This window comes from Convolutriloba macropyga, chromosome 1 (assembly GCF_964194025.1).
Source record: "Convolutriloba macropyga chromosome 1, txConMacr16.3, whole genome shotgun sequence".
Taxonomy (NCBI): domain Eukaryota; kingdom Metazoa; phylum Xenacoelomorpha; order Acoela; family Convolutidae; genus Convolutriloba; species Convolutriloba macropyga.
This window is the reverse complement of record NC_134468.1, coordinates 34653379-34725467: the sequence shown is the minus strand read 5'-3', so window position 1 is coordinate 34725467 and position 72089 is coordinate 34653379. Positions and strand designations below refer to the sequence as shown.

Sequence of the window (72089 nt, the reverse complement as noted above, 5' to 3'; positions counted from 1 at the left end):
GTGTAAAGTTTTACCTGTCTTTGATAGGAGAGCAGCCATTACAAAAAGTTTGACCCCGAAAACATGAAAATAACGACGTCAGGGTTCCACAAAGGTCCAGAAACTTTTTCCAGATTAGATTGAATGAATCCTCCTATCCTGATCAACAATATTGTTTTTTACAGTTTGGTTTGATGGCTCACATGAAAAAATAAAGAAGCCAACGTTCTTAAATGTCAGAATAAACAATGTCAATAATCATAACCTGTTTCTGTTTTCATAATTATCACGAAAGCCTTTGATCTGGTACGAAATCAAAATTTTTCAAGCACACAAAGGTTTCAATCCACCTTACCTAAATTCCATCAAGAGGTGATAGGGCGTTGAAATAGATACGAGCAGGAGTGTTACAGAGCGGCATTTTTTCGCCCAAAATCTTCAGCAAGTAAGCACGCAAATAGTCCAATGAACAACTTGAACACACAAACTGGTACAACAAAACCGGCCTTCAAAATTTTTTGCAAAAGCTTCAACGAAACATGCGTTTGATAGCGCAGAAATTATTGATCTTTTTTGTCCATTAAGAAACGGCTCAATTTACAAGTTTTCTTTGGTTTTCATTTGGGCAACCACTCGAAGAGAAATGTTTTTCTCATTGGTTGTCCTGGTTGGACTAATTTTAATTGTTTTAAAAATACATGATTAGTATACCTGTAACTAACCACCCAAATAAATTTAATTCATTCATTCATTCATTTACAGCTTCGAGTTAGTATCGCTACTTCGCAACTAATAGAATTGAGCCCGCAGACGACAGGGTCAATTGCGCTGAAATCGTTGAAACCATAGAGAAACTTGACACACAGTCACACGAAGTTAGCAGAGAATACAATAATGACATCACGCAAAGAAGACCAAAAGTGTGATAGCTGTTCCTGATACAGAGGAACACGGGGAGCGGCAAAAAGCGTAAAGTCGAGACAATCAGTTCAAGTTTCCTCCACATGGAAATAATACTACATCAATCTTTTATTCCTGTCGCTAAAGAACTATTTTCGCTAAAAGGAATCTGAGTGTAAAATGTTTATTAAAAACTTTATTTGAAAAATTTTGAAGAGAACAGTCCCAAAAATGTCATGTACTAGTTTACGCAAGGCAAAACCAATTCAAACGTTGATAAAACCACGATAATTTGCCTAGTCCGAAAACAAGTTCTGAATGTTGAAAGCTTCTAGGGAGCAGCAAAAAATTGAACAGAAAGATCCATGAAAACTCTGCGAGCCATTCTCAGAACTTCCTGCCAATCTACTTACATATAGGAGCGGTTGACCATAATATCATGCGTTCAAATCGAACAAAGAATCGAAGCAATTACAAAAATTATCAGATCATGATCGGCGAACGTCGTGCGAATTGCACTCCAAAAGCATAGTTTCAATATTGGTGCTATCAAGGCCAATTGAAGACTAGAAATTAGTTATTTAGGCAATTATTGTTTGAAATTTAGTTATTAAGTTTCTACGCGTTCGGGAAAATGTGCTATTTAATTAAAACGGTTAATTAATGTTACATTTATTACAGTAGTCCATTACTAAGGACTTAACTTCGAGATCATTTCAAATTTCGAATTATAATTTCAGTTATTAACAAAAATAACAAAAGTTGATTGTTTCAATTTGAGATTTGGATTATTTTGTATTCTGAGTGAAACAACTTGTTAAAAAGCGGAGCTGAGCGATTAGGTTTTGAAAATTAATTGGGTAACAATTAATGCAACGGTAATTTACAGTATATCGCTTAATAAAGTTTACAAAAGTTAACTGCAAAAACGTAATATCCGGACAGATTTGAAACCACTGAAACGAACTGGGCGGTGTAAAGTTTTACCTGTCTTTGATAGGAGAGCAGCCATTACAATAAGTTTGACCCCGAAAACATGAAAATAACGACGTCAGGGTTCCAGAAAGGTCCAGAAACTTTTTCCAGATTATATTGAATGAATCCTCCTATCCTGATCAACAATAATTTTTTCACAGTTTGGTTTGATGGCTCACATGAAAAAATAAAGGAGCCAACGTTCTTAAATGTCAGAATAAACAATGTCAATAATCATAACCTGTTTCTGTTTTCATAATTATCACGAAAGCCTTTGATCTGGTACGAAATCAAAATTTTTCAAGCACAAAAAGGTTTCAATCCACCTTACCTAAATTCCAACAAGAGGTGATAGGGAGTTGAAATAGATACGAGCAGGAGTGTTACAGAGCGGCATTTTTTCGCCCAAAATCTTCAGCAAGTAAGCACGCAAATAGTCCAATGAACAACTTGAACACACAAACTGGTATCAACAAAACGTGTTTGATAGCGCAGAAATTATCGATCTTTTTTGTCCATTAAGAAACGGCTCAATTTAAAAGTTTTCTTTGGTTTTCATTTGGGCAACCACTCGAAGAGAAATGTTTTTCTCATTGGTTGTCCTGGTTGGACTAATTTTAATTGTTTTTAAAATACAAGATTAGTATACCTGTAACTAACCACCCAAATAAATTTAATTCATTCATTCATTCATTTACAACTTCGAGTTATTATCGCTACTTCGCAACTAATAGAATTGATCCCGCAGACGACAGGGTCAATTGCGCTGAAATCGTTGAAACCATAGAGAAACTTGACACACAGTCACACGAAGTTAGCAGAGAATACAATAATGACATCACGCAAAGAAGACCAAAAGTGTGATAGCTGTTCCTGATACAGAGGAACACGGGGAGCGGCAAAAAGCGTAAAGTCGAGACAATCAGTTCAAGTTTCCTCCACATGGAAATATTACTACATCAACCTTTTATTCCTGTCGCTAAAGAACTATTTTCGCTAAAAAGAATCTGAGTGTAAAATGTTTATTGAAAACTTTATTTGAAAAATTTTGAAGAGAACAGTCCCAAAAATGTCATTTACTAGTTTACGCAAGGCAAAACCAATTCAAACGTTGATAAAACCACGATAATTTGCCTAGTCCGAAAACAAGTTCTGAATGTTGAAAGCTTCTAGGGAGCAGCAAAAAATTGAACAGAAAGATCCATGAAAACTCTGCGAGCCATTCTCAGAACTTCCTGCCAATCTACTTACATATAGGAGCGGTTGACCATAATATGCGTTCAAATCGAACAAAGAATCGAAGCCATTACAAAAATTATCAGATCATGATCGGCGAATGTCGGGCGAATTGCACTCCAAAAGCATAGTTTCAATATTGGTGCTATCAAGGCCAATTGAAGACTAGAAATTAGTTATTTAGGCAATTATTGTTTGAAATTTAGTTAATAAGTTTCTACGCGTTCGGGAAAATTTGCTATTTAATTAAAACGGTTAATTAATGTTACATTTATTACAGTAGTCCATTACACTAAGGACTTAACTTCGAGATCATTTCAAATTTCGAATTATAATTTGAGTTATTAACAAAAACAACAAAAGTTGGTTGTTTCAATTTGAGATTTGGATTATTTTGTATTCTGAGCGAAACAAATTGTTAAAAAGCGGAGATGAGCGATTAGGTTTTGAAAACTAATTGAGCAACAATTAATGGAACGGTAAATTACAGTATAGCGCATAAAAAAGATTACAAAAGTTAACTGCAAAAACGTAATATCCGGACAGATTTGAAACCACTGAAACGAACTGGGCGGTGTAAAGTTTTACCTGTCGTTGATAGGAGAGCAGCCATTACAAAAAGTTTGACCCCGAAAACATGAAAATAACGACGTCAAGGTTCCACAAAGGTCCAGAAACTTTTTCCAGATTAGATTGAATGAATCCTCCTATCCTGATCAACAATATTGTTTTTTACAGTTTGGTTTGATGGCTCACATGAAAAAATAAAGAAGCCAACGTTCTTAAATGTCAGAATAAACAATGTCAATAATCATAACCTGTTTCTGTTTTCATAATTATCACGAAAGCCTTTGATCTGGTACGAAATCAAAATTTTTCAAGCACACAAAGGTTTCAATCCACCTTACCTAAATTCCATCAAGAGGTGATAGGGCGTTGAAATAGATACGAGCAGGAGTGTTACAGAGCGGCATTTTTTCGCCCAAAATCTTCAGCAAGTAAGCACGCAAATAGTCCAATGAACAACTTGAACACACAAACTGGTACAACAAAACCGGCCTTCAAAATTTTTTGCAAAAGCTTCAACGAAACATGTGTTTGATAGCGCAGAAATTATTGATCTTTTTTGTCCATTAAGAAACGGCTCAATTTAAAAGTTTTCTTTGGTTTTCATTTGGGCTACCACTCGAAGAGAAATGTTTTTCTCATTGGTTGTCCTGGTTGGACTAATTTTAATTGTTTTTAAAATACATGATTAGTATACCTGTAACTAACCACCCAAATAAATTTAATTCATTCATTCATTCATTCATTTACATCTTCGAGTTAGTATCGCTACTTCGCAACTAATAGAATTGAGCCCGAAGACGACAGGGTCAATTGCGCTGAAATCGTTGAAACCATAGAGAAACTTGACACACAGTCACATGAAGTTAGCAGAGAATACAATAATGACATCACGCAAAGAATAACAAAAGCGTGATAGCTGTTCCTGATACAGAGGAACACGGGGAGCGGCAAAAAGCGTAAAGTCGAGACAATCAGTTCAAGCTTACTCCACATGGAAATATTACTACATCAACCTTTTATTCCTGTCGCTAAAGAACTATTTTCGTTAACAGGAATATGAGTTTAAAATGTTTATTGAAAACTTATTTGAAAAATTTTGAAGAGAACAGTCCCAAAAATGTCATGTACTAGTTTACGCAAGGCACAACCAATTCAAACCTTGATAAAACCACGATAATTTGCCTAGTCCGAAAACAAGTTCTGAATGTTGAAAGCTGCTAGGGAGCAGCAAAAAACTGAATAGAAAGATCCATGAAAACTCTGCGAGCCATTCTCAGAACTTCCTGCCAATCTACTCACATATAGGAGCGGTTGACCATAATATCATGCGTTCAAATCGAACAAAGAATCGAAGCCATTACAAAAATTATCAGATTATGATCGGCGAACGTCGGGCGAATTGCACTCCAAAGACTGGCGGGCGGTTGGCTTCGTTGGCTAGTGACGCAGCCAGCCGCCCGCCAGTCTTTTGAGAGGCTAGCTTTATGCTTAGTTGAAAACAGCGATTTAATGGCCAGCGAGCTATCCCCTTTTTGAGGACAAAAAATTGGTTACGCAAAAAATATATTAGACAAACAGTCAGTAGCACAAAAAATTGCATAAAAAGACTAACAGGACTAATATAATTGCTAAAATTTTTTTGAGCGCAATTAATAAAAAATCATTCTTAGTTGTACATGATTATATTTTTCCTCAATATTGACTTCACAATATTTTATGTCAACTAGCTTTAGCACAAAGTTCGTCACAAGAAGGCGCATCTTAAATATCACCTAACTAACCCCATTTCAAGCATATTTTAAGTGCACGTTACTTTGCTTTATCGGAACACGAGATATAATTTATCATTAGCAAATCTTTGCTTTCGCTAAATAAGTCAACATCACGAGGGAAGAAGTCAGAGCACAAACTGCTCACAAAATGCATTTCAGATTATCGGATTAGGAGAGCTGTTAACTTTCAGACCGTCTTCTCAGCTTAGCAATTGAAAACATTTCAGGGTAATTTAAACCTTGAAAACATCATTGAATACATAAAATGTAAATTTTTGAAAAATGAAGCAGTGTTTTGAGGTAGATAGAAGTTAGCATGATGGACACACCACCTGCCCAACAATTGGGCAAGATATTATTGACAAATAAGCATATTTATACACGCTATTTACAAAAAAATTTATGTACATATGTACATCTCATAAATTTCAAACTCATCTGGACTAAAGGAGGGCACGTCAGATTCATGGAGAATATTTCCCAGCAGCCCAACAAACTTTTCACTGACAAATTCAGGTGAAAAGTTCAGAAACAAGTCATTATAGCCCGGGAAATGATTGACATCTATTATAAAATAGCGTCCACTTTGTGAACAAACTATTAGGTCAATACCAAAAAAAGTCATTTTGGTTTGTTTCGCAAATTCTGCCACCAACTTACGAACTACTTTGTCATCAAGAGAAATTTGTTCGCCCATAATACCATTAAGATCAGATTTGCTGGATGATTTCGACACCTGTGAGGTTTTGAAATTTATCATTTCCTCAGGATATGTAGAAGGATAGAAATTTTTGACAGAAGGTCTTCGACATATAAAAATATCTCGACCAATAGGACAGATTTTGTACAAACAGGCATCGTGGTTTATAAAACGCTGTACGACACATTGCGAACTTTGACTACGTTCAAAATAGTGTCGAAGCTGATTTGAATTGAATACTATGGTCATATCATGAGCACCAAATGTATCAAGAGCACCAAATGGTTTGCAAATGAGTGGAAATTGTAAACCATTTCTATGCAAAAAGCTATCTAAATCCTGAGCAGCGTCGCTGAATGACTTATTTAAAACTACGGTATTCAGACAACTTAGCTTGACTGAAATATTCTCAAATACTTCAACGGCGAGTTTGCAAGCGTCCATTCTGTTCAGCAGTTTCAGGGTAGACTCGAAGTTGTCTGGTAAGATAGTAGTTGGATTGTCCGCAGCAAATAGTCGGAAATTGTCAATGCTCTCATTGATCTGTGAAATTGATAAAGAACTATCAACTAGCTTGTGGAGCACCAAATCAAAATGCACATGTCTTAGTTCAGATTTTAATTGGCAGTCATCGTTAATGAGAATTTCGAAGTCTATATTACTTTGTCTGGCTACGGTCGACAAGGTTTCAAGTCGAAGCTTCTTGATTTTTTCTCTGCTGGCCCAAAGACCAACTTTATATTGTTTTGACATACCATCTGCAAAAATTAGGCGTTGAAATTACTTCATCAAATCATAGTGCATGTAATCTTCTGTGAGATGTAGGAAACCGCACCGTGTTACATGTAGCGTCAGCTGATCAATGACAACCAAGAGCGGTTTCATTCAATTTCGAAACAGTTCGCGACAATTATTCAAATAATTTTGACCTGGCTTAAGTAAGTCATGACATTGGTTCAGATTGCCATGTCAAACTTCAGTGTTAATCTTTTACAAAAGTTTCAAACTGTTTTAATCCTTTTAACCAATGACAATGAAAATAAGCTCAGATCAAAGTTGCCGGCGAAACTGATGCAAGCTTCTTTTAGAGATAGTACTGCATCATCTGAACTATCGGAATTAATCTCGTGTAAGAGATGACATATCACTTTCTTGATTTCTCAGCTCATTTAAGACCTAGTCCAATTCATCTCAGAGTTGAAGATCCATATTTTATAACCCACTATATTCATTTTGGAGCTGGTAATCGTGGACAAGATGAACGGAACACAACCAACAGCTAAGCACTCTTGATTACCAGAAAGGTGTCGAGACAGCAATGATGTAGACATTTCACAAAACTCGAGCTAACAATCACCTAAATTTTTTACACACTAAGCAGTTTATTTAACAGATTTAATGTAAGCATATGCGAAACTTTAAAATTAGATAAAAGCAACAAAAGTACACGCTTCAATGTACGTTTCCTCAGTCCGCCCTGCTTTAAATTTTGCATGCATTCAAACTAATTCAATATGGCAGACTGGTTGAGGTACTAACTGAAAAAGCTGGAAGAGCTAATGGAATAAAATGCAGTTCATTTTGCGATTTTGGAATCTTTAAAGATCAATTTTTACATCTAGCGGGCAGCATCTGTTCAATTCGATCATGCTTACGAACTCACGATAATGTCTTATTGTTTGCCATACATGGAATACACGGTCCTGTGACTCAAAAATTAGCCAGCCCTTTCGATAAAAAAGTTCAGTGTTGGTATGTTAAAATTGAAAACATAGCCGGTAGCAAACAGGTAACGACTGGGGGTATTATTAGTTTGGCGCTGTTCGTGGGTAGGTGGGCTGGAGTAGGATGGTAGATGCGGATGGTTGGAGGCGGGCGGGGTGGTAGGAAAGGTGTGGGGTTGTCTTCAGTTTCAATAGGGGAGACTTTTATGCGGAAATTTTTTCATAAAATCTTTTCAGCATGAATTTTACCAGTAGTCCCTAATTAATATACATTAGACACCAAGCTCACGTTAAAATTATATGTTTGAAATCAAGCTTCAACGTTCTAAAACAGAAGTCTATGTCCGATAAGAAAGAATTTAAAGTTTAAGAAATAAACACATTTGTAGGTGGGGTGGGGTTTGTAGAAGGGCATGTCAGTAGTTTGTATAGGAGGAGGGACTGTTATGAGCAAGAGAACTTCTCGAAATGACGTTTCGACGTTGAATGTAACAAGCAGTTCCTGATTACTAAGTATTAGTGACTAAGCTATTATACAAGGCCTTCGTTCGAAAACAGAAGTCAACGTTCTAAAAAGGGCCAATGTCAAAAGTCAATGACAAAAAACGAGACTCCAATTTTTGTAACCTTTACCTGAAACTCTGTGGAATCAGACTTCAGGAACATACCCCAAAAAGTTAACCATTTTTGGTCGCCACATCAAGGATTCCATATTTTCAATAACCAGCACTATATTGAGTATACATAATGAAATTTGTCACACTTTGTCTAATTTTTAACATTTAACCAAAAACCTGAATAGAGAAAGAAATCCTCAGTAGGATTCCACAAAATACGCAAATTAATGCTTGCATTGAAAACCAAAATTCTTCTCTCTTTCTCTCTCTCTCTCTCTGCTGGATTGATTCTGAGTACAAATGATTGTACCCCAAATCTTTATTGGGCCAGAGTGAAGCTTCCTCCATCCCTAGATTGCTGAAGGCGCTTTTAAAATATCGCTCCAGCCAAAACGCTCGAGTTCAAGAGAATCAAAAATAAATGTTATCTCCAACTCTATTTCCAGCTTTTTTGTAAATATCGGACGAAGAAAATCTTTTGCGGAGAGATAAAAATATTGTACCATTGAAAAGTCCTTGAATACTGAATGGATTACTGGAGAATTATTCTCAGTTTTCTTTATTAATCGAGCAAAATAAAAATAATAAAACTATCCAATAATACAGTACAAGTTGGTATAGTAATTGTTGCAATCCTCCAAATATATTTCAGGTTTAGTATCTTCATGCTAAAATGGCTTTTTTGTAAAATTATCATTAGTCGAATGATACCTTTTCGGCAGAGATAGAAAAGGTGTTAAGGTACAAAATAAACCAGAAAAAAAATCGAAAAGGATACACAAAGGGGCTACAATTGAAAAGAACTTGAAAAAATGAATCAATTCCTGAAACTTCAATTTTATAACGCTATATTATAATGAGGTTAGAGTTTCTATCGCTGACTTTCACGCGGTTCTATTGCTTAAAAATAATCAAATTTTATAAAATTTATTCTTTTGGCATATCGTCAAGATAACTTTTGCTCCAATAGTTCAATTGGTTCCGTGGCAATAGAACAAATGTATCAATTATGAGACTTCATTATATCCTAAAGTGAGATTTGATATCCTCTGAAAGCATATTTTCTAGAAAAACTCGTGTCGGTTTCAAAACAATATCGTTATACCATCTAAATCTTCGACGATGTCTAATGACTCTGGAGTTAGAGAAAAACCAAATATACATCCAAAAGGCCTTAACCAGGACTTGAAAGGATATATCATTTTAGACAAAAAAAATTTAAAAATTTTATACGAAATTACAAAGAAAGAACAATTAAAATTTCTTCCGGCTAGAAAAAAATGTACGTAAAAAGATAAACATAGCCGTCAGAGTGCCAGAAACAGCCGCCTTTGACGCGCTTGTTGTACATCGGGATTGAAACAGAAAAAGAAAAAGAAGAGATAAATTGACCGAAATTTTTTTCAGTGTCAAAAAACTTCTAATTTGGCGTGCAATTTCAGTTGCATTCTAAAAATATACTTAATTCAGCTTTTAAACTGAAAGCTAATAAATAAACACCAATGTCAGCTAGCAGACACCAATGAACTTTGATAACCTAATTCTCAATTACTTAATGACAGGGCCTTATCGGTTTAACCCGACTCTTCTAATTTTTGATCTTTTGTCTTTGACAGTATTCACCAACTGCGTAATTGAATTCGTGAAAGAAATTAAAATCCATTCAGTAGAAACAGCGAGTGAAGTAAGTCATAAGTCAAACGTGAAAATCGTGAATTATGTAAAAAGAAAAAAATGATCAAAAGGTAGAGCGAATTAAAAAACATAGCAGGACAAGTCCGGAAGTACAAATCAAAAACAATTCATTGACTAAACACAAAAACTAGAACTAGAACGGACTGAGAGAGGATTGAGAAAAAACTTTCTAGAAAATCAGAAAAAAAATCTAAAAAAACCGAAAAATGAATGTCAATGAGAACAAAACACCACTAGCGAGAAAGCGAATTTCTTTTCAACACCGTTTTCTCACTCTACTTTAAAATTAGAGTAGAAAAAATTCACGCCGCAAAAGCAATCGCTTTCTCACTTCACTTACAGCCTCAGTCTGACCAAAATCAATCCTGCAATTTGACATCAAAAATCATGAAAATGTGTGAACAGATCTTAAAAAAAGACAGCGCCCCAATACAGTTCAATTTCTTTGAATTGTAAAAAATTAGAGCGCCTAAATAATAGTCGTTGGGAGGCTGACGACTGCTATTCAAAATCAATTAAATAAAACAAAGAAGAATTAACAGGATTATGTAAGCAGTTCAGAATTTCTAGTATCAGTAGTTCAGTATTTACATTAGAAAATCCGCGAACTCCCAGCTCATTTTAGACCTTGTCGAACTCATCTCATTTTATAACCCACTATATTCATTTGGGAGCTGGTACTCGTGGACAAGATGAACGGAACACAACCAACAGCGAAGCACTCTTGAGTACCAGAAAGGTGTCGAGACAGCAATAATGTAGACATTTCACAAAACTCGAGCTACCAATCACCTAAATTTTCTACACACTAAGCAGTTTATTTGACAACAGATTTATTGCAAGCATATGCAAAACTTAAAAATTAGATAAAAGCAACAAGAGTGCACGCTTCAATGTACGTTTCCTCAGTCCGCCCTGCTTTAAATTTTGCAAGCATTCAAAATAATTCAATATGACAGACTGGTTGAGGCATTGTACCCCAAATCTTCATTGGGCCGGAGTGAAACGTCCTACATCCCTACAGTTTTCTGAAGGCGCTTTTAAAATATCGCTCTAGCCAAAACGGCAGAGGTCAAGAAAAAATCAAAAATGTTTGCTCCAGCTCGGTCCAAGAATATCTTTTGCGGAGAGATAAAAATATTGTACCATTGAAAAGTCCTTGAATACTGAATGGATTGGAGAATTATTCTCAGTTTTCTTTATTAATCGAGCAAAATAATAATAATAAAACTATCCAATAATACAGCACAAGTTGGTATAGTAATTGTTGCAATCGTCCAAATATATTTCAGGTTTAGTATCTTCATGCCAAAATGGCTTTTTGTAAAATTATCATTATTCGAATGATACCTTTTCGGCAGAGATAGAAAATATGTTAAGGTACACAATTAACCAGAAAAATGCAAAAGGATACACAAAGGGGCTACAATTGAAAAGAACTTGAAAAAATGAATCAATCCCTGAAACTTCAATTTTTTAACGCTAATTTATAATGAGGTTAGAGTTTCTATCGCTGACTTTCACGCGGTTCTATTGCTTAAAAATAATCAAATTTTATAAAAAATTTATTCTTTTGGCATATCGTCAAGTTAACTTTTGCTCCAATAGTTCAATTGGTTCCGTGGCAATAGAACAAATGTATCAATTATGAGACTTCATTATATCCTAAAGTGAGATTTGATATCCTCTGAAAGCATATTTTCTAGAAAAACTCGTGTCGGTTTCAAAACAATATCGTTATACCATCTAAATCTTCGACGATGTCTAATGACTCTGGAGTTAGAGAAAAACCAAATATACAACCAAAAGGCCTGAACCAGGACTTGAAAAGATATATCATTTTAGACAAAAAAAATTAAAAATTTTATACGAAATTACAAAGAAAGAACAATTAAAATTTCTTCCGGCTAGAAAAAAATTTACGGAAAAAGATAAACATAGCCGTCAGAGTGCCAGAAACAGCCGCCTTTGACGCGCTTGTTGTACATCGGGATTGAAACAGAAAAAGAAAAAGAAGAGATAAATTGACGGAAAATTTTTTTCAGTGTCAAAAAACTTCTAATTTGGCGTGCAATTTCAGTTGGATTCTAAAACTATACTTAATTCAGCTTTTAAAATGAAAGCTAATAAATTAACACCAATGTCAGCTAGCAGACACCAATGAACTTTGATAACCTAATTCTCAATTACTTAATGACAGGGCTTTATCGGTTGACCACGTCTCTTCTGATTTCGATCTTTTGACTTTGACAGTATTCACGAAACTGCGTAATTGAATTCGTGAAAGAAGTTAAATTCCATTCAGTTGAAACAGTGAGTGATGTAAGTCAGAAGTCAAACGTGAAAATCATGAATTATGTAAAAAGAAAAAAAATGATCAAAAGGTAGAGCGAATGAAAAAAATATAGCAGCACAAGTCCTGAGGTACAATTCAAAGAATATTCATTGACTTAACAAAAAAATAGACCTAGAACGGACTGAGAAATGATTGAGAAAAACCTTTCTGGAAAATCAGATAAAAATTAATATGCCGCATGTGAACAAAACACCACTAGCGAGAAATAGAAATTTGGTTCAATAAAAAAAACTAGGCCTAGCATGACCTATGAATTGATTGGGAAAGCCATGAAGAAAAATCCGATTAAAAGTCGAAAAAACAGAAAAAATCAAAGGGACATGGCCGCATGTGAAAAAAACAACACTACCAAGAAAGCGAATTTTTGCTCAACACCGTTTTCTCTCTACTTTAAAATTAGGGCGAAGAAATTTCAGGCCGCAAAACCACTCGCTATTTCGCTTCACTTCCTGTTTCAGCGTGACCAAAATCAACTCCAATTTGACTACAGAGTCTACAAACCAAAATAGGTACCATACCCAGGATGCCAAAACCCGATATCAGCAACAAAATTGGCTCGACATCGCCGAATATGTTTCGGCAGCATCAATTAACTCGCAACAAAAGTGCTCAACGCCGTCCAAAGGGGATGCAGAGGACAGGAGAAGAGCGTACCCTCTGAGTAGGGTGAATACTATCAAAGTCAAACATAGCAAACAGGAGTTAACAGGATCATGTCAGCATTTCAGTACTTCTAGTATCAGTAGTTCAGTATTTACATTAGACAATCCTCTAATTGCCATTTTTGTCAATGTACAATAGTCGCATAGTGAACAACCGTTGATGTTAACTGGAACTCCCAGGGTATTTAAAAATGTAAAAATTATTTTATAAGGTTCAGGCTGTTTCGAAACTTTGAAATATTACAGGGAGTTTGATATTTAAACCCATCATCTTGCGGTCACAAAGATCTGATTTTACAGAAATAAAAATATAACATTTCAAAAAACTGCAGAAAATTGTTAATTCATTATTTTTTGTCTCATTATTTATTTTATTCATAAGTTCTTTAATTCTTCATTAATTCTTTTTGGGTTAAGAAACAAGAATCCAAACATCTCTGCAAAGCATTGCTGTAAGTAGATACCGGAGTTTTGTTATCTCAGCTTTGAAATCTTCAATTCTGTGTATTAAAAAAGAAAATTCTGAAAGTTGCTCAGTTTCAAAATAGAATGCTTTGAAGTTAGGTCTTGAAGTTGGGTGCATAATTCGCCAGTGCTATTTTTGTTAGACCTTAACGAATATAGACAACGTCTTAAGTTGATGGCTTGAAGGAAACCTACTTTTGAATTTTACACAATATTTACATTTTTCAAAAATCGAATATTCTTGAAAAACCAATGTACATCTTTTTAAAATATTTTTTGCATTTATTTAACAATTATTATGTAACGGTTTCAAACAATCATCAAGAAACTTAGAAGTTTTATTGAAGTCTCAAAGAACGAAAGAAGAACTTACCTGACGAACTTGTTGTCAATAAGCAATGGCCACAAAACTCAATTCTAATTCAATCTTGGCGCTATCATTATCTTATTGACCTATCAATCATAAGTCAGAAGTACATTTCCCCCTAACAGAAACCTGATTCTAACATCAACCGTCCTCCAACTAATGAATTCGATTGTATCTAGGCCATACATGATTCTGATGAAACGTTGATGAAAATAGAAAATCACCTCCGGGATTAGGAACTAAGATCTATTCACATGTCGATCAAGTAAAAATTTTTTAGCTTATCTAAACTTTCTCTGAATATTTTCGCATGGAAAAGTACTAAAAATACGAGCTAAATTTTGTAAATTTTGGAGTTCCCATTTTATTTTAAAATTCAGTTTATTGAATTCTTGTGACCCGTGTTATCGACCACGACAATGGTATCCAGACCGAAAGCAGGCAGACAAATTTTGAATATACAGAATGCAGAATCAGCTACTGCGTGGATTATGTCTTTCGTGGCGAAATGTCGCGCGGATAAGAAAGAGGACAAGATAAACACCGATGGTACTAAAAGGGAACATACAGGTTTTTACAAGTTCTTCATCAGGTAATAAGCCAGGTACTGTGAAGGAAGAAGTTGGGTTCATCTTCAAAAAGATCTTTCAAAAACCAAAAGAAAAATTTATGGCTAATAAGAGCAATAATATGTGCACTAGTTGTGGAGGTAAGCAACACTCTAGTAGACCCTGTTCAGCGCTAAATAAAAAATGCAACACCTGTGAGAAGGTCGGACACTTCTCAAAATATTGTAGAAGCAAACCTCAACAAAATTCAGTTAAGTACAATAAACAGAAATTTTCGAAGAAGAATTTATTTCGTCAGAGCAAGCATCTCTAGCATCGGAGATGGGAATGTCTTATACTAAAGAACATATCTTAATAAAAAACTGCAAATTAAATATGCAGGTAGACAGGTTCAGGTAGCACAGTAATATCATAAAAAATATGGACGGAGATTGGTAAACCACAGTTGGATGGTAAGATAAAACATCTCGAAGCCTACAATGGTCATCAATTAACGCTTCGGCGATCACTTACTCATGACGTTCAGTGGAACGGAAGAAGGCATACACAGAAACTAGCAGTTGTGCAGTCCGATAAAGAGTTTGGACTACTTGGTAGACCTTCTACCTAAGCATGGCGTGGAGAACATAACACCCGAACTTCTACCTCCTGTGAAGGGTTACACAGCTCAAGTGAAACTGATACCAGTATCGCAGCCAATAATCTGCAAAGCCAGAAAAATATCTCTACCTCTTCAATACAAGGTCACAGAGAAGCTGGAACAGATGTTCAGACAGGGCATCCTTGAACAATAAACTTCAAAATGCATATCAATGGCAAGGTCACGGATGAGGACTACCCAATACGATACATGGAGACGATCTTCCACAACCAACATGGTGCCTCATACTTTGGCAAAACTGACCTCTCAGAGGCCTACTATCAAATTGAACTTGACAGAGAAAAAAGATATATGCACAATCGACACATCTCAGGATGTGCCGACTGTTCAAGATGTGCCGACTACCTCAGGGATTGAAAAAACTCCTCTTCAATCTTCCAGAATTGCATCGACTCAACACTCAAAGGAATCAAAGGTGTTGTGTTCTTTCAAGACGATGTGTTGGTCTATGGAAGTACCATGGAGCAGTTTAACAAGAGAATGCTTGCAGTCAAGAGTCGACTACTACATGAGAAAAACTTCACTATTAATGAGAAATCTAACTAAAAACAAGTCAATAGCGTTAATTTTTTTGGAATACTCCATTTCAAAGGAGGGAATAGCACGAGATCCCAAACATGTTGAAAATAAAAAATGCGAAAGCATCAACTAACAACAAAGAACTCGAATCCTTTGTTGGGCTAGAAAAATTTCAGGAAAGATTGATTCCTGATTTTGCAACAAAAATGCAACCCTTAAATAACATGAGAAATAGCAATTTCTTAGGGGGCAAATTGCAACAAAAAGCCTTTGAAGACATATGAAATGAGTTATGTGCTAACCCACTTGTATAGCCATATAGTATACAAAAAGAAACAACAGTTGATACTCACGCCTCTGAAAAAGCCATATGCGGTGTTTTTTCGCAAGAAAGACCTCCAGTTATATGTGTCGAGAAAATTGACTCCAGCGGAGCAAAACAAACTCAAACATAGAGCGGGAAGCACTGGCAATTGTGTTTGTGGTCACAAGATTGAAGCAATTCCTTCTTGGCAGTTTATTTACCCTACAGAGGGACAAACCACTCAAATATCTCTTTGCAACAGACAAGGAGATCCCGGAGACAGCATCAGCTAGAATCGCAAGATGGGCAACAGCTCTAATGGGCTTCGACTTTGAGTTGACACACCCCAAGCAGATGCTTTGAGCAGAATGGCTTTTGACGAAGACGAATCCGACAACGATCAAAGGTGCTTCGCAATCAATAACATCTACATCGCTCGAAGTGATTTGGTGAAACAAGCAGAACTCAAAACTGAAATTGGAACTAACAGATTCTTCCAGGACATAATGAAAGGAATCAAAGCGGCAAATGGAAAAAATGTTCAGAAGCGGAAAAAGAATTCGAACAACACAAGGATTCACTGACAATACACAATAAAATCATCTTCAGACTGTTGTTTCTTTCATTCCACCCAAACTACAAAAACTGGTTTTGGTAAAACCGCATGAGACACATACTGGCAAGAATGCAACTGAGTCATCAGTCAGAATGATAGCATGGTGGCCTGCCATTACCAAAGACGTTCAACATTTTGTTAGCAAATGTTAGAATTGTCAAATGTTGGGGTTATGTTAAGGACCAATGCAATATCATAATAACTGTTGACGCGGGTTCTGGCTGGATAGAAGCTTCCCCGCAGAAAATAGAACATCCGAAACAGTTAAAGTATATCTTAGTCAAATCTTTGCAAGATTCGGAACACCAAAAACTTTAGTGTCTGATAATGGTCCTGAATTTGTAAGTAGTGACCTTAAACAGTGGTGTGAATCACTGGGAATAAAGAATATGGAATCACCCGTCTATCATCAAAGAGCTAATGGATTAGCTGAAAGAGCAGTTCATACAGTGAAGAGGGCACTTCAGGCTTGGAGTCCCAATCTTAATGTGTCATTTGGAGCATTCCTGCAAAGTTCATTGATGACATCGCAGCACTTCAAAGACGAGGGGCAAAAACCCAGTTGAAATTCTACTGGGACGCAGAGTGAGACTACCAGCAATAGCAGATTCCGAATTGTGCGTAGCCATTCTACTCAAGGCCAAAGAAAAGACGAAGACAGTTCCCGCTACCTTCATCAGGAAGGGCTTGAACACATCATTCATACAGCCCGAAAACTCAACACAGACTATTCTAGAGAGCGACAACCAAATTGCGAGACCAGACGAGGACAAAGTGAAAACTGAACCATCAGTGGAGGAGTCCATATCTCAATCAGAACCAGAACTTCAGCACACAGAAGTGGGACCTCCACATCAAGACCTCCACATCAGCAGCAGAGCACCAACAATCCGAATCATTAGAGCCTTCACGAAATTACACCAGAAACAGAAAGCAACCCGACAGATTTGGAGAACCTATACCCATAAACTTGCTTAAAAAAGGAGGGAGGATGTGATGGTTTCAAACAAACATCAAGAAACTTAGAAACTTTATCAAAGTTTCAAAGAACGAAAAAAGAACTTACCTGACGAACTTTGTCAATAAGCAATGGCCACAAAACTAAACTCAATTCTAATTCAATCTTGGCGCTATCATTATCTTATTGACCTATCAATCATATGTCAGAAGTACATTTCCCCTAACAGAAACCTGATTCTAACATCAACCGTCCTCCAACTAATGAACTCGATAGTATCTAGGCCATACATGATTCTCATGAAATGTTGATGGAAATAGAAAATCAGCTCCGGCTTTCGGAACTAAGATCTATTCACATGTCAATCAAGTAAAATATTTTCAGCTAATCTATATGTTCTCTGTATATTTTCGCATAGATAAGTTCTATAAATACGAGCTAAATTTTGTACATTTTCAGTTCCAATTTATTGAATTCTTTCGACCCGTGTTAACGACCACGACATATTATACAATTCTGCTTCAGTAGTAATTACATTCCCTGTTAAAACAGAAGCTGATTACTCGGCTGCTTGAATCAATTAAATAAAACATCTCCTGAGCGTTCAAAAAACTGACTTGAAACAACAGACTGCTTTTTCTAGATTAGCTTTGATAAAATCTCTACTTTGTATTTACACCCACTTTCACATACAAAATCGTCTGTTTAAAATCACATTGTATAACCTTTTAATTCTCGGTACTAAAGATTAATTTGTTCATTGTCAAGAAGCTATTATAATATAAGAAATTAATTGAAGACCAAACTATTATGCATCTCCAGATGTAAGTTAATTGATTAAGTGTACAGCTTTCACGCTTGATTATAATATTTAAAGTTAGATAGTTTCAAACTTATCAGCACATTATCGATCTTTCTTGTTGGATGTTAATATAGACGACAATGGTCAAAATATAGACGACAACTATCAAAGGTGCTTCGCAATCAATAACATCTACATCGCTCGAAGTGATTTGGTGAAACAAGCAGAAATCAAAACTGAAATTGGAACTAACAGATTCTTCCGGGACATAATGAAAGGAATCAAAGCGGCAAATGGAAAAAATGTTCAGAAGCGGAAAAAGAGTTCGAACAACACAAAGATTCACTGACAATACACAATAAAATCATCTTCAGACTGTTGTTTCTTTCATTCCACCCAAACTACAAAAACTGGTTTTGGTAAAACCGCATGAGACACATACTGGCAGAATGAAACTGAGGCATCAGTCAGAATGATAGCATGGTGGCCTGCCATTACCAAAGACGTTCAACATTTTGTTAGCAAATGTTAGAATTGTCAAATGTTGGGGTTATGTTAAGGACCAATGCAATATCATAATAATTGTTGACGCGGGTTCTGGCTGGATAGACGCTTTCCCGCAAGAAATAGAACATCCGAAACAGTTAAAGTATATCTTAGTCAAATCTTTGCAAGATTCGGAACACTTTAGTGTCTGATAATGGTCCTGAATTTTTAAGTAGTGACCTTAAACAGTGGTGTGAATCACTGTGAATTAATATGGAATCACCCGTCTATCATCAAAGAGCTAATGGATTAGCGGAAAGAGCAGTTCATACAGTGAAGAGGGCACTTCAAGCGTGAAGTCCCAATCTTAATGCGTCATTTGGAGCATTCTTGCAAAGTGCATTGATGACATCGCAGCACTTCAAAGACGAGGGGCAAAAATCCAGTTGAAATTCTATTGGGACGCAGAGTGAGACTACCAGCAAAAGCAGATTCCGAATTGTGCGTAGCCATTCTACTCAAGGCCAATGAAAAGACGAAGACAGTTCCCGCTACCTTCATCATCAGGAAGGGCTTGAACACATCATTCATACAGCTCGAAAACTCAACACAGACTATTCTAGAGAGCGACAACCAAATTGCGAGACAGACGAGGACAATGTGAAAACTGAACCATCAGTGGAGGAGTCTATATCTCAATCAGAACCAGAACTTCAGTACACAGATGTGGGACCTCCACGTCAAGACGCAGCTTCTGCAGCCATATCAGCAGCAGAGCACCAACTATCCGAACCATTAGAGCCTTCACGAAATTACACCAGAAACAGAAAACAACCCGACAGATTTGGAGAACCTATACCCATAAACTTGCTTAAAAAAGGAGGGAGGATGTGATGGTCTTAAACAAACATCAAGAAACTTAGAAACTTTATCAAAGTTTCAAAGAACGAAAAAAGAACTTACCTGACGAACTTTGTCAATAAGCAATGGCCACAAAACTAAACTCAATTTTAATTCAATCTTGGCGCTATCATTATCTTATTGACCTATCAATCATATGTCAGAAGTACATTTCCCCCTAACAGAAACCTGATTCCAACATCAACTGTCCTCCAACTAATGAACTCGATAGTATCTAGGCCATACATGATTCTCATGAAATGTTGATGAAAATAGAAAATCAGCTCCGGCATTCGGAACTAAGATCTATTCACATGTCAATCAAGTAAAATATTTTCAGCTAATCTATATGTTCTCTGTATATTTTCGCATAGATAAGTTCTATAAATACGAGCTTAATTTTGTACATTTTCAGTTCCAATTTTAATTTAAAATTCAATTTATTGAATTCTTTTGACCCGTATTATCGACCACGACATATTATACAATTCTGCTTTAGTAGTAATTACATTCCCTGTTAAAACAGAAGCTGATTACTCGGCTGCTTGAATCAATTAAATAAACCATCTCCTGAGCGTTCAAAAAACTGACTTGAAACAACAGACTGCTTTTTCTAGATTAGCTTTGATAAAATCTTTACGTTGTATTTACACCCACTTTCACATACAAAATCGTCTGTTTAAAATCACATTGTATAACCCTTTAATTCTCGGTACTAAAGATTATTTTGTTCATTGTCAAGAAGCTATTATAATATAAGAAAGTAATTGAAGACCAAACTATTATGCATCTCCAGATGTGCGTTAATTGTTTAAGTGTACAGCTTTCACGCTTGATTATAATATTTAAAGTTAGATAGGTTCAAACTTATCAGCACATTATCGATCTTTCTTGTTGGATGTTAATATAGACGACAATGAGAGTCAAATTTTGCTTCATGGATTACGAAAAACGAAAAATAGTACAAAACTCATCAGTGGTTACTAATTGATCAAGAAAAGTAGGCAAGGTAACACGCTGCTTTCTTAGATAGCAAATATTGATATAAAAGAATAACAGGTCATCGAAACTGACATTGTCACAAGAAATTGCAGGAAGCTGTGAAATACTGCCCGTGAGAGGCTTGCTTGAAAGAAGGGAGCAAAGGAGATAGATAAACTAAGCGACAGGGATTAAATCATATAAAAGAAATGGTTCAAATACATCAAGGGGGAATCCTTATACACCCATAGAAAATTTGTCAAAAATTAACATTAGCTGTCTTAAAACGTATGAATCCAGTTTTATGAAAAGCCTAAAATATGACCTGATCAGAGTACTCGTCAGAGTAAAGCGCTGCAAAATTTGAACACGAAGCTCTTGAATATTTTTCTACCCATTTTCTTTCACTTCAATTTAATCGTCCGCATTACTATCTATTGATAAAACTAGTGTACGAAAAACCTAATGTTCTATTCTCTTCATGTATTGTTAACAACCGCTTCCTGCCTAAACTAAAGCAATTGAAAATTATCATAATTATTCTATTTTTGGTACTCGTATTTCATCGGTAAAGCCTAGTTCAACATCGCTCTACTTATTTCCGCCATGAACCAGATTGCCAATACATAAACCTTTGAAATATAATTTAAATTATGGTACAACAAACTACGCCTGTTATCAACTGTGAAACTACGAGGCAAGCCCAATTGCTGTTATCTCCCCATAACCAAACAATAACATGTCGACATTTATCAAAAGAAATACGCTGACGAAAACGTGTGAGCATTACCACAACTTGAGACCAGAGCTCAATCGCGATATATGAGGTACAATTCAGACATCTACTATTGTTATTATTATTAGGCGAACATATTTGCTAAGCAAAGGCAATTTCACTGGGATTAGCATGTGGTTGTACTTGACATAAACTTTAGAGACATTACTTCGTATCAATTTCCTTGCATTTGTTGAGTACAACATACAAATTCATAGTTTTACACAGAGTTCAGTGATCTAGATTCGACATTAACTTGACCAACTGCCATCAACAAAGAATGAGTATTACTCGAAGTTTTGTTTTCATAACTGTGGTTTTGGTCGCCATTTTAGCCTCGCTTTTCTATCAACAAATTCAGATCGACGACAGACTCCAGTTTCCTACGTATTACACACATTTATACATTCCAATACGTCGCATATTACCCAAGCTGGTACGTATTGATGAATAGGTAAACAAGCTTAAAAACTGAATAATTACGCCGGATCTAAGTTGTCTCAAAGTTTATTCTCATTAAATCACAAGATTAATTCAAAACTATGCTAAATAAAAATAATTCATAACAAGTTTCTATGTTGCACACAATTTCCTGCCCTTTCACGAGTTGAGGTTAGGAAAAGCAAATTCAAGAAAGTGGCCCTAAAATACAAAAATTTCAAAATAATGCCTCGATTGCTTTTCCATTCTAATCACAAACGTGTTTACAGCTACAAGGGCCGGGCAGGAAACAAAATGACGGCCATAAACGCATACAGGGGTCACTATTTGTAAAAAGTTTCTATCTGTATGTAAAAAGTATCGTAGTCTATACTATACACCCGTTAGGCAAATTGGTCGAACTTTTCAATGAAAATCAGTAAAAACTTTAAGAATTTAGTTAAATCAAAATGTTTAGAAATTCAGAATAATAGAACTTCTTTTAAAACCCAATTTATTGTTCCCACCAACTTTAGTGGGGGGAGGAACTATATAATCAAATGGGTTTTCTTGATCAGTCAATTTTGGTCGATCGATATAATCATCGTAGAGAGTTGTGAGTGGTATCATTAGAAAGCTCGTCCAGCGTAGAACATGAAAGCAAAAAGTTTTGATTTTTGCTTTTGACAGGGAGTTATCGAGGTTTAAAGTTTTGTGAAAAGTAGACGCTTTTCCGTTGGTTTTATTCACATTTTCAGTATTTTTGACCAAATTTTCAATTTTGCTTAAATATGGTAAGATTGTCATCGGTAGTGGGATTGATTTTATAATTAAAGATAGAGGAAGGTAGCCAAATTGTTCGAGCCGAGATATTTAGCTAAAAATTATGCTAAACTTCTCAAAATTCAGACTTTTCCATCAAAAATGGGACATGCTTCTTTTGCCCACTTTTAAATCTGCTGGAAGTGCGCACCTTAAAACTGCGGTCACGTTCTTTGTTCAAAAAAAGAGCTAGTTGCACTCCCGCTGGCTTTAAGAATCGTCTGAATTAAAATTTTGCCAATTTTTTGCTAGTTTCACTCCTGCTGGCCTATGTATCTTCTGCAATTACATTTTTGCCAATTTCGCAAATTTAAACTCGATAAATATACAAATTGCATTTTTTATATGAAATATTGAAAAATTTTGGTTAAAAACTGGTTCATTTCGCAACCATTTGAGCAATTAATTGTTTTCATTGCCACACAACCATATCAGGGCTGATTTTGATCTCACCATGGCTCCTTACGGTAAAAAGTTTTTAGATTTTAGTTGGGCGCGGCCCCTTTTTAAAATAAGTCTGCATTCAAAGTTCTTTTATGTAAATTACTGTCAAGAATTTCAAATCAGGGCTCAATTACTGACAGAGGCATTTTGCTGCCTATTTACAGAGGCTCAACAAACACATCTTATGGTTTCGGAGTTGAGATCATGGTTTTTAGGGTTGTGAGTAATTGTTTTGGAAAACATATTGTGGATTTATTGTTTTGCTTGTAATATTTTGTAGTCAAATGAGCTCAACTGCTTCCCCAGGAACTATAACTTAACCTATTGAGAGTTTTCAGTTTATCGCTATTTGTTTCAATGACTTTCAAATTAAATTTTTAAAAAACATTCTTTCCACTGTCTCCTTTTTGCTCACATATTTGTCACAATGTAATTCAATCTCGCGAATTATAACTCACAATAATAAGAACAATTGTTTTCAAAAAGATTTGCATTTTTTAGCTTCGCTAATTTAATTTCTTTTTCAGTCGAGTTGTAGTTTTTCACTAAAAAGGCAGGTCAAATCGCATTTCCAAAGAGCTATAATTTGATCTTTATACAGGTTTTAATTTCAACCATGTTTCTCGGCCCTGTCAATACTGTTACGAGATTTCATCAAATGTTCGAGATTTTTGTATATTTGTACATTTTAAAGAATTTGTTTTCTTTTTAAATTATAACATTAATGGTAGGTCCCATTGTCTTTGAAATATTGCGCAATTGAACATTTTTAATGCTCATAATGACAAATTTATGGTTTTAACGGCTTCACTGTCATTTTCGCGCAAAGTTGAATAGATCTCTTTAATTTTGCCGGTATTTGTCCTTCTTTTTGAAGTCGCATGACGTACACTGGATAATGAAAGGTCTCAATTGCTTCCTATGAAGATACAAAATAACATTTGATTTCTGTTAATATCTGATTGTATTAATCATGAAATTAATTGTTTTGAGGAATAGAAACGTATTATTGAACTTCGCAACTTTTTGGTCTTTTTGTCGACCTGTTACCCAGTCGATTGAGGACAGGTACCATAACTTTTCCTATGAAATATAGGTCAATTTGGACTGTTAAGGTTTTATCTGATGGGAATTTGATTCTGTATTCTGTTATTTTTTTTAAAAAAAATAGACATCGAGTTTTGGTCGTAATTAAAGTTTGATGTTTTATTATTGTATTTTCTAGTAAACCTATTAACATCCAGTTTCATCGACCCTCCAACGTGGCATTATTTTATACCATTAGTGGTTTATTGAACGATTAGTGGTTTATTGAATAAAAATGTAAATTTTTACATTTTTTGTATCTCTTCAACATTTGGTAGCCAATTAAGTCAAGAATGTGGATGAGAGGGTTCGGAACATTATGTGCGTACGCGGAACATTATGTGCGTACTTACCGAGACTTTGTGAAATTTAATTTTAAATTTAAGTTTTGATTAAATGTTTAAAACGCCAATCAATCCACGGATTTCCAAAAATTTATTTCGGATTTTTGGGAACAAAATTCATTTCAACTGATTTCCTCGCATTTAATAAAAGAATAATTTTTCATAGTAAAAGATATATTCCAAAATATCTGAATATTTGCTAAACACCGCGATAAACTTTTTTTGGAAAAACGTCATTGCCTCTCCTGGGTAGCAGAACTGCTGATAAGAATTGGTAAAAAGTATTCTTAAAAAAGAAGGATTGCTTTCAAGAAACGGCGTCCACTCAACGCTGTGAATCAGAGTTAACAAAAATTCAACATCGTAATTTCATTGCAAAAATTCTATTTCTCACGACTATGCTTAAAATCATTTAAAAATAGGAATAAAAATGGTATTTTTTTGCTCATATCAGTTGGCTCACTATGCTCCTTCACGCAATAGAAAAACCAGCATCAACAAAAGACTACTCCTTGGGAAAACAAAAGGTCCAGGATTAAACAAAACCTCATCAGGGGGCCGCAACCATTGAAACTTGACTAGACTAATTTCCTTTTCGTTCGAGAACCTTCTCCAACGTTCGTATTACCCGTTATTTGTTTTTGAGGAAAAATCATAAATCTCCGGATAATTGCCTTTTATCCAAGACAGAATTATTCTTGTTGAAGACACTTTCACTCTTGAAGAATAACCTCAATCTTGAAGAAGAAACCTGTTCACTCAAACCAAGTCATTATATGTCCTAAAAATGAGATACGCTGCAATCTCAATTGGGAGCAACCATTCTTTTCAAAAAAAATCTTATTAACATAACATTCTAATATCGAGGGATTTTTTCTCACTTGGAGGCCTCAATGCTATCCACATTGAGCTCCGGTCATTTGGGGGCTATAAGGAAACAAAAAAATACTCGGGCTGAACAAGGATACAATGTTTCCGGATATAACTTATACGTTAGCATTACTTCTTTAGCGTTGTTAAATCGGCGGAAATTTTATTTTCATTGATAAGGCCGCCAACCACCCAAGCGCGCGCAAATTCGTTGAATTCATTAAAAGTTGGAGCGTGAAATACTCACATCACCGAAAAAGTCGACGCGGGTCTTCGGCCACGCCGGTAAACTTGTTAACTCAAATTTGATACAAACGTAGAGGATAAAACAACTTGACTTGGCTCTGAAGAACGGGAAAACGCAGAGGAGCAGTCTGCTTTTCGCCCGAAACGTGCCACTTTAGACTCCCTAGTAAACAATGCCCAGAAAGCCTTCGAAATTTTCCAGAAACGCAGAACCCTGCACGTCACGATAGATCTCAAAGCTGCGTTCGCCAGGATTTGGAGAGGCGGTTTCCTTCGTGACATGTTGAGGATGAACCTGCCTACAATGGTTGACATGCTTCTCTCAGACAGAAGAGCCACAGTCAAGATGGGAAACGCCAAAAGCCGGAAGATGGTCGTAAAGGAAGGAGTCCCGCAAGCAAGCCCTCTTTCCCCGCTGCCGTATATTTCAGAACTAGCAGCCTCCCCAATCTGATCGAAAAGTCTAGATGTGGCATCTACGCAGATGACAACTCCCTGCACACGGGCAACAAAAATAACGAGGTCTGCGCAGAAAAGATGCGGAAAGCAATAGCTGTTGCGGAGTGGTCAAAGGAGCACTGCATGGCCATCATCACGGAAAAGACAAAGACACGATCTTTTCCCTGGACCTCAAGGAAACAGCTGTCAAATGCCAACCGAAGCTTGCCCTACTGCAAGATGGGAAGTATACGATACACCCGAATATTCTGGGAGTGGAATATGACCCTTAGTGTACCTTCAACAAACAAGCAGAGACAGCCACAAGGACCATCAAGAATATTGCAGTTCAGGCAACGCCCCGTCGGTAAATCTTGGAGAGTTAAGTCGAGAGATCTCCAACATGCAATTGAAGTTGTTCGTACGAGTCAGACAATGCGGCCCTGCAAAGACCAAGAATTCCATCCAGAGTACCAAAGAAAAATGAGAAGAATTTTTGCAAGTGAATCAAGACTCCGACTACTATAATTACTGTGTGAGAGGAACCCTCGGGATAGAACAAGTTGACACCCGCGAAGAAGCCCCACGGAATGGTGGTCGAAGCTGGAAGATTCGGATTAGTTGAGATGCGGACACTGCAACCAGGAAGACGAGACAACGCTACACTTCCTCACAAGATCCCAATCCTGGAAAGAACAAAGAAGAGCCAACAGTATCAACACAACAGAACCTATGAAAAAACCCATCAAAGTTGTCAATTTCGCGCACGGGGCTCTTTGAGCCCTCCGCACAGTGAAATGGGACTCATCGAAGAACAAGGATAAAACAACAACAGACGAATCGAGATTCCTATTTAAGGAAAACGTTCATTAAATGAGGACCAAACCTTTCCAGAATAAATTAATTTTGCGAGACGGTTGAAAACTAGCCATGTGGCCCAACAGGCGATTTGGCAGGTGCTTTTCTTCATAAGTTAATGTTCATTTATAGTACTTTTGTTGTGACAACAGCACCAGAAAAATTTTATTATTTTTATATTATAATTAGACAAATAATGTTTCATTTCAAAGCTATAAATTTTGTAATGAGATCCGATCCCGATCAAGTTGTTAATTTCAAAACAATTTTAACAGGTCACAAAAATTATTTATCGGAGCCACGGTTTGCTTTTGAGTTAGAAAGGATTTATTGAAAAATTCTAACGTTCGATTTCTTATTCGATCTTCCATTACGTGGTAGCTAGAAGCCCATTTAGTAGCTCAAATATGTATTAACTTTAACGTTCCTTAGAATTGAGTGTTTCCCGATATCTTCTCGATCAACTCTAATAAATCATTGAAAAAGGGAGCACATTTCAGAGCTTAATTCTGACGCTTTTTAGTTCTCGTCAGCTCAGCTATCGAGTGGGGAAACAATTAGAAGCAATGGCCGGCCACTACGGCAGCTTCGCGGCTGGTGTCTCGGCAATGAGCCAGAAAGGGAATTGGAAAGCGTGTACAAAGGTGACGACAGGCGAGAAGTTCTGAGGTACAAGAAGAATCGAACTACAAAACTTAAGGCCAAATCCACTTTGGTGTTCGTTCATGGCGGTGGATTTGTTATCGGAAATCCAGGTAGGTGAAACTCACAAAATGATGGTTACATCGTGCAGGTAGACACTTACATTACGTTCGAAGCGAACTACCCATACACAAAAAAATCTTTCGTAGCTATCTTTAGGTTGAAGAATGTAAATTTATGAGCAAAATAATGCTTGATGCCTCATTGGTGACAATTTAGAACTAAGTAATCGCATGAGTTCTTGTGTTCAAAATGAAAAATTCATTGGGCATTTCATGGACCATTTTGATTTTTTGGACGATTCGATAGATGAATACCTTTGATTACATTTTATTTGGATTTTCCAAAATATATAATGTGAATACATTCTCCTCAATTGCTCAAAAACTTGCCCAATCTTGCATTTTTTAAGCTAAAATATACATTATATATACAATATACTTTTGATAAAATATACAAAATGCATTTGATACCCGCTAACTTCATAAGTGAAAAATTAGAGCCGATCCAATACAAATTTTTTAAAAGTTGCTGGTTTTCAGAGGAGTACACAGGGCCAATAGCTGAAGTAGCCACTTCCACAAACAGTGAGGTCTACTTCATTCGATACCGATTAGCACCAGAGAATATTTTCCCCATTCCAGTAGAGGACTGTGTAGAACTGGTCAAGTGGTTGTTTGACAACAGCGAACAGCTCAATATTGACAAAGACAATATCCAACTGTTTGGTGACAGTGCTGGCGGAAACTTGGTCACCAATGTTGCCTTAGAATTACTTCAACAGGTAAACTTACTGCTACCAAAGTGGTGGCGTTAAAATGGATTACAAAATACTAAAAAACGCTGCTGGTGGTCTTCACCGCTGACAAACTTTAAAAACTCCTGGAACATATCGGGTATATCAAAATGCCGACGGCAACGCATACTGCGTGTTGGATTTCAACGGCAACTCATGCTGCATCTGGAGAACGTGGGTTACTGGTAAAATTGCTGAGGATACGGCTTTTGAGGTTGTTATAAATTTACGCATATCATTGGTCTCATGAATTTCCGATTTGCGGGCTTTCAAATAAAGCATTATGATTGTGTTCACGCGAACAAGTTGGCCATCTTTTCTAAATGTGGCAACGCAGCTCTTGCAGCTTTGAACTTTGGATAAACTCTGGGCAGTGGCATAATCATTCACTCGTTTATACACTCATGGCCTACAACTAATATTTGTTTATTTTTGGAGTAAATGGTAGGCCCAAAGTCGGCAGCACATGCGCATTTTAAGTCGATCCAATTTTTCAATTGCCTGAAGTGCTCTAATAAGGACTATATGAGATTTCTAATTTGCTGAAAGTTATAATTATGAACTGATTCACTGATCTCAATTGTCTCAGCGTTCACCTGATCTCAAACTGCAATCAGAAAGCTATGCTTACTCGAGAATTTCTAAAACTACTAGAATAAAAGACCTAAGTAATTGTCAAACTTCTCTATTTTAGGGGTTATTTTTCTGATACTGGTCCTACTTACACCTGTCCTTTAGGTAACATAACTGCAACTCTATTGTAGGAAAGAAGCTATTCATAAAACAAAATACCATTGAGGCACACAAAATTAATGAGGATTAAAAATCAGATATTCTATTTCTTCCTTATGCTATATTTCAAAAGCAAGACTGCCGTCACATCCGCCGTCGGTGTGAGCAACTTTTAAACAATAATCTATCATTCTACTTTAATGCAATCATGAAAATCTCGACGTCAATTTTGAAGTCAATCCATTTTCTACCCAATTTTATACTGCTCTTATGTATTTAAATTAACTCTTCGAGGAAAAAATAGACCTTATTCTAAGGCCGATCAGGTATGATAAAGAACTTCAGTGACACAAATAAATTATGCGATAAAGGAACGTTTTAAACGTTCAATTAAACCGGCGTGAAAAACTGATCCAACATTTTTTAAAAATTTTTTAAACATTTCAAAAATGGGTTCATATATATGCGAGGCAGGTCTTTTTTCTTAAGTCAAGTAGTCCTCAGGATCTAGTTTTAATTTCCATACAAAACTGTCTGAAACTTGAAAAAGGGGAAAACTTCAATTTTTAAAACTTCGAAGGAAAAGGAAAAAATCCTTGGGGGCATCTTAAATCTTAATTGCATCTTAAAATCATGCTGATTTTAAGATGCAATAAAACAAGAAATGTTCATGAGTTCGATCCAATTGTTCAATTGCCTTAAGTGCCCTAATAAGGACGATATGAGATATCTAATTTGCTGAAAGTTATAATTTTGCATTTATCAATTGAGTCTTTAGCTTCAATTTTTGGACAAATTATAGTGTAAAGTGGTTCACCAGTCGATCAAAAATTATTGCTTCATTGTCAAATATCCAAAATTTACTATAACAAAGTTTTTCTGTTTCACACATTCTCTGTTGCTAACAAATCAAGCAACATTGATGGCCAGAACAAAAAAAGCCGTTCCCTGTTGCCGCATTATTGAAATAGTTTTACTTCTTTTCACCCCCAACTTATTTAACCCCTATAATTTAACAGCGTATACATTCACTCCCTGGTCATTTAACCCTGTATTTAGCCAACAAACTGTTCAACGCCGAAATCTTTTTTTATCTACTTCGGCGTCCAAAGAACAATAAGCAAAACCAAAGTTCAAAGGACATCAAAAACACAAAGTGGCCTCACGAATGAGGCACTAAACAACTTGCGTTTGTTTGAAATTGAATAATGACTCGACAGCATTTTTTTTATCTTAAAGCCTTTCATCGAAAAACAAAAAGTCTGATCTCTTTTATGCTATCTTTATATTGATCTAAATCAAAAAAATTCAAAAGCTGCCTCAGTCTACGAGGCGGAAAAATCATACTCTCCATATCAAACGATCGAATTTAAAACCCTAAAAATTCAGCAGGCATAAATCAGCGAACCAAACAAAAACTAACAGTGTATAATCGAAAATTCTGAAAAATCCAGATTGATATTTTGCTAGCAGCTATGTTGCACAAATTTCTAGTCCAAATGTTGCAAAACTGTGTACCCTACTAGGGACCCAATTATAGGGTTAAAGGTGCGGATCAAATTAACTAACGATTCACGATATGCCGCTTCGACATAACCCTGAGGATGCATGGAGAGCGACAACTAAAAAAAAATATTAAACAGGATTTCACACATAAATTACCTCTAAGACCTAAATCAACGGTTCAACAGCCAATATTCGATATAATTTGATTGAAAATATGGGCAAAGATCGCTCATTCTTTCAATAACACAGCTATTTAGATGTGTTGACCTGATACATTAGTTATCTCACCAACAATAGCTTCAAAGGAGTTTTCTTTTTCCTCTGTTTTTTTTAACGCGAGGGCTGGTATTACCTTAGGAGCGAGAGTAAGTTCATGATTTTCTGAGAAAACCTTTTCTAGTTCTAATTCTCCATTTTTTGTTCAAAATATTGGTTTCGATGGAATTCCTGATAGCATTGGTTGTGGATAGTTTTTTGAAAGGCAATATGAGCGCAAACTTCAAAATCAAGCAAAACCATGTCGGCCCTACAATCTGGGTCAAGTAAACTGTTCCAGAGACATCAGTAATCGGCCGTCCGTTTTAACTGTTTTGTTATGAAGGAAGCACACAAACAAGCAGGATAAAAACCAAGAACATATACATGCAGGGTATAAACTCAATAGAAATGTTTTTGCGATGACGTAATAGTTCCATCCGCTATCCAAAATTTAGAACCGTTGAGAAATAATGTCAAAAATGGATTAAAAAATACTAAAAAAAAGCTGCGGGTGGTATTCAATGCTGACAAACTTTAAAAACTCCTGGAACATATCGGGTATATCAAAATGCCGACGGCAACGCATACTGCGTTTTGGATTTCGATGTCAACTCATGCTGCATCTGGAGAACGTGGGTTACTGGTAAAATTGCTGAGGATACGGCTTTTGAGGTTGTTATAATTTTACGCAGATCATTGATCTCAAGAATTTTCCATTTGCCTGCTTTCCAATAAAGCATTATGATTGTGTTCACGCGAATAGGTTGGCCATCTTTTCTAAATGTGTCAACTCAGCTCTTGCAGCTTTGAAATTGAAATTTGGATAAATTCTGGGCAGTGGCATAATCAGTCACTCGTTTATACACTCATGGCCTACAACCAATATTTGTTTATTTTTGGAGTAAATGGTAGGCCCAAATTCGGCAGCAATCATGCGCATTTTAATTCGCAATAAAACAAGAGATGTTCAAGAGTTCGATCCAATTTTTCAATTGCCTGAAGTGCTCTAATAAGGACTATGTGAGATTTCCAATTTGCTGTTGCCGCATTATTGAAATAGTTTTACTTCTTTTCACCCCCAACTTATTTAACCCCTATAATTTAACAGCGTATACATTCACTCCCTGGTCATTTAACCCTGTATTTAGCCAACAAACTGTTCAACGCCGAAATCTTTTTTTATCTACTTCGGCGTCCAAAGAACAATAAGCAAAACCAAAGTTCAAAGGACATCAAAAACACAAAGTGGCCTCACGAATGAGGCACTAAACAACTTGCGTTTGTTTGAAATTGAATAATGACTCGACAGCATTTTTTTTATCTTAAAGCCTTTCATCGAAAAACAAAAAGTCTGATCTCTTTTATGCTATCTTTATATTGATCTAAATCAAAAAAATTCAAAAGCTGCCTCAGTCTACGAGGCGGAAAAATCATACTCTCCATATCAAACGATCGAATTTAAAACCCTAAAAATTCAGCAGGCATAAATCAGCGAACCAAACAAAAACTAACAGTGTATAATCGAAAATTCTGAAAAATCCAGATTGATATTTTGCTAGCAGCTATGTTGCACAAATTTCTAGTCCAAATGTTGCAAAACTGTGTACCCTACTAGGGACCCAATTATAGGGTTAAAGGTGCGGATCAAATTAACTAACGATTCACGATATGCCGCTTCGACATAACCCTGAGGATGCATGGAGAGCGACAACTAAAAAAAATATTAAACAGGATTTCACACATAAATTACCTCTAAGACCTAAATCAACGGTTCAACAGCCAATATTCGATATAATTTGATTGAAAATATGGGCAAAGATCGCTCATTCTTTCAATAACACAGCTATTTAGATGTGTTGACCTGATACATTAGTTATCTCACCAACAATAGCTTCAAAGGAGTTTTCTTTTTCCTCTGTTTTTTTTAACGCGAGGGCTGGTATTACCTTAGGAGCGAGAGTAAGTTCATGATTTTCTGAGAAAACCTTTTCTAGTTCTAATTCTCCATTTTTTGTTCAAAATATTGGTTTCGATGGAATTCCTGATAGCATTGGTTGTGGATAGTTTTTTTGAGAGGCAATATGAGCGCAAACTTCAAAATCAAGCAAAACCATGTCGGCCCTACAATCTGGGTCAAGTAAACTGTTCCAGAGACATCAGTAATCGGCCGTCCGTTTTAACTGTTTTGTTATGAAGGAAGCACACAAACAAGCAGGATAAAAACCAAGAACATATACATGCAGGGTATAAACTCAATAGAAATGTTTTTGCGATGACGTAATAGTTCCATCCGCTATCCAAAATTTAGAACCGTTGAGAAATAATGTCAAAAATGGATTAAAAAATACTAAAAAAAAGCTGCGGGTGGTATTCAATGCTGACAAACTTTAAAAACTCCTGGAACATATCGGGTATATCAAAATGCCGACGGCAACGCATACTGCGTTTTGGATTTCGATGTCAACTCATGCTGCATCTGGAGAACGTGGGTTACTGGTAAAATTGCTGAGGATACGGCTTTTGAGGTTGTTATAATTTTACGCAGATCATTGATCTCAAGAATTTTCCATTTGCCTGCTTTCCAATAAAGCATTATGATTGTGTTCACGCGAATAGGTTGGCCATCTTTTCTAAATGTGTCAACTCAGCTCTTGCAGCTTTGAAATTGAAATTTGGATAAATTCTGGGCAGTGGCATAATCAGTCACTCGTTTATACACTCATGGCCTACAACCAATATTTGTTTATTTTTGGAGTAAATGGTAGGCCCAAATTCGGCAGCAATCATGCGCATTTTAATTCGCAATAAAACAAGAGATGTTCAAGAGTTCGATCCAATTTTTCAATTGCCTGAAGTGCTCTAATAAGGACTATGTGAGATTTCCAATTTGCTGTTGCCGCATTATTGAAATAGTTTTACTTCTTTTCACCCCCAACTTATTTAACCCCTATAATTTAACAGCGTATACATTCACTCCCTGGTCATTTAACCCTGTATTTAGCCAACAAACTGTTCAACGCCGAAATCTTTTTTTATCTACTTCGGCGTCCAAAGAACAATAAGCAAAACCAAAGTTCAAAGGACATCAAAAACACAAAGTGGCCTCACGAATGAGGCACTAAACAACTTGCGTTTGTTTGAAATTGAATAATGACTCGACAGCATTTTTTTTATCTTAAAGCCTTTCATCGAAAAACAAAAAGTCTGATCTCTTTTATGCTATCTTTATATTGATCTAAATCAAAAAAATTCAAAAGCTGCCTCAGTCTACGAGGCGGAAAAATCATACTCTCCATATCAAACGATCGAATTTAAAACCCTAAAAATTCAGCAGGCATAAATCAGCGAACCAAACAAAAACTAACAGTGTATAATCGAAAATTCTGAAAAATCCAGATTGATATTTTGCTAGCAGCTATGTTGCACAAATTTCTAGTCCAAATGTTGCAAAACTGTGTACCCTACTAGGGACCCAATTATAGGGTTAAAGGTGCGGATCAAATTAACTAACGATTCACGATATGCCGCTTCGACATAACCCTGAGGATGCATGGAGAGCGACAACTAAAAAAAATATTAAACAGGATTTCACACATAAATTACCTCTAAGACCTAAATCAACGGTTCAACAGCCAATATTCGATATAATTTGATTGAAAATATGGGCAAAGATCGCTCATTCTTTCAATAACACAGCTATTTAGATGTGTTGACCTGATACATTAGTTATCTCACCAACAATAGCTTCAAAGGAGTTTTCTTTTTCCTCTGTTTTTTTTAACGCGAGGGCTGGTATTACCTTAGGAGCGAGAGTAAGTTCATGATTTTCTGAGAAAACCTTTTCTAGTTCTAATTCTCCATTTTTTGTTCAAAATATTGGTTTCGATGGAATTCCTGATAGCATTGGTTGTGGATAGTTTTTTTGAGAGGCAATATGAGCGCAAACTTCAAAATCAAGCAAAACCATGTCGGCCCTACAATCTGGGTCAAGTAAACTGTTCCAGAGACATCAGTAATCGGCCGTCCGTTTTAACTGTTTTGTTATGAAGGAAGCACACAAACAAGCAGGATAAAAACCAAGAACATATACATGCAGGGTATAAACTCAATAGAAATGTTTTTGCGATGACGTAATAGTTCCATCCGCTATCCAAAATTTAGAACCGTTGAGAAATAATGTCAAAAATGGATTAAAAAATACTAAAAAAACGCTGCGGGTGGTATTCAATGCTGACAAACTTTAAAAACTCCTGGAACATATCGGGTATATCAAAATGCCGACGGCAACGCATACTGCGTTTTGGATTTCGATGTCAACTCATGCTGCATCTGGAGAACGTGGGTTACTGGTAAAATTGCTGAGGATACGGATTTTGAGGTTGTTATAATTTTACGCAGATCATTGATCTCAAGAATTTTCGATTTGCCTGCTTTCCAATAAAGCATTATGATTGTGTTCACGCGAATAGGTTGGCCATCTTTTCTAAATGTGTCAACTCAGCTCTTGCAGCTTTGAAATTGAAATTTGGATAAATTCTGGGCAGTGGCATAATCAGTCACTCGTTTATACACTCATGGCCTACAACCAATATTTGTTTATTTTTGGAGTAAATGGTAGGCCCAAATTCGGCAGCAATCATGCGCATTTTAATTCGCAATAAAACAAGAGATGTTCAAGAGTTCGATCCAATTTTTCAATTGCCTGAAGTGCTCTAATAAGGACTATGTGAGATTTCCAATTTGCTGAAAGTTATAATTATGAACTGATTCGCTGATCTCAATGGTCTCAGCGTTCACCTGATCTCAAACTGCAATCAGAAAGCTATGGTTACTCGAGAATTTCAAAAACTACTAGAATAAACGACCTAAGTTATTGTCAAACTTCTCTATTTTTAGGGGTTATTTTTCTGATACTGGTCCTACTTACACCTGTCCTTTAAATAAAATAACTGCAACTCTATTTTAGGAAAGAGGCTATTCAAAAAACAAAATACCAAATATTGAGGCACAAAATTAATGAGGATTAAAAATCTGATTTTCTATTTCTTCCTTACGCTATATTTCAAAAGCGAGACTGCCGTCACCTGCGCCGACGGTGTGAGTAACTTTTAAACAATAATCTATCATTCTACTTTAATGCAATCATAAAAATCTTGACGTCAATTTTGAAGTCAATCCATTTTCTACCCAATTTTATACTGCTCTTATGTATTCAAATTAACTCTTCGAGGAAAAAATGGACCTTTATCTGAGGCCGATCAGGCCTGATAAAGAACTTCAGTGACACAAATAAATTATGCGATCAAAAAGGAACGTTTTAAACGTTCAATTAAACCGGCGTGAAAAACTGATCCAACATTTTTTTAAAAAATTTTCAAACATTTTTTCAAAAACGGGTGCATATATATGCGAGGCAGGTCTTTTTTTCTTCAGTCAAGTTTTCACTTTTAGTCTACGGATCGTAGAGAAAAAGGGTATTTTGTAGTCCTCAGGATCTAGTTTCAATTTGCATCCAAAATTGTCTGAAATTTGGAAAAGGGGAGAACTTCAATTTTAAAAATTTCGAAGGAATAGGAAATAATCATCGGAGGGGGCAGCTTAAAGCTTTATTGCATCTTAAAATAATGCTGATTTTAGGATGCAATAAAACAAAAAATGTTCAAGAGTTCGATCCAGATTTTCAATTGCTTGAAGTGCCCTAATAATGACTATGAGATTTTTAATTTGCTGAAAGTTATAATTTTGCATTTATCAATTGAGTTTTTAGCTTCAATTTTCAGACAATCTTTAGCCATTCATTTACAGATTCAAATTAGAATGAAACGACTGGGACTTACTTTACTATTTTACTATTATACTATTTTACTTTAACATTTTACTAACACCTCAGTTATTTCACTCCGATTCCAATCTCTTTTATGGAGAATAATCAGAATTGATTGATACCTAAACTTCCTCAATTATAGGGAGTCTTAATTCTGGTTGTAACAAAGTAGACGTTAATTTTGTGTCCAGTTAACTGATATACGGTTTTAAAAATCGCGGTTAAAATATACAGCCTTAAAATAGTAGGGGTTTTAAAAAAAAACGGGACACCGCTGAAATTAAGCTCTCATCAATTTTTGAAGTATGTGTTTTATTATATTTGACTATTTTAAAACAATTGACAGATTTGGAAAAATACACTATCAGGCATTCCAACTTGTCAAGGAGATATAAATAAAGGACGAATAAAAAAAACTAATTTCATAATTTTGGGCTATAGAACCAGCTGTTAAGGACAGACCTCTATTAACTAAAACCGTTCAACTTTTTCTGTTTGGTGGTCTCTCGTTTCTGGAAGACCTGATTCAATGATCTCAATTGTCTCAGCGTTCTCTTCATCTCAATCTGCAATCAGAAAGCTATGGTTACCCGAGAATTTCCAAAACTACTAGAATTTCAAAAAAAGACTAAGTTAATGTCAAACTTCTCTAATTTATAAACTCAATAGAAATGTTTTTGCGATGACGTAATAGTTCCATCCGCTATCCAAAATTTAGAACCGTTGAGAAATAATGTCAAAAATGGATTAAAAAATACTAAAAAAACGCTGCGGGTGGTATTCAATGCTGACAAACTTTAAAAACTCCTGGAACATATCGGGTATATCAAAATGCCGACGGCAACGCATACTGCGTTTTGGATTTCGATGTCAACTCATGCTGCATCTGGAGAACGTGGGTTACTGGTAAAATTGCTGAGGATACGGCTTTTGAGGTTGTTATAATTTTACGCAGATCATTGATCTCAAGAATTTTCGATTTGCCTGCTTTCCAATAAAGCATTATGATTGTGTTCACGCGAATAGGTTGGCCATCTTTTCTAAATGTGTCAACTCAGCTCTTGCAGCTTTGAAATTGAAATTTGGATAAATTCTGGGCAGTGGCATAATCAGTCACTCGTTTATACACTCATGGCCTACAACTAATATTTGTTTATTTTTGGAGTAAATGGTAGGCCCAAATTCGGCAGCAATCATGCGCATTTTAATTCGCAATAAAACAAGAGATGTTCAAGAGTTCGATCCAATTTTTCAATTGCCTGAAGTGCTCTAATAAGGACTATGTGAGATTTCCAATTTGCTGAAAGTTATAATTATGAACTGATTCGCTGATCTCAATGGTCTCAGCGTTCACCTGATCTCAAACTGCAATCAGAAAGCTATGGTTACTCGAGAATTTCAAAAACTACTAGAATAAACGACCTAAGTTATTGTCAAACTTCTCTATTTTTAGGGGTTATTTTTCTGATACTGGTCCTACTTACACCTGTCCTTTAAATAAAATAACTGCAACTCTATTTTAGGAAAGAGGCTATTCAAAAAACAAAATACCAAATATTGAGGCACAAAATTAATGAGGATTAAAAATCTGATTTTCTATTTCTTCCTTACGCTATATTTCAAAAGCGAGACTGCCGTCACCTGCGCCGACGGTGTGAGTAACTTTTAAACAATAATCTATCATTCTACTTTAATGCAATCATAAAAATCTTGACGTCAATTTTGAAGTCAATCCATTTTCTACCCAATTTTATACTGCTCTTATGTATTCAAATTAACTCTTCGAGGAAAAAAATGGACCTTTATCTGAGGCCGATCAGGCCTGATAAAGAACTTCAGTGACACAAATAAATTATGCGATCAAAAAGGAACGTTTTAAACGTTCAATTAAACCGGCGTGAAAAACGGATCCAACATTTTTTAAAAAAATTTTCAAACATTTTTTCAAAAACGGGTGCATATATATGCGAGGCAGGTCTTTTTTTCTTCAGTCAAGTTTTCACTTTTAGTCTACGGATCGTAGAGAAAAAGGGTATTTTGTAGTCCTCAGGATCTAGTTTTAATTTGCATCCAAAATTGTCTGAAATTTGGAAAAGGGGAGAACTTCAATTTTAAAAATTTCGAAGGAATAGGAAATAATCATCGGAGGGGGCAGCTTAAATCTTTATTGCATCTTAAAATAATGCTGATTTTAGGATGCAATAAAACAAAAAATGTTCAAGAGTTCGATCCAGATTTTCAATTGCTTGAAGTGCCCTAATAATGACTATGAGATTTTTAATTTGCTGAAAGTTATAATTTTGCATTTATCAATTGAGTTTTTAGCTTCAATTTTCAGACAATCTTTAGCCATTCATTTACAGATTCAAATTAGAATGAAACGACTGGGACTTACTTTACTATTTTACTATTATACTATTTTACTTTAACATTTTACTAACACCTCAGTTATTTCACTCCGATTCCAATCTCTTTTATGGAGAATAATCAGAATTGATTGATACCTAAACTTCCTCAATTATAGGGAGTCTTAATTCTGGTTGTAACAAAGTAGACGTTAATTTTGTGTCCAGTTAACTGATATACGGTTTTAAAAATCGCGGTTAAAATATACAGCCTTAAAATAGTAGGGGTTTTAAAAAAAAACGGGACACCGCTGAAATTAAGCTCTCATCAATTTTTAAAGTATGTGTTTTAAAATATTTGACTATTTTAAAACAATTGACAGATTTGGAAAAATACACTATCAGGCATTCCAACTTGTCAAGGAGATATAAATAAAGGACGAAAAAAAAAACTAATTTCATAATTTTGGGCTATAGAACCAGCTGTTAAGGACAGACCTCTATTAACTAAAACCGTTCAACTTTTTCTGTTTGGTGGTCTCCCGTTTCTGGAAGACCTGATTCAATGATCTCAATTGTCTCAGCGTTCTCTTCATCTCAATCTGCAATCAGAAAGCTATGGTTACCCGAGAATTTCCAAAACTACTAGAATTTCAAAAAACGACTAAGTTAATGTCAAACTTCTCTAATTTTAGGGTTAGTTTTCTGATACTGGTCCTACTTACACCTCTCTTTTAAATAAAATAACTGCAACTCTATTGTAGACAAGGAGCTATTCACAATACAAAAAAAAAACAAAAATTGAGGCACACTAAATTAATGAGGATTAAAAATCTGATTTCCTATTTCTTCCTTATGCTTTATTTCAAAAGCAATACTGCCGTCTCCTACGCCTTCGGTGTGAGTAATTTTTTAACAATAATCTATCATTCTACTTTAATGCAATCATGAAAATCTCGACGTGAATTTTGAAGTCAATCCATTTTCCACCAAATTTTATACTGATCTTATGTATTTAAATTAACTATTCGAGGAAAAAATAGACCTTATTCAAAGGCCGATCAGGTCTGATAAAGAACTTCAGTGACGAAAACAAATTATTTGATAAAAAAGAACGTTTCATACGTTCAATTAAACCCGCATGAAGAATTGCTACAACATTTTTTCAAAACTTTTCGAAATAGTTCCAACATTTTTTCAAAAACGGGTGCATAAATATGCGAGACAGGTCTTTTTTTCTTCAGTCAAGATTTCCCTTTTAGTCTACAAATCGTAGAGAAAAAGGGTACTTTGTAGTCCTCAGGATCTAGTTTTAATTTGCATCCAAAATTGTCTGAAATTTGGAAAAGGGGAGAACTTCAATTTTAAAAATTTCGAAGGAATAGGAAATAATCATCGGAGGGGGCAGCTTAAATCTTTATTGCATCTTAAAATAATGCTGATTTTAGGACGCAATAAAACAAAAAATGTTCAAGAGTTCGATCCAGATTTTCAATTGCTTGAAGTGCCCTAATAATGACTATGAGATTTTTAATTTGCTGAAAGTTATAATTTTGCATTTATCAATTGAGTCTTTAGCTTCAATTTTCAGACAATCTTTAGCCATTCATTTACAGATTCAAATTAGAATGAAACGACTGGGACTTACTTTACTATTTTACTATTATACTATTTTACTTTAACATTTTACTAACACCTCAGTTATTTCACTCCGATTCCAATCTCTTTTATGGAGAATAATCAGAATTGATTGATACCTAAACTTCCTCAATTATAGGGAGTCTTAATTCTGGTTGTAACAAAGTAGACGTTAATTTTGTGTCCAGTTAATTGATATACGGTTTTAAAAATCGCGGTTAAAATATACAGCCTTAAAATAGTAGGGGTTTTAAAAAAAAACGGGACACCGCTGAAATTAAGCTCTCATCAATTTTTAAAGTATGTGTTTTATTATATTTGACTATTTTAAAACAATTGACAGATTTGGAAAAATACACTATCAGGCATTGCAACTTGTCAAGGAGATATAAATAAAGGACGAATAAAAAAAACTAATTTCATAATTTTGGGCTATAGAACCAGCTGTTAAGGACAGACCTCTATTAACTAAAACCGTTCAACTTTTTCTGTTTGGTGGTCTCTCGTTTCTGGAAGACCTGATTCAATGATCTCAATTGTCTCAGCGTTCTCTTCATCTCAATCTGCAATCAGAAAGCTATGGTTACCCGAGAATTTCCAAAACTACTAGAATTTCAAAAAACGACTAAGTTAATGTCAAACTTCTCTAATTTTAGGGTTAGTTTTCTGATACTGGTCCTACTTACACCTCTCTTTTAAATAAAATAACTGCAACTCTATTGTAGACAAGGAGCTATTCACAATACAAAAAAAAAACAAAATTGAGGCACACTAAATTAATGAGGATTAAAAATCTAATTCCCTATTTCTTCCTTATGCTTTATTTCAAAAGCAATACTGCCGTCTCCTCCGCCTTCGGTGTGAGTAATTTTTTAACAATAATCTATCATTCTACTTTAATGCAATCATGAAAATCTCGACGTGAACTTTGAAGTCAATCCATTTTCCACCAAATTTAATACTGATCTTATGTATTTAAATTAACTATTCGAGGAAAAAATAGACCTTATTCAAAGGCCGATCAGGTCTGATAAAGAACTTCAGTGACAAAAACAAATTTTTTGATAAAAAAGAACGTTTCATACGTTCAATTAAACCCGCATGAAGAATTGCTACACCATTTTTTCAAAACTTTTCGAAATAGTTCCAACATTTTTTCAAAAACGGGTGCATAAATATGCGAGAAAGGTCTTTTTTTCTTCAGTCAAGATTTCACTTTTTGTTTACGCATCGAAGAGAAAAAAGAAAAAAGGCATTTCGTCCTCAGGATCTAGTCTTAATTTCCATCCAAAATTTTCTGAAATTTGAAAATGGGAAAACTTCAATTTTTAAAATTTCGAAAGAATAGGAAAAAATCCTCGGAGTGGGCAGCTTAAATCTTTATTGCATCTTAAAATAATGCTGATTTTAGGTTGCAAAAAAACAAGAAATGTTCAAGAGTTCAATCCAATTTTTCAATTACCTGAAGTGCTCTAATAAGGACTATGAGATTTTTAATTTTCTACTGGTCCTACTTACACTTGTCCTTTAAATAAAATAACTGCAACTCTAATGTGCGCAAGAACCTATTCATAAAAAAATAACAAATATTGAGGCACAAAAATTAATGAGGATTAAAAATCTGATTTCCTATTTCTTCTTTATGCTATATTTCAAAAGCAAGACTGCTGTCGTTGTGTAATTTTTTAACACTAATCAATCATTCTACTTGGTGCAATCAAGAAAATCGACGTCAATTTTGATGTCAAATCATTTTCTACCCAATTTTATACTGCTCTTATGTATTCAAATTAACTCTTCGAGGAAAAAATGGACCTTTATCTGAGGCCGATCAGGCCTGATAAAGAACTTCAGGTGACACAAATAAACTATGTGATGAAAAAGGAACGTTTTAAAGGTTTAATTAAACCGGCGTTTTAAGAAAAAAGTGCCATTTTGTAGTCCTCAGGATCTAGCTTTAATTTCCAGACAAAAGTGTCTGAAATTTGAAAAAGTGGAAAACTTCAATTTTTAAAATTTTTATGGAAAAAAAATCCTCGGGGGGGGGGGGGGGTGGGGGGGCAACATACTGCTTAAAGTTTAAGAGGAAACAAGGAGAAAGTGGTATTAAACTTAGTAAGGTTAAATGCGGTTTCTTTTGAGTGATTAATGAGTAATTCTTTAGCTTCGAGTATAAGCTAACAATGTTTAAACTAATTGAACAAATATTTCGAGATAATATCAATTATTTTATCCTTTTCTCAAAATTTTGTTAAACAGCTCTCTTATCCATTTCGCATTCTTCAGCTGATTGAAAAGTATTGTATTTACCAATGATTTTCTACATCCAACAGATATTTTTGAAAAATAGACAACTTCAGGCCGTTTAGAGCTCTCAAAAAAGCAAAAATCAACTTTAAAAATGTAAAACTAAAAACAGAAAAATTTCTTCCTTTCTAAATTCTAGAGTTCACTTTGTAACCAATTCTTCTTATATCATCAGATTTCACCAATTCAGTATTTTCAAAACCACCGAGACGCAAAAAATCGGTTTCATGGAAGGAACATCTAATCATCCAAATTCATTGCTGAAAAGTAAAGATGGAATTTTTTTCTCATCTCTATTATCTTAATTCCCTATATTATTAGAGCAGATCGAACGAAGTAACCTCTTCTATCATAAGAAAAGCAGAAGATTTTGAGAGTTAGAGTTTATGGATCGGCAACTTAAAAATGTTCATACTTTTTTCGAAATTTAATTTTTCAATTCACTGATTTTTGAAATTGCTCCTCGAACTGTTCTTAAGTCTGTGAGTGTTTCTGTCATTAAGAAAATAAATAGTTCATTTATAGTTAAGCTCCTCATTAGCCAAACAAAGAATTTTTCAAAGATGAAAAATCTTTAATTCTTATTCAGTTCATAAAAATTAGAATTTACTCTTTAAAAAAGCTCTGAAGACTGAAAAACCCCAGACATAAAATTTACTGAGAATCAATGTATCTATATTCTAGTAAATGACAGCATTTATGGTCCGCCTTTGACGTTCCTTACATGCGAGACTACTAGAGGCAGAGGGCAAAAACTGTCAGAATAAATTGAAAATAGTATGTACTGCAAAATGCGGTTTTTCATTATTAAAAACAAAATTTGGTTTACTTAGTCTAACAGTTAACATGTCTTCGAGACTTTAGAAAAAGAATGTGCCTATTACGTTCATGAGACATCACAATATAATTTTTTTGGAAACATTTTAAATCTTTCAAATTTTAGTGTCATTTTTACAATTACCGATACAATTGCCACAAGAAGTCCACACCTAATTTCCAAATAAGTCAACCAAGCTCTAAATGAACGGTGACGAACAATGGGCAAAGATCAATTTCAAAAATGGTGTTGAGGGTGGTATTTGTGTTTTCGAGCGTGTGTGTGTGTGTGTGTGTGCGTGTGTGTGTGTGTTTGTACACTTGTGTGGGTGTATTCATATTTGCGTTTGTTTGATGTGTGTGGTATGGGTGTGTAAGCGACAAAGAGGGTTCGCCTGAGAGATTTAGTTCCTTTAAATGCTAGACACAAACAGAAGTGGAGTGCACAATTATCAGAAACCGTGAAGAAATTTTTTTTTAAAAGTTTTTATTATTTGTTACAAATGGCGGTTGCTTCAAAAATGACACGAGTACAAGAGTTAAAAATTGCATCAAAAAAGTACACGAGTTATTTAGAAAACACCAATTCCGAACTAAGTCAACTGTGATAAAAATAAAGTAAACATCAGTTTCCACAGAGAATAAATTATTTGAGTGTTTTTTTGGTGTTGGGGTTTGTATATTTTGAATTGTAAGCTAGTGTCTTTCAATTTGTACTGCACAAATCTTTGCAGAATATGTTCAAGCGTTTTTGTTTTTGTCTGTCAAAAAAGAGTGCACTTTTTGGCTCAAGCAAAACAATTAATTTTCTCCAATGCATATAAGTTGCATTCGGAGACTCCAACGGTTTCTCTGACAGAATTTAGTGGTTGTGTTTGAAACCTTGAGATGTGTGTTGGAACATACAGCGACACGCAGACTCAAAAGAGACAATATAAAAAATTATTACCGAACATTAGTTCAATTCACCACCTAGAACACCACAATCTATATAAACATGCAAAACCTAATAAAACATCAGTACAAGTTTTAAGATTAGTTCAAATTGAAGAAACTTCATTGTTAGCTGCCAAATTTGGTAAAAAAAACTTCTTTGTCAAGGAAATTGAACAATTTTACAATCTCAAGGACTTCCTTTGTGTCTGTGCTTTGATTTTTGGCACAAGAACAATTGACCTAAAGCATGACCGTGATCGGCCTTTTACTGGCAACTTGTAGAAAATCTAAGAGAGAAATTTGTGAAATCTGATCCGGGACCTCTTTAACAAGAGCGTCAAGATTTATATCAAAAACTGAGAGCACGTTGTACGTTGTATAGCTTCAAAAGATATACATGCTCTCCTTTTCTTCAGAAAATAGTCTTTAAAAATAGTCTTATATAGTTAGTTTTTGCAGAAAATGAATAGAATTCAGTTTAGTTTTTGATGCCGAAGCATAAACTAAAATTCCATAGGATATTATTTGGCATAGCTGTTATACATTTGAATTAAATAGGCTTTCGAGAAAAAAATGTAGCTGGAGCTATTCCGCTGAATTGTGCTAATTCTTTTGCAAACGTGTTCAAAATGGAGATTTAAATCAAGACCTTTATCAACGAAAACTCCCAGATATTTCAATGAAACTACTTCTTCAGGTGCTTCACCTAATTAGTTTTAAAAATTTAAGCTGGGAAAAGATCTTTTAGCACCTTCAAAATTAGAATGTTTTTTTTATTCTGAACCCAGTCCCTTAAACAGAGGATGAATACAAAGCAAGTGGTTTCTCTGAATTAAATAGATAACGGAAACATAGTTGATCGAAGCAAAGCCAAAATATTCGGCCTCATTTTCGGCTTTTACATTTTTCGGCGAGCACATGCAACTCTTTTCCAGCAGTTAGAGGTCTCGATTTCAAAATTTTGAACCTTTAAAAAAGCAATTTTTTGTTGAATTCTCTCTTTTCATAACTTTAAAAAAAATATTTGTCCTCATTCCCCTAAAACTTATGTGTGTTTATTATCAGGCTACTACAGGATTAAGGCGACGGATCGTATTTCCCGCTGTTTCAAATGTTTTGAATGATTCAAGGAACGTTATGCATCCTTTGGTCTACCGTTATGAAGTTTTCCTATACGTCAAAGCTCACATTTTAAATAAAAGCAAGTCGTATAAGCTGTCTTCAAATCTGTAGACGTACTTGATTAATTTGAACAAACGAAGAAACAAAAGTTAGAGAACAGGATGGCTAACTAATCTGTATCAACCTTGTCAATCATTGTAATAAAATTAGCAATTTATGAAACCATTTCCATTTAAAGTTTCCTCATTTGATGTAGGAGTGACGCCGTTTCGTTTTCCATTTTTATTTTGTCAATTATTTGTCGCAAGTCGTCGGTTTACTCTAAATTGAATTCAATTTTAGGCGGACAAATATCCACTGAAAGCGGTGCACGCAATTTACCCATCTTACTACACTCTTCATGATTTGCCCTCAAATTACGAATTCTTCACAGACCCTGCAGGTTGATATATTTTTCCAAGTACAATTTTTAACCATTGTTTCTTCAGTGTAAAGCATATCCACTAGACTTATACTGAATCAAACTTACCCATTGAACTTCAATATTTATTTAAGTAAAAGTTATCTCCGTGCATGTGCATGGAAAAAAAACTGATTCTTCCCATCAAAACCTTAAACTCTATGAAAACAAAGCCCAAAACAGTTTTGTTTTATGAGAATCCAGGGCTTCAAACAACTCCATCTCCATTAATGCGGAGGGCAATCCTTAAATAGTTTTGCTATTTACAAATTAGCGACCGAGGACGAGGGAAAACAATTCGACGAAATAGACAAAAATAATAGAATTCATGGTTTCGCAGGTGTGATCAACAAACCTGACGTGGCAATGTTCACGTCCCTTTACTTCCTCGGAGACACCTCGTGCATGAACGCCAGAATGACCAATAACCACGTCTCCGATACAGTCATACAGAAATTCACAGAACGCGTGCAGGCGCTCAAGCTAAAAAACTACCCTCAGGGAGCTAAAATTGAACTAGACAACAACGATCAAGCAAACAGCAAAACTGCCAGTAACAAAATATGTGCAGAACGATACGAATCCAAGTTCCTTGACTACAGAAGTAATGCAATCTTCACGCCTGAAAAGCTACTACAAAACTTGAACAAAACGAATCTGGTAATTTATAGTTGCGAGATCGACATTATCCGGGACTGTTCATTCTTTATGGCTTCTATTTTGACGTCAGTTGATGTGAGCTTCGAGCACATTCACATTGACAATTGCTATCACGGATCATTCAACGACAACACCATCGGTGGGAAAATGATTCGAGGAAAAGTCATCAAGTCAATCAAAGCAAATCAATAACAAATTACAGTTTTATCGCGGCTAGTTAACAAACTTATCACTCAATGAGCAGAAAGAGCTTTAGTGATTTCTTATCTAGAAATTCATTAACACACATACAGTCGAATTTCTGGTTTTGTTTTGAACTGCTTTTATTATACCACATAATTGGCTAAACTTTTTGTGAAGAAAGTGATCAAATTCCTTAGTTAGACGTCTCTTAAAAAAAACTAGCTTAATCGTGAAGTTCTTTTCAGTTCAAATCATGAAGCAAACAAATCATCCCTTGGGACGAGCAACCCACACAGCTTGATTTTCAACAGGTAGATACGGTGCTCTCGTTATTGTTCCGATACCACTTGTGGGGGGAGGAATTTTATACTCAAATGGGTTTTTTTTGTTCAGACAATTTTGGCCGATCGACATATTCATCGTAGAAAAATGTGAGTGATATCATTAAAAAGCCCGTCCAGCGTAGATTTTGAACTCCAAAAGATTTTTTGAATTTCTTATTTTTCGAGGAGTTATCGAGGTTTAAAGTTTTGTGTGAACATGTGATATTTTGTTCACTTTTAGCATGATTTTGTTAAATTTAGCGTAATTTTTGTTCAAAATAAGGCTTTTCTATAAAAATATTATTTTAAAAATACATTTCATGCTACAAGGAGAACAATTTTGTGTTACCAGTAGACCGATAAAAAGGCTAGTTCTGGTCTCGTGCGAAGTTTACTATAAAAAACACTCGAATTCAATTTAAAAGCTGTTTTTTTTTTCAGAAAACGTTTCCTATTTATTATTGTCATTTTAGTCACATACAGACTAGTCATTTTCATATCGAGGTTCCGTTAATGACAAACCTCATTTATAGTCAAATGATACTCAATGAACAAAATATTCGTTTTCAAGGCATCGCTCATGTTTTTTTCGTCTTCGACTCTTGAGTTTTCTAATTTTTTAATGACATTTTGATTTGCTTTTTAAGATTTTACTAAATTTTGGGAGTCCTATTTCATAGACTTGTCAAACTAAAGTGCAAAGGGGTTTCTATAGTGCATTAGGTAAATCTATATTGCGCTTTGAGTGGACAATTAAGGGCTGTCAAATCTTTAAAAAATTTTTCAATTTTTTTTTGAAAATTAACCGATATTTAACCAATTTCCATGATAGTAAGTCAGTCTCAGTAATGACAGGACCCCTTCCTTTTCTTTTTACTGCAACCAAAATTAACATGGTAAGCAGTTTTATCAGCTATTGGTTTAATGACTTCGATAACACGAGTTTCGTATTTAAAAAAAATTGGATTTTTTTGTAATTTTAATTCCTTTTGAAATCTTCTCATTATCTTTGTATTGGCATTTCGCGTTGGCTTAACAAAGACGTCCCATGGATCATAGATAAAGTTTTCAGAGAAAAGACTCTGGTTTAAATGGCTGTTTTTTAAAAATTTCAATTTTTAAGTGTTCAATTTCAAGTTCTAATAATTTTTTGGAAGTTTTTTTTTACATAAACCAATCTTAAATTTATTTTCGTGAACTGTAAGTCAGTCTCAATAATTACCAGACCTCCATATTTTCGAAAGCAACTAAAACGAATCTGGCTGATGGTTTTATCTTTAACTATTGGTTTTATGACATCAATGCCACGAGTTTTGATATTTTTTTTTATTTTTGGATATTTTTTTGCTATTTTCGTTCGTTTTGAAATCATATCAAATTATCCCCCAATACTGATAGTTCCCATTGGATTATAGAAAACGTCCGAATGATCCTAGATAAAGTTAGAGAAAAACTTATAGTTTAAATGGATTCGAAACTTTCTTCTCGAACTTGTCTTCTGAATTTTTGTTTTTTGCGTGTATTTGTTGTTGTTTTCATAATCATAAGACTTATTGTGATGTTCTTTTGATGACTTATGATTGACAAACATCCTTGCCTTCTCATTGGGGCATACTCTTCCGTTGAAAGCTATTGAATTGAACGTTGTAGATATAACGGGTTTTCTCAAAAATTTCGTTGTTTTATATATGTTTTACTTATTGATTTTTTGAAATCATATTGTTAAAAATATACGGACCCCATTGCTGGACGAACCCCAAATTATTCTCATCATTGAGAGGTTCCATCCAAATTCTTGTAATTCAAAAAGTATTTTTCCATTGATGTCATGTCGTAACTCATGTTTTGTTTGCTGGACAATATGCGTTTACAAAAAATTTTGCGTTTTTGATAAAATTGAGTGGTCAACATTTGTGTTTCTTTTTCACTTCTTTTAGCACATTCGCTGAAAAATTTTCGTTTTGGCTGATTTTCGTTTGTAACAATCTTTTAAAACTCAAACATCCATTTTTAATTATCTCAACATTAGGTTGACAATTAAGTCAAAAATGTAGATGACCTCCGGTCGGAAAATCAAGTGCGAACGCACATTAACGAGCATCCTTGTTAGCATTCAACAGATATCTCAAGAGACTGACCTTAAGCAAGAATTCGTTCACATTTTTTAATCTGCAAACATGAAAATTCAATGGTAAGTGCATGTATTGCAGTCCACGCACACCTAACCTCAAAGAAAGCTGAACGCTTATAAAATACAAACAGCTACTTATACAGTGTAAAGCTTTTTCAAACCTCAGTTACGCCTACGTGTGCACAAACCGTGAGCTTTTGCTTGAGTTAAGCAGTTCCATTTGCAACGAGTAGTTTTTTAATAAGCTTGTTCGTAGCAGTTTTAAGTCCAGTTAAAGTACACAGTTTAAACGTCCAATGCTAAAATATTGCTTCTTCCTATTTTATATTTAAAAAATATTTTCACTAAATTATGCAATTTCTCAATTATCAGCATAACAATCCGACTAACAGCTTTCCAATGAGGTTGCCGAGCTACTCTCCCCACTTTTCCCTTGCCATTTTTTTTTAAATGCAGTGATGTTTGTTCTTTACTATGATCAATATGTTCCGCTGTGATAATAAAGCATATAGTTGACTAGACACTTGATTTGGATAATGCTGCTGGAACAGTCAGCCCTGCGCTTTGCTGCTGTTCTCACCAAGCACACTAAAGGAGTGCCCAGCAAAAACGAACCAGGCACTATAATTGGTGCACACTGATTTTTTTCCAGCCCACCTAAGTGGGGGAGGAATTATATGCTGAGTTGTGAGTGGTATCATTAGAAAGCCCGTCCATCGTAAATTCAAAATTAAAAAAGTTTTTTGAATTTTGCACAAATTTTCGTCAATATTTCAAAATATGTTAAAATTGTCAAGAATATGCTACTTGATTCAATTTTAAAGACATAAGAGTGATGCTGAATTGTTTGATCCGACTTTTTGGCCGAAACTGTGGGCTAAATTTTTAAAAATTCGGGCACTTACTTAAAAGCAAACGATTGTGTTGACTTTTAAAAAATATTTGTTTTCAAACAAAGAATGTTTATTGATCATTGCCACGTTCTCTTCATTTGGTCACCTTCAAAATTTCGAGCCCTGCCACCTTTTTATCTTCTTTCTGTCAACTTGTAGCTTACTCTCAGAATGCTCTTTTTAGTAAATTGACATTTTGACCTCGTTGTGCTTTTATAGAACATTCTTGGCTATGATACTAAGCGTTTTCATTAATTTCTTTGATTTTCGGACATTTGCCCACTTTTGACAGTTTTCAGCTCGTCAGATTATCAAACAAACGACAGCACACGTGACATTAATGGCGGTGAAAGAGGGCGCAATCGAATATATCTAATGCCTAGAGTGGATGATAGATTACGCTTTTAACGTTGTAACGGCCTCGACACCATTTTATGATTTCAGTTGATAACTAATGGTTTTTGTAATTTTGAAATTAATTGTTTTCGGTGTAAATATGAATATATATTTTAACTTTGCTCCTTTTGTCTTTTTGTTACCTGGTCTGATCAATGAGAGGTCCCAGATCTATTCTAGTGGAGTTCAAGTTTATTTGTTAAATTTTTAAGGTTTTATGAGAAGAAATATGGGCGCCGATAGGCACTGACTCGTCATCCAATCAGAGTCAAGCACGAATCGGCGCCCATATCCCCTTATTTAGAGATTCATCTAATTAAATCGTACCCCCCCCCCCCAAAGACATCAACTACATTTTATTCATATCCAGGTGAAAACCGCAATTCCCCTCATCCAGTAAATCCATCATACAAGCAGGTGATTTGTGCCCTTTTAATAAATAATAACCGTACTGCTAAAAATGAGTTGCGGTTTCTTTTGTCTAATAAAACAAAACTTGAAGTAGGAGCAGGTGGGATTAATATTTAACGATAGTAACGGTTGTTTTGCGGCGGGGCTCATTTGAGTTCTAACAAATCATTTCTGCGGTTATCTAAATTTTATCCATCTCTTTTGTTTCCCTCCAAAATTTATTTTACATCCTAAAGACAATTTTATTATAATAATGCGAGTCGCTGCTGCGGTTTTAAAATTAAAGGAGAAAAGAATAATAAAAACATGCGCTACAGCGCAGAACTCTGCGCGGTGCGCAGATTTCTGCGTTTTACAAAATTTCAAAAAAATGGGTTTTAAAAATGTTTCTTTTCATGCGGATATCACTATATTCAGGATTTCTGTACATCGCGCAGAAATCTGCGCGGCATTAAAAATTCATCTCATATTTGAGTCATATGAATCTTGCGTGGATTTTTTTACGTATCTGTACGTTAGGTGCAGACATCCAATGTAGACACACCCACTCTCACACACATAACACACACATATATATATATATATATATATATATACATATATATATATATATATATATCGCGCAGATACATACATACATACATACATACATACATACATACATACATACATACATACATACTTACATACATACATACATACATACATACATACAAAAGCATGCATACAAACATACATACATACATACATACATACACATATACATACATATCTACATACATAAATACATACATAAATACATACATACATACATACATACATACATACATACATACATACATACATACATACATACATACATACATACATACATACATACATACATACATACATACATACATACATACATACATACATACATACATGCGTATATACATACATAAATGCATACATACATACATGCATAAATATATATATATATATATATATATATATATATATATATATTTTATATATATATATATATATATATATATATTTACATACATAGATAGATATTTAAACGTCATGCGAACGTCAGAAGCAAACTTGCTCAGTCAAATGAGACGGAACTTATTAGGCTTAATAATCTGGAAAAAATATTTCATGCTTGTTGTTTGTAGTTCTACTTTTGTGTTCTTTACTGTTTTTATTGGTTGAATCTTTTTATTGAACTGATGCAAACAATTTTTAATGCTGAAATCCAGCCAAACTGGCTCCGTAACTCAATTAAAAATTCATCTACTGTAAATTTCAGGCCTTTTTTGTTTTCATCTTACGACTTACTTGATGTGGTTATAAAGCAATTTAATAACATCTGTCTTCGAAAGAGGGCGCCCCCACAACATTTAGAGAATTAATTTAGCTTAAGTTGTTTACTGTCTTCTCATGTTGCTGAGGATAAATACTTGTCTTTCTAATTCGGCTCCACTTAGTCTTTTAGTCTTTTGTTGTGTTTGTTGCTTCAGACTGAGAGTCTTTTTCTGCGGTTTGATGTGCAATTATATCGACCTGGCTGCGTGCACTGTTTCCTTTGAGTTTTTATACTGCTGCGAAAACAAATTCAGTATTGTCATTTGTTGATTGGCTGGTTTTGTAAGGTCATTTGCATCTTGTTTTTTCTTTTTTTTACAAATTTATTGCAATCGTTTCTTTTGATCGTAGAGAAAAATGATTGGTTTATTTTGAAACAGAATTGTGAAAAATTGGGCAGGTACTCGGACACAAACACAAAAAATGATCATTTTTGGCCAATGAGAGGTTTACTCTAAGCAGTTTTTAAATTTTATTGTATCTTTAATTTTTTCAGTAAATTAGAACAAAAATTTCTGTTGTTGGTTCAGTTCTCGTTTTCTCATTTTGTTGTACTCAGTTCTGCAAATCAGTTCCTCCGTTGAATTCTTTACCCTTTTCACTTCTTAAAATTTTTACAATCTCTTGTAATATTGTTATTCTGTTGTCGATTCTCACAATTTCGTTCACTTTCCGTTGAATTGAAGTATCTAATATTTTTCAATTTCTCTTCGTTATTTAGACATCTCTCAGTTGGGAACACTGATTGCAAGATTTCTTTTCCGCCGGCCTCACTTTTGTTCTATCTTAAATTTCAGTTTCAATTCTTCCTTTATTTCGGTAGCTAAAAGAAGTCGATCAAGTAACATTTCTGACGATATATACATTTAGCGGCAAAAATCGATTTCATATATTTGCTTCTGCTTTACCTTCTCTGTTAATTTCACAAGATGGAGTATTTTCTGGACATGGGCTGCAAGTACTTACAGCTCTGTCTACTTCGCTGCACACTGCGTGGATTCTTCACTTCGGAGCCTAAACATTTTGCTGTCATGGATCTTGTAGACCAGAGCACAAACAAAGAGATTCGATTTACTCTTTTCAACAATGGCCACAAAACTTATGATGAACTCCTAAACTTTCTGCAGTCTGATAAAACTACCTTCTTTCTAGAACACGACAAAGATCTATTGTTTTCAGTTTCCGATCTAAAAGAAACACCTATTGAATTATTTTTCTAAAATTAAAATTTTGGAGACAGTTGTTTTAAAATATTTCTGTGATTTTTCGTAGATGCGATTTTGAGTTTTCTGCAAGATGTTTTTCCTATTTCAGATTTTGCTGGTTCTATTCCTGGAAGGATCCTCGTTTACATTACTTCTGTTGAATTCACATATCTAGAACTTGGTAAGTGTCATTTTGCCAATTACTGCTCTTTTTGTCTAGTCGCTTTTTAAAAGAAAATTTTTTGGTTTTCATTTTTACTACTTATTGCAAAAATCAATGGCATTTACACTTGAACTGGCGTCAAACTCTTCGCTCAATATTTATCCCGAGAACACTTTCGCTTCTTTTCGTACTGTTTTGCCTGAGTGCATAGAATTGTTTGGTCATTGGGAGGTGTCCCTTCTTGAAATTTCGTATCCTAGAAATATTTTTAATATAGTTGAGGGGACTTTTGATCTTCGCTGGTCAAATAGCACTAGACTCTACAAAGGCTGTAAAATGCGCAAAGGCATGTATCATACAATTGAGGAAATACGTATTGAAATGAACAATGCTATCGACCGAAAAAGAGAGCGATCCGATAAATTGATTCAATATCTCGATTTCCAATACGATTCTAGTCATGTACTCAAAATTTGTTCCTCGACAAAAGCGTCAGAGGTTCATTTTATTAGCATTTCTAAGGACCTTCAATATATACTTGGGTTAGAGCGAAAAAAACTTATAGGTCCAATTTTAACCTATGTGCCAACGTACGCAGCCCATATTAATCGGTTTCATCACTTGTTTATATACTGTGACTTTATCGATCCTCAGTTTGTTGGCGAAAACAAAGCCCCTTTGCTACGATCCTGTCCGGTATTTGATGTTTCCCAAAAGATACCCGGGGAAGCTGTAAAACCGGGAGGGTTTTTTGGTTACGGTTCTTCAATTATTCGAAGCTTTCACCAGGCTCAATTCAAGAAAGTAGCAAAACAGTCTACTGGCGATGTGCTAATAGAAATAAGATCAGAATCGGGAGAACTGCTACCCTTTGTTGGGGATGGCAGAACTCAGCTTACTCTACAATTTCGACAAATAACTATCTAATACGTTTAGGAAAACAATGGCTTCTCAATGGATGAAAAAGAGAAAACTGATAACTGGAGTTACCGGCAAAGACCTGTCACTGAAGATTACAGCGGAGGAAGATACTCGAATGAATCCTACGGCAAAGCATTTTGACTTGAGAGCTCAAAACGGAAGATTTATTCGTTTATCAGTGAAAAAATATGAGTCTGGAGTTTACGCCCACATCAAGTTATTCAAAATTGAGGGCTGTACGAGCGCGAAGTCAGCAACAGATTGTCTCAACTGGGTCCGGGTAAATCAACTGGGATTAACGATGGATGAATTGATTGCTATAACAGGAATCACAGGCAGTGTACCGTCTGAATCCTTATCAAGTGAAGATCTTGAGAAAAGGGAAGAGTTTGAGGAGGTCATATCAGATATGCTAGAGCCTAATCAAAAATGTGAGGAAGTGCGAGCAGATCTGAAACAAATCACCTCGACAGTTGAACTTGGAGATTCGGAGGAAGAAGCTGATGCTGAGCGATCGGAAGTTGTGGCAAAGCAATTTATTGATCTGCCCCAATCTCAGCCAAATGCTGATGAGATGTGGCAATCAAAAATTTGTATCACAAATAAAAATGGGAAGAAAAAGATTCCAAAGAAGTTTTGACCCAGTTCGTTTCTTTGTCCCTAATAGAAAAACTACACCAATGTGGCTGCTCATAGCGCAAATTGTGGGCTCTTTTTACTTATTTCAACGAATTTGTTTGGAGCTATCATTTGTTTGTGTGGCCCCTTTAGTAGTTTATTGGGTTGACAATTTAATTCTCAAAGCTGAACCACAATTTTTTCTGTAACTTTTAGTTTTTTGAAACTCATTTGCCCTAATTTCTAATCTCATATTTCAGTGTTAAGAGAATGGGTGGTGAGGAGTTACGTGTCAATATTTGTTCCGATTCAGAGAGTGATCCGATGCTCTCACCGGTAGCATCAAGTGGAGAAGAGGAGAATAATCAACCACAACCGGGCAACTTATCAACTGCTGCTTCCATTTCTCAAAACACTGCAAGTCTTAATAATGACCATGCACTGGATTCTCTTTGCGAGCAGGGTGCTTCGGGTTTCTGTAAACGATTGGATCAAAGGTTTTCCAAGCATCTGCAGCTGATGCAGAAAGGAGTTGTTTCTGTTTATAGTGGGGGTTCCGTTGGGCAGAATATGGAGTTCGATGATGCCTGCCTCGCACTTCACGTCCTGGAAAATATGTTGGTACAAGAATTGAAAGAGCTGAAAGTATACGATGTGATACAGGATCCTGGAGTGCTGCTGGTACTCCTGAGGCGGTTCTCTGGCATTCTCAAAGAAAATGCAGAAATGTGCGAGCAAAACTATTTAACATCGTGGACCCAGCTCTTGAACATCGTGGACCCAGAATATTAAACTTCTGGATTATATGTCATACTTTGTGTTTTATACAGTTATTTACATTTTGAAAGCGTTGCTTTTGTATTTTTAATTTCTAGAATCGTTCCGTTTTTGTTTGCAAGTCTGAGGCTGTCCCCGATTAAATTAGTTTCATACGGAAAAAGTTACAGAAATTTTTTGATTTTCAGTGCCTTATTATGACAGAAAATCAGGATATAGCAGCCAGACTTTCTGTTTTGAGCAATGAATTACTGGAGGCCGATACTTTATTGTTTGGTTCAGTTCAAAAACAACCTGATTTTCCGCTTGCTCTGCAGAGGTTGTTGCATATTAGAAATTGTTTCCAAGATGTAATCTGCAGTGGTCAACTAACGAATAATATATCCCTTTTCCAGTATTTCAACTTGATGTTTCGTTTGGAAGCAGTGTACAGATCACTTAGCTATTGCTACAACATGCTTGGAATGCCCAAAGATGCGAATGCGTGTCGAGCTTCAGCCATCTTCTTCAAAGGAAAGTTTGCAAGCTATGTTGCTCCAGGTACTGTTTTTGGCAACCTCCAGGACAAAGATGAGCAACCCAAGTTTCTCAAGCCCTCAACAAAACAGAACTGAGACTCTGGCTGATCCTTCGATCTCTTACTGAAAACATGTCATCATCAATAACTCTAAAAGACAAAGTTGACAAGAAAACTTTGGTTCTCTTCTTTTTTCTACTTTCTGTGTTTGTTGTGATTCTGAGTATGTTTGTGTGTTTTATAGGTTTTGTTTGTGTACTTTTTATGTTTTTGTAATTAAAATTGTCTGAAGCAGATATCTTAAGCACATAGTAAATCGACGTGCCGTTAGTTGATCCACGCTGAGTTCTAGTTTGGTTCCAGAAAACAATGTCGAATAAAGCTGGTGTCGATGCAACTCAGGATGAAGCTGAGAGCATTTCTCAAGAGAGTGAACCGCGAGACCATGTATCTTCACAGAACGTACAAACAACTGATGAACGCAAGCAGAGACCGTCTGGGTTCGATCCGAGCCAACATTACACTATCATTAGAGGGCCTCAGAGAAGAAGCAGCCTTCAAGCCGTTAGCAGGGATTTCGAAGTACTATTTGTTGATATTGAGCGTAACATCCCCCATCTGAGAGAAATTTTTGAAAGCCTAATCAGTACACTCGTGGCCGATGTGCTGAGCGAAATGAATGGAGTCTCCCATCGTGTTAGAATTGTTTTGAATGCACCCAGCTTGAACTACCCCATTCATATACCCTTTCAAGATGCGAGTACTATTAATGTTGATCTTATTTTAAATGAACTTGATAGAGTTCTCAATTCGCATGAAAGTTTTGATATAAGCAGTGATATCAAATTAAACTTGCTTTGTATATCCCTCCCGTCGATGGGTGGCAAAAAAATCGGTGGAATTGAAAACAGGTCTGTGCCCGATTTGTACACATTCTTGTCAGCAAAAAGATCTGTCATTACAATCAAATCGCAAAATAAAGATTGTCTGATAAGAGCTCTTGCCGTGGGTCTAGCTATCAGCAACGCATCAGCAGAAGATAAAGAGCAAAAACGTTGGACCGAGTCTATTCAGACAGCGGAAGTTAAGCAGCTTCTATTTCGATTGAAACAATTCAAAGAGCTCAAGATATTTCAAAACACTGGAGACAAACTCACTCTCGAGGATCTCAGCAGCATTGCGGCCACGCCGGTTTTTAATAATGTCAACATTACGATCTACGACAGAAATTTTATGGGTGTCTATTTGAAGAGCTTCAATGACCATAAGGAGCTCCATGTTGATCTGCTTTACGACAGGGAGTCCGGTCACGTTGATGTAATTAAGTCAATGAAGGGCTTATTTAGCTGTCGTTTTTACTGCTATGCGTGCCACAAAGGTTACTCTTGCGTAAAGCATCAATGTCCAGCGAGTGGTTGTGGCTTATGCCGACAGATGGGTTGCTTAAATCGCACTGGATATATCACTACTGCACCCGAGTTTGGCAAACGTCAAGAGTTCAAGTGTGCTGTCTGTGGTCTATCATTAAGGAGTCAGTTTTGTCTAGACAGCCACATCGAGAAGCAGATATGCCTGTATTACTTTAAATGCCCGTTGTGCAACTCAACGATACCCAAACATTCGTCGACTAACCATGTTTGTTCTCAGAAGTTCTGTCTTGTTTGTTATCAACAGTATCCAAAGATTGGGTCAAAAGAGCACGAGTGTTATGTGCAAAAACCCAGAAAGCGCAAATCTACATTTTGTACAAAAGAAGTCGAAGACAATGAGCCACAAAGAAAGTTGGAGAGATTTCAGGAAATTGAGTTTGGTGAAGAAGATGGCTTCCACGAGGTTGATGTTGAACAAAGGGATTCACCGGCCGTTGATAATGAAAATATTTGGGCATTTGATATTGAAACAGATCAGAGCTGCTTGAATGATAACGAGCACAAACCTGTTCTCCTGGTTGCGAGAAATCTTAGTGGCTCGCTGGAGGAAATCTACGACGGGTACGATTGTATTGACCGTTTCTGCTCAGAAGTCTTTCTGAAGAACAGTCAACGGGTGAGAAAATATGAATGGTTTATTGCTCATTTCGGAAGTGGCTTTGATTTCCTTCCAGTCTTGCAATGGCTTTATACTAAACAAAAGTACGTGCCCAAAATTGTTCTGAGAGGAAACAATAATTTCGCTCAAAGTGGGCAACAAACGGTTTATTGACTCATATCTCTTTATTCCTGTTCCCTTACGGAAGTTTCCGGAGACATTTGGAATAGCAGAACTCAGAAAAGGATATTTTCCTCACTATTTGACATCATCACAATCTTTGAACAACGACATGACGCTGCACGATCGGAAGAAGTGTGAAAGGGGAGATCTATGTTTGTGGACATTTATTAGGACTGATGACTGTAGCCATTGTGTGGGAGATGAATCAAGAACCCCAGAGGCAGGCAATTTTCCTCCTATTTGTGTGTTTGGTGCCAAAATGTTCTCTAACAAAAAAGAGTACGAAAAGTTCAAACTGTGGCATGACGGTCAAAAGGAGAAGTACCGAGAAGAAGATCTTCGATACAATTTTAGAGAGGAGTTGTTACAGTATTGTCGCTCTGATGTTGAACTCCTCAGGATGGGTGTATGCAAGTTTCGTCAATTGATAGCAGAGTCATGTTTTGGTGTTGATGTCTTCAAAACCGCATGTACTGCTGCTTCCGCTTGCAATTACATTTATCGACGTTTTTTTATGCCTTCCAACTCGATTGCAATTTTGCCTACGAACGGCTATAGAGCTTTGGATAGAACATCTTTTTCAGCTAACCAGTGGCTCGAATGGAGAGAAAGGCAAGAAAGAAGTTTTCTCTCTGACACGCCTAATGCATCCCTCAGGATGTACCGCTCAAATGTATTTTCACAGTCGCCGTCAAATATCAGTACCTGTAAACAATCAGGTGAACAAAGAGTTGGGCAGTTCAAAGTTGACGGAATTCTTTTAAAAAACATCTCAAATATTTGGGATTGCAAAGAAACCTACGAGGCAACAGTTTTTGAGTTTTTCGGTTGCTATTACCACGGCTGTCCAAAATGCTTTAAAAATCGCAAAGAACTTAATAAAAAGGCCGGAGTTAGTATGGAGACTCTTTATCAAGACAGTTTTGTGAACCGTTTAGCTTGGTTCTCAACACAGAAGGAGTTAGGAACACAATTTCTTACTAAAGATGGAATTCAGTTTTCAATTGTCGACGTTCAGCATATTTGGGGTTGCGATTTTGATAAATTAATACAACGAGAGAATGTAACAACTTGCAGCTTTGACCGCCCTATACTTCCAGCAGAAGAGAAATTATCAACAGTTTTGAAGAAGAGCAACATCTTTGCACCCCTTAAGGCAAGAGATGCTTTTGTTGGAGGACGAACTGAAAATTTTTACTCTTACTGGCACAAAGGTGAGAGTAAATTCAATTTGAAATATGTTGATGTTTGCTCTTTGTACCCATATGTTAACGCTCATTCCTTCTATCCTGTTGGTCATCCTGATCAAGTTTTGGTCGCACCCATCTTCAACGATGATCCAGAGCATTATCTGTGCTCCAAAAATAGAAAATTAAAAGCGCTAGACAATTCTGTTTACAGTGAAAGTTTTACTTATGTTGAAAACTGTGTTTTGACAGAAACGTTCTTTGGCTTAATAAAGTGTGTGGTTCTTGCTCCTCGTGATCTGCTGATTCCCGTTCTGCATTTCAAACATAACAAAAAATTGTTCTTCCCTCTCTGTAAGGAGTGCGTGGTAACTAAAAACATGGCACAACAACCTGTTGAAGAGAGCAATTTCCAATTTTGTTCACATACAGCACCTTCGGAAAGATCATTTTTTGGGACATTTGTTTCGACGGAATTGAAGCTTGCTGTAGAGAAAGGATATCGGATACTTGATGTTGCTGAAGTTTGGAATTGGGAATACTCAAAGAGATCACAGAACTTGTTCAGAGATTATATAAAGACCTTTTTGAAACTAAAAACCGAAGCTAGTGGTTGGGGAAATATTTGTGACTGTGTACATAGCAACACAGACGAGCCATGTCAACACAGAGAAAAATTCTTGAGAGACTTTGAGCAAAAAGAAGGAATAGCTCTGAACGCTTCGAACATGTCTTACAATGAAGGAATTCGTTTCATATCCAAAATCCTATTGAATTCGTTCTGGGGTTACCGGGGGATGAGGGAAAATCTCCCCAAAACAAGGTATATCAACAGTTACGCAGATGTTGTGAAAATGTTCACTTCAGATACGAATCGTGTTGTTGACGCATCTTTGGTTGGCGATGATCTGATGTTCATACAATATCAATTAATCGACGAAGAGGTAGAATCTAACAGAAAATCGAATGTGGTTCTAGCTGCTTTCACAACGGCGCATGCAAGATGTTTTCTATATAAAAACATGGTGAAGGTGAAAGATCCTAGAAATATTCTATATTGTGATACCGACAGCATTATGTATTTACAAGATGGGTGCTCGAATACTGAACCTGATATTGAATTGGGGAGTTTCATGGGCGATATGACCGATGAAATTCCCTCTAACGTTGTTATTACTGACTTCTTCAGCGGTGGGCCAAAATTCTATTGTTTGAGTGGATTCTATTCAGACACATCTAATGATTACAATGTTTTCAAAATGAAAGGCATCACAATGAACAGAGCGTGTGAAAAAATATTTGATAAAGATGGATTCAAGAAATTGGTACTCCAAGAAGTTCATGAATTGAGGTCTCCCTTCAGCTCGATGAAAAGATGTGTTCGCAGTGGAAGAATTCACAACAGTTTTTGTCAAAAAGTAACAAAAACAACTAGCAATAAACGCGTTTTTTCCTCTGAAACTGGTAGTTCTGTTCCTTATGGATATTGTTGTTCTTAATTTGGATTTTTTTTTAAAAAAGAAACAGTTTGTTAACTTTCCAAATCAAAAATCCCACTGCTATATATTTGATGATAATTGATAGTTTTTTTCAGAAAAAGGCAATGGAATTTCGAAAGAGTTGTTCTAGATCCTTTGCTCACTTTGTTTTCTACCCATCTCAAAAAAGCGAAAAGGATGCTTTAGAACAAACCAAGTGCCTGAAGATAGACCTGGTTAAATTGTTGTCAGACGCAGGCGTCTCATTCGTTCTGGGAGCGCATTATCATCAATGTTTACGACAGTGCGGATTCATTGATGATGCAAGCGAGTGTGTTGCTGCTGAATGTGACGAGCAGAAAAACAAACGCGGCTACGGCAAGTGCATACTAAGCAGCAATCCAGTCGCTGATTCACAAAATTTGTGCAACCATGTGCATTTGCTGCTTCATATCTCTAACAAAGTGAAAAACACCAACGAGAAGGATGATTTTCCCTTTTCGCACATGCCAAGTACAAATTGGGGGTTGGAGACTGTGATCGATATCGTACGCAACTTTTTTAATGCGCATCAACCTGGACCCGGATTAGCATTTCCAAAGGGGTTTCGTGTTGAGCAGAGAAATGTGTGGTGTCCGTTCTCAATATTTGCAGCTTTTGTTCACCTGCAAAAGTCGCATGTTGTTATTCAGGGTTCAGTTTTTCAGAAAACTTTTAAAAAAGCGTGGCAGAACCACCCAGAAAATCAACGCTATTTTCCCAAACGTCCTCCAGTGCTTCGATCAAAAACAGTTTGGCAACTTCATTGTCATTAGGAAACCATTTTTGATGTTTCTGTAACTGTGTTTTTTGTTCTCATCTTAGTTAGTGTATGTTGTATCGTAAACAATGTATAACTTTGGTTAATACCTTTTTATCAATTGCTCGCGCGATTCGACTTTCCTTAACTAATATTCTATGCATCAGCTTAGTATTTTTTCAGATCTGATAACATGGCGTTTATGCCTATAACAAAGAATTTGTTTGTCAGGGTCTGGTCCTATGACGCAATTTTGTCAGCTTGCGGTGAATCTGTAGATGAGTCTAACGGATTTCAAACACGTGTGGAATTTTTCTGGCGAAAACAACTACTTGAAAATTCAGAAAGTTTTATCGCTGCGCAGTCTGACGAAGAAGATGGAGCCGAGAACTGCGATGAAGACTGTGTGCCGAATGAAGCAATCAGTATTATGATTGGAAAAAAGACTTACTTGTTGAAGCCGTTCTTCACACTATCGGGAAAGGAGTTTAGCAGATTAGCTGCGTTTGAGCCAATACTAAACCACGTAGATGTCTGGACCAAACGATTTGGCCGACGGCTTGGAGGAGATGGTTTAATTGATCAGGAAGGACGAACTGCATTTTCCGACGGGAGACCCGGCGAACTATCTTGTAGCTGCTCTCTGCCTGTTAAGCAAGCCCGAAAGTTGTATTCAGGGTATGGCAAGCTCTCCGGAACAAATGAAAGTCACCTTTGAATTTGGAAGTGACGCAGCAGTTACTGGGGATCAATCCAGTTTGGCTTTTTTAACCTTGTTAGTTGGAAGTAAAACTGAAAATATAGTTTCCCCGGGGTAAATTTTTTCTAGCAAAAATAGAATTGTTTCTTTTTTTTAGAATTCGTCCGAACGTTTTTCAGTTGCTGTTTTTCAGTTTGTAATGAGTGCTGCCGATTTCTTCTCATTCCCAAATCAGGAGACAATTGCCAATTCAATCAAAGTGATTGATGTTACAGCCTGTGTGCAATTTCTGACGAAGATAAACGTTCCAGTTGCTGCTCGATTTTTTCCTGATTTTATTGAAAAATGGAAAAAACGTAAACCGCTATATCTGACTTTATCAAATCCCGCAGCATTTGGATGCCTGTACCCCACGGGAAAAATGTTAATAAGCGGCTGCAAGACTGTATTCGAGACTTGGGTTCAAGTTGATCGCTTCACCAACAAGTTACGATCGATGGGACTTGCTGCCACCCCAATCAGTTTTGAAATCAAGTGGATCAGTGCAGAAATTGATCTGAAGCAGCTTTTATCTCTTGCAGAAATGCCGTCTATAGCTCATATGGCTCATTACGTAAAATACAAACTGCGATCAGCACGTGTTCATGTTGTTGCAAATCTAGCTATGTCAGTGAAACTAGAGACAAAATCGGCGGAATTTTTGTTTTTCAAGTCTGGAAGAATGAAAATCAAAAGCGACTCTTGGACTGATATTGTTGAAGAATCTTCTAAGATCTTGCAACTTTTAAGGCATACATTTTGGTTTGAAAGAGTAACTTCAGTTTTGTAAAAGAAGTGTTGCAATTGATTTGTTTTGATATCATACAGTCGAAACGATTTCGGTACAGAAAATTAGAACATTTTGCTCACAAGTTTTTTTTTGTTTTTCAGTTGTCAATATGATTTGCTCGAAAAGAACTGAGAACAAGGAAAATGTTCGTCCACCCAACACACCCGACAGAGCAGTATTAACGGACCAAGAAGTCAGCAGCCCTCATCAAAACTTTACTGATGCAGTGGAAGCCGGCGACCGACCGCGGTTTTTGTCGCGACCGCACGCGAGCGGGTCTGGCAGCGACGGGCGGGGCGCGAGCGGATCCGGCGGCGACGGGCGGGCATCTGCACAAGCATCAGCATTTAGTCCTCAGGAATCCATATCAGAAGGTTACAGCTTTTCTAGATTCAGACAACCGTTACAAAATATTAGTAATATGGAAAACCATGAAATCGGAGGATCCCAGAATCCTGATCGTGTGGGGCCGCAGAGGCAACTGACAACAGCTCCAACATATCAACGGAGTTTTGGATTTGATCCAAGCTACTCCCGAGCTAGATTGTTATTGGATGAAAACTTTTGGAGTCCTCTGTTAGAGGCTATGTCGGACAGTTTACATGGCAGCGATAACGAGGATGAGCATGAGACCGACGCGCATGATGGTGAAGCTGATTCGAGAGGCGAGGCTGGTGATGAGGAAATTAATGATTCAGTTTTTGAAGACGGCATTAGGCACTATCCATTTAATGCTGGAACTAGTGCTAGACGCAAAAGACTCAACGCTGAGAGTTGAACTCTTTTTTGTAAAACTATGTACCTATTATTAGTATTTGACGTGTTTGTTATTTAATAAACAACTTTTTACACCATGTTAGATCATTTAACAGAAATGAGTAACAGTAAAAAGCAGCGTGTGGAGCTGCCCTTAGGAGAAGTGACGACTGAGAAGAAATTTGAGTTAAAGTCAATACGCAGCGCCGAGCTTCACGGTGATACGTTTAATTGCAGTAAAGTTCCTCATAATCAGATCTTGTTCCTTGCTCAGTACTTTGTTGTAGTTCTGTTAATAATTTTTTGTCTCGTACAATTGGCTTTAAAGAACAGTTCACTCGAAAATTCAATTTTGACCTGCGCCGAAAACACTACATATTTTACTATTTTGAGTACAACAATTGGATACATCCTTCCGGCGCCTAGGCCCAATTCAGGAAATAATGTGACACAAACTGTGGAGGTGACAAACTTAGACGAGACTGATAACGCTATTGAAAATAGTTCCTCGCCCGATTTCAAGTTCAACCCTGAAACCGAAAGCAGATCCCAATCAGTTTGGCGTTTTGTGTGCTGCATAACGCGAAGATCCGATTTGTTGTTCTTGAGTCAAATAGCTTTCGTACTGATAATGTCTGTAGTTTGCGTGCTGCAGTTATCTTTGAGAGAACCCAACTGTGAGGAAAAAACTGCCTATTTCACAATACTTTCAGCACTTTTGACTTTCCTTCTACCTCCGATGCAAAATTAACGGTGCTGTGTTGGATAAAAGTTGACATGAACAAAATTATTCCAACATCAGAGCGAATATTTATGTGTGTATGTGGATCATCTGAGTCGGGTAAAAGTTTTTTAATATACAAGATGTTCCGCGAACCGGTCGCAACAAGTGGTATTTTCCAGCCTCCTTTCTATCAAGTTTTTGTTTTTTACCGGTTTTGGCAGTCAGTTTATGATCAGATGGCTGCTGAGTGCTCCCCACACTTCATTTTTCACTGCATTTCATCACTGATTACAGAGGGTGTCGAACGTTCATCCAATGGTATTGACGATTGCTTGAACAAGTTTGTGGAAAACTTTGAACCAGTTACCGGTCAGAGCACACTACTACTATTTGATGATTCATGTGAAGAAGTTTTAGAGAGCAAGGCGTTTGAGAACCTTGCGACAGCCGGTCGTCACAAAAAACTCCATGTGATTTTCATTAAACACAATCTCTATCAAAAAGGAAAATATTCAGTGACTATTGACAAGAATACCACGCATATCATACTTACGCAGTCTCCCAGAATTGGCAGGCAACTGAAAATTTTGGGAACTGAAATTGAATGTGCCCCTTCTAATTTCATCCACTGTTGCTACCAGTTATCGATGTCAAAACAACAATATGGTCATTTTCTGGTAGATTTAACAACGCAGTGTCCTGACGAACTTCGTTTTTGCACCAACATAACAAGTCAGTGTATTGGCAGTCTCTCTACTGGGCAGTTGAATATCTCGATCAAAAACAACAAAGTGGTAAACGGAAGCCAACTGTCCTGTACAACGTTTTTTAGACCTGCAGTGAAGAGTGGGAGATTGTCAGTTGATTGCATCGATTCACCAGAACTAAGTGAAAAGCATTCGATTCTTTTTTCTGATTTTTTGAAACGCTTGCAGAACGGCTATTGATTTTCTGAAGGCTGTTGCAACTCAATGTTTCCTGCCCAATCGCGAAGAACAACCGGCAAACCAACACAATTTATCCTGCTGCCCATATCTTCAATTGAATCCGAAGATAAAAATGTTGGTAATTTTTCAGCAAAAATACAAAAAATCGGAGCTCTGGGCCGTGAAGTGGTAGAATCAAGTAACTTAAAAAACACAATATCCTCGCAAAAAGAAATTAACAATGATGAGAATTCTTGTTCTAGTATTCCCGGCCCATCGGATAAAAGACCTCAGGGTGAAGAGCCAAAAAAAACATTGATTCAAGCTACAAACCCAGCTCCATATTCAAACACTAAAAGCAAGAAAAAGTCAACGGTAAACCTCCCACGGGAAAAAAGCCGTCGAAGAAAAATTCAAGTTCTGCTTTCCCTGCTGCAAGATTGCAGGAACTTGCGTATAAACTTGGCAAAAAAGTCTATTAGGCTTTCTTCTGGTCGTGCTGAAGTCTCCCTGGTAAATTTGTTAAGAAAACTATCCAGTCCCAAGTCGGACTTTGACAAAAGTTTGAAGCCATTTATCGAAGCTCTGCTACAAGACTACTCGAAAGAACAACTTTCAAATCTTTTTCTAAACCCATCTGCGATAACATTTTTGAACACTAAAGACAGTTCGCTATAATGAGTTCCCTGCTGACTGAAAACGAATATCGAAGGCTCAAAGGCATTTACACCTCGCTTGATTCAGTTGCCGCTTTTGGCGGGGTGAATGACTTAGTTAGAGAAAGCGGTTTATCAGTGAAACAAGTCAAAGAATTTCTTCAGTCATCGAAAACTTACACAAAGTTCCGTCCCAATCGAAAACGTTTCAAAAGATTGCGTGTTCACAGTTTGGGGATAAATCATGTCTGGTCGGTCGATTTGGCTCATATGAATAAACTTGCCGCCGAGAATGATGGTTACCAGTACCTGTTAGTTTGTGTAGACACTTTTTCTCGGTTTTTGCGGGTTCAGCCCATGAAGGACAAGCAATCTGAAACTGCTTTGGTAGCACTCAAAAAAATGCTTCCGAAAGCACGTGCTGATTACCCCTTAAAAATTTGGGTTGATCAGGGCAAAGAGTTTTGCGGTGCTTTTAAAAATTTTTGTCTGCAGAATGATATTGTTTTGTATAACACTTTCAATGATTCAAAAAGTGCCATTGCCGAACGATACATAAGAACAATAAAGTCAAAGCTTTATAAATATTTCAATGAACGTCAGACAACCAGATATATTGGTCAGCTACAGAAACTCGTCAAAATGTTAAACTCCAGAAGCCACCCAATTTTAGGCATGGCTCCAATGAACGTGCGGCCGGAGCACACAGTTGATTTGTTGAAGAAGAATGTCCCAGACATGCTAAGAAAATGGAGGCCAAGAAAAACATCTAGAAAATTTAGCAAAAAAAAGCCAAAGTTCAAAAAAGGTCAAACTGTTCGAATATCGCGCATCAGCAAATCAGCTTTTGACAAAGGTTATACTCAAAATTTCACCGATGAAATCTTCAAAGTTGCTTCTGTTTCTAGACCCCTTCGCAACGACAACAAAAAAGACACCCGCCCCATCACCTACAGCTTAGTGGATGGAGCGGGTGAAAAAATTATTGGCAGGTTTTATGAACCGGAACTGGTTGCCTACAGATATGAAGAAGATCGGCATAGAGCCAGGCATCAAACAACATCCGTTTTCTGACAGGAAATCATTTTCACTTTTCTGTTCTTGTTGTTTAGTTGTGTGTGTTTTGACAAAAAATTCCTTGAAGCATTTTTGTCAGGCGATGGACATTAATCATCACATTAATCGCATAAAAACTAACAAACAGGCAATTGGGTCCAGCTCGCGGCAGTATGGAAGCGGTATTGGCTCTGCCATAAGAGTTGGGTTGAAGAGTTTTGTCATTCCCTTGGCAAAACGTTATGGCATACCTTTAGCTAAGAATTTCATATCGTCAGCTGCTCCTGAGGTGTTGGACATTTTTGAGGGAAAGAAAAAACCCAAACAGGCATTCAAAAAGGCGATAAAAACTACTGTTAGAAAGCAATTGGGTTCGGGGAGGAGTAAACGTGTACAATTCAGGCAGCGTAATATCAAAGCTAAAAGCAGAAAAAAGAGGAGAAAAAAATCTAGACAGATGGGTAGGCCTTACAAGAGGAAAATCAAACGCAAGAGAAGAACACCACGTTATAGTACAAAAAGTACAAGAAAACCACAATCCAAGAAAGCGTCTAGAAAATCAGTCGGACGAACTCGGAGAGACTTTTTCTCATCAATTGTCGACTCCGCCTCAAAGTAAAATTCACTCAGAACGTAAACTAATTGCGATAATGTCCAATTTGTTCACCGATCCCCCAATATCATCAACTCATTCAGATTTGGATGTTTTTTCAACCAGTCATGTATTAGTAGATTTTCAACGCTCCTTTGATGAACAGATCTTTCCACCGACAGATAGCAATGCTCCAGTCCTCGAGTTTGAGTTCCAGGGTGCGCGTACTGAACTGGGAGGCACAGTCATTGACACTAGGAACATTTATATGAGCTTAGAGTTGTCGCTGGAGAAAATAACTTCCGGTAAAGATACAGCTGCAACTATAAGGCCCTATTTTATAAACAACATCGCTCACAGTCTCTGGCAGAACGTCGAAGTATTTGTTGCTGGTACTCAAGTTACCAATGCTAACAACTTGTATCCTTTCAAAAGTATTGTTGAAGCTGATTTGTCTTTCGAACCTTCCGCAAAAACAGGAATTCTGGCTTGTCAGGGTTACTCTTACGAACCCGACCCCACAGTTTTCAACAAAAAAGAAGAAGACCTACCCATAAAAAGTGGTTTCAATAATCGGCGGGATATTGTCGATGCAAGACGGCCCTGGAAACATTGGTTCACTCTCAATGACAGTTTTTTGGCTGAAATTGACAAATACATCCTTCCAGGTTTCCCATTACGAATACGACTGACACGCTCAACAGATCCATTCCTTCTTCTGCAGCCAGAAGGAGCAGTTGACGCAAAGAACTATACAATTAAGGTTCTTTCTGCCTCGCTTTTTGTTCACATGCTCGAGTTACGAACTGAAACCTTTTTATCAATTGAACGAGCCCTGAGCAAGAAAGCAGCGCAATACGATTGGCGAGAGGATGTTATGGTTTCATTTGTGATTACTTCTGGAACAAGCATTTATTTCCGGGACGACATTTTCAATCGAGCTCCTGTAAGTCATCTTATAATGCTGATGGTTCCAGAGAAAAGTTTTACCGGCAGCTACCATACAAACCCTTTTCATTTCTCTGATTTTGCTTTGGACACCATTTCAGTTACTCGTGAAGGTCAAACGGTTGGCAACACCCCTATAGAAGTGAGAACAAGTAATGCAAGGGTTTATTCGAACACTCTCCGGTCATTAAACATGACTCATTCAGGCAATGGTATAACTTTGGACGAGTTTGATGATCATTTCACCCCTGTTTTCCGACTGACAGCAGACCTTAGTATTGATGATAACACAATCAGACCAGAGCTGACCGGTGCCAGACTGGCCATTGAATTAAAATTTCAAAAAGCAGTACCTAACCCAATTCGTCTGATCCTGTTTGGAGTGCGTCGCTCTGTTGCATTTGCTGATTGCAATAGAGAGGTAGTGAAGAACTCTTCTATATACAATGGTTGACAACTTCACTCTGGGTCGTCTCATTTCAAAGGATCCCGAACTGTCCTATCGATTTCTGGGCTGTTTCGCTGCCGACAGTTTTCCCTATGATTTGTCCGACGAGACTTTTTTCATTCTGAACACAGCTCCAAGAAACTCACCTGGTGAACATTGGTTGATGGTCGCCAAAAAACAACAAACTATATATTTTTATGATAGTTTTGGAAGAAAAGCTGAACTTGAATTCGCTGATATCATAAACAAAATCCGAAAGTCGAAATGCCGTGTATTTTTGCAAATCTATCCATCTCGGGGCTTTGAACAACCGCTAACGAGTTCAGCATGTTCGCTCTACTGTCTATTTGTTGCTCATTTTTTATTCAAAAATAATCATAATTTCCCTCGTTGGGCTACAGAGGAAGACATATTACAGTTTGCTGCATCTAATTTTAATATCAAACATCGGTTAATAAAATTAATACATTCATAATAAATTATTAAAAACTTGTTTTGTTGCTAAGAGTAGATCGTAGCATTAAACGTCTCAAACGTACGCATATACATAAATATGTGGGCATCTTAAATATGATGTAACATATAATTTTGTATATGTACAAATAAATATATATATATATATATATATATATATATATATATTAATATTTATGTATAAATGTGTGTGTGTGTGTTTGTGTGTGTGTGTGTGTGCACTTGGATTACTATCGAATTTCAAAAACGCATAGCACTCCGTCTTTGTCAATCTTTGATGCATAAAATATCATGGTATGAACAAAAAACAGAACAGCAGCTCGCAGTCGGTAGCATGCTTCGACAATTGCTTGATCTTTGCCAGACGTTAAGGTCATTAACATTAGGCAACAACGGAGCCATTCCAGCAAATGATGCCGAGGCCATAGTTCGCCAGCTGCGTCGTCTAGCGGACGAGATTGAAGAAACGGGGGCTGTGGCCGATAGAACAGTTCAGGATGTCCGCCTTGCTCACCTGCAGCGAACTGCACCCTCGCATAGCGTTCAGCCATTGATCGTCCGAGCGGCTCATGAGACGAACAGATCAACTGTGAGCCCTTCTCTGCCGTCCTTTATCTCCCAAGATCAATCAGACAATCTTGGCCTTGAAAGTCCTAGCGAGGCCGAATTTTCAGCGAGAACGGCCGACCCTCTGATAATTGATACTGCGGACACTTTAGACGTAGGCCAAAGCACTCCGAGCCGATCTCCTCAGCAAGTGGAATTAGTTTCCAATGCAAGCCGCCAGCCTCCTCGTCAATTACAAAGAGTAAATCAGTTGTTATATTTTTGGCAAACACTAAAAGACATCTTTCCTGTAAACAGGTTTTGTGACTTTTTTTAGCTGGACGTAATACGTACCAAACTGAATAGGACAGTTCGTCGGAGGATCAATGTTAGAATTGTTGAGACAGGAGAACGGCTGAACGATCCTCACCCGAATTTACACGACCTGACCGCTATTCAGATAGCCCAGGCGTTTCAGACCATAAACTTCAGAGGAAATGTCGGAGCTTTCCGGAATACAAAGAAGATCGGTGTACTGGTCGAAGCGCTTAGGGCCAAGTGTTCGACAACTACAGAGTTTCGGGAGCTCACACAAGTTCACCTGACAGGTTTTGCTGGCAGGCGGCGGATACAGCAGATGAGCCGGACG

General features: G+C 36.3%; 1 protein-coding gene across 1 annotated transcript; it reads left to right on the top strand.

The window, feature by feature from the left end:
- Positions 1-20654: 20654 nt before the first annotated feature.
- On the top strand, positions 20655-47636 carry LOC142338167 (arylacetamide deacetylase-like). Its single transcript, XM_075387807.1, has 5 exons — positions 20655-22025; positions 27641-27872; positions 28362-28603; positions 46442-46541; positions 46900-47636. The coding sequence occupies exons 1-5, from the start codon at positions 21870-21872 to the stop codon at positions 47409-47411; spliced, it is 1242 nt and encodes a 413-aa protein (XP_075243922.1). The 5' UTR covers positions 20655-21869; the 3' UTR covers positions 47412-47636.
- Positions 47637-72089: the final 24453 nt, after the last annotated feature.

Excerpts from the sequence above, each read along its gene's own strand:
- LOC142338167 (XM_075387807.1), top strand. The coding sequence starts at position 21,870 with ATGAGTATTACTCGAAGTTTTGTTTTCATAACTGTGGTTTTGGTCGCC. Across the intron at positions 27,873-28,361 it reads ATTTGTTATCGGAAATCCAG|AGGAGTACACAGGGCCAATA; the intron begins GTAGGTGAAACT and ends GCTGGTTTTCAG. Across the intron at positions 46,542-46,899 it reads ATTCTTCACAGACCCTGCAG|GTGTGATCAACAAACCTGAC; the intron begins GTTGATATATTT and ends ATGGTTTCGCAG.